This window comes from Pistacia vera, unplaced genomic scaffold (genome assembly GCF_008641045.1).
Source record: "Pistacia vera cultivar Batoury unplaced genomic scaffold, PisVer_v2 Contig691, whole genome shotgun sequence".
In the NCBI taxonomy this organism is placed as follows: Eukaryota; Viridiplantae; Streptophyta; class Magnoliopsida; order Sapindales; family Anacardiaceae; genus Pistacia; species Pistacia vera.
The window spans coordinates 511,049-583,137 of record NW_022196547.1 but is presented as its reverse complement, the minus strand read 5'-3'; the positions used below and the strand labels follow the sequence as shown (position 1 = coordinate 583,137).

At 34.5% G+C, this 72,089-nt stretch overlaps 5 protein-coding genes across 5 annotated transcripts in view; 2 read left to right on the top strand and 3 right to left on the bottom strand.

Annotated features, from left to right (window-relative positions):
- LOC116113826 (primary amine oxidase-like) overlaps window positions 1-260 on the top strand; it is a gene marked incomplete at its 5' end in the record, with an annotated part of 3,782 nt that extends 3,522 nt beyond the window's left edge. The window contains one exon of the mRNA XM_031399993.1: window positions 1-260. This exon is cut by the window's left edge and continues 171 nt beyond it. Coding sequence (XP_031255853.1) covers window positions 1-37 — 37 coding nt within the window.
- A 15,847-nt stretch (window positions 261-16,107) lies between these two features.
- Window positions 16,108-45,913, bottom strand: LOC116113798 (protein SWEETIE). Its single transcript, XM_031399959.1, is given in 48 exon segments — window positions 16,108-17,228; window positions 17,709-17,834; window positions 17,927-18,091; window positions 18,234-18,368; window positions 18,459-18,769; window positions 19,192-19,330; window positions 19,544-19,640; window positions 19,874-19,971; window positions 20,152-20,217; window positions 20,759-21,220; window positions 21,339-21,542; window positions 21,691-21,819; window positions 21,895-21,981; window positions 22,176-22,232; window positions 22,869-22,937; window positions 23,042-23,186; window positions 24,087-24,310; window positions 25,236-25,329; window positions 25,452-25,519; window positions 25,621-25,677; window positions 25,766-25,865; window positions 25,993-26,042; window positions 26,548-26,697; window positions 27,654-27,810; window positions 28,306-28,394; window positions 28,959-29,063; window positions 29,169-29,237; window positions 29,323-29,445; window positions 30,246-30,314; window positions 31,645-31,738; window positions 31,950-32,036; window positions 32,180-32,347; window positions 32,437-32,547; window positions 34,239-34,345; window positions 34,423-34,555; window positions 35,067-35,170; window positions 35,990-36,115; window positions 37,102-37,170; window positions 37,607-37,687; window positions 37,949-38,038; window positions 39,465-39,569; window positions 40,115-40,179; window positions 41,747-41,834; window positions 41,933-42,022; window positions 42,127-42,363; window positions 43,216-43,322; window positions 45,157-45,364; window positions 45,651-45,913. Coding segments are annotated over 48 exon segments (6,654 nt in total). The 5' UTR covers window positions 45,816-45,913; the 3' UTR covers window positions 16,108-16,454.
- Window positions 45,914-53,708: 7,795 nt separating this feature from the next.
- On the bottom strand, window positions 53,709-54,945 carry LOC116113877 (probable carboxylesterase 17). The gene has a single exon (XM_031400042.1). It carries the CDS (start codon window positions 54,931-54,933, stop codon window positions 53,881-53,883), a length of 1,053 nt encoding a protein of 350 aa, XP_031255902.1. The 5' UTR covers window positions 54,934-54,945; the 3' UTR covers window positions 53,709-53,880.
- A 9,961-nt stretch (window positions 54,946-64,906) lies between these two features.
- Window positions 64,907-66,410, bottom strand: LOC116113825 (protein PLANT CADMIUM RESISTANCE 6-like). Its single transcript, XM_031399992.1, has 5 exons — window positions 66,032-66,410; window positions 65,879-65,950; window positions 65,546-65,758; window positions 65,133-65,183; window positions 64,907-65,001 (listed from the first exon to the last, which is right to left on the bottom strand). Exons 1-5 carry the CDS (start codon window positions 66,408-66,410, stop codon window positions 64,907-64,909), a joined length of 810 nt encoding a protein of 269 aa, XP_031255852.1.
- Window positions 66,411-68,601: 2,191 nt separating this feature from the next.
- The window catches only part of LOC116113810 (T-complex protein 1 subunit zeta 2), a 5,494-nt gene continuing 2,006 nt past the window's right edge, over window positions 68,602-72,089 (top strand). Inside the window, exons 1-8 of the mRNA XM_031399974.1 lie at window positions 68,602-68,905; window positions 68,989-69,052; window positions 69,559-69,694; window positions 70,155-70,306; window positions 70,400-70,447; window positions 70,541-70,633; window positions 71,175-71,281; window positions 71,873-71,987. Of these exons, the coding sequence (XP_031255834.1) occupies window positions 68,772-68,905; window positions 68,989-69,052; window positions 69,559-69,694; window positions 70,155-70,306; window positions 70,400-70,447; window positions 70,541-70,633; window positions 71,175-71,281; window positions 71,873-71,987 (849 nt within the window). The 5' untranslated portion in view covers window positions 68,602-68,771. The remainder of the gene's footprint in view (window positions 68,906-68,988; window positions 69,053-69,558; window positions 69,695-70,154; window positions 70,307-70,399; window positions 70,448-70,540; window positions 70,634-71,174; window positions 71,282-71,872; window positions 71,988-72,089) is intronic.

The window sequence follows — 72,089 nt, the reverse complement described above, 5'->3', positions numbered from 1 at the left end:
AGATGACCTACCTGTATGCCAGCCCAGTGCTTCATAGTAATCAGATTTTTATCACTTACAATATGTTTGACGCATTATATCGTATTGTATAATATCATATTACACTATATTATATGAAATACAGTAATATTTAATTTGCACATGTTTGATATGTCATATTCTGTTGTACTATATTGCATTGTATATCGTTGTCTTGTATTGGACAGTATCATATAAGATAACATGTAGTTTATGAAGGCGTTTAGCGGATGACTATATTGTGTCGGATGGCCCGGATGAATTACTTTAAATCCCTATGTTTCTCATATATATATATATATATATATATATCCTTAGAAATTTTTGTTAGTTTTAATAGAATGAATGGCAAAGAGGTAAATGAACCTCACTTTTATAATTATTGATTCATAATGAAAATATAACCCAAACACCCTCAAATCTAAAACAGATCTTGTCGCCTGCTAGGATCCAACCTCCACTAAGTATAAGACTGGTGGGTGGTTTATTAACCCATAGGCTCACTCCCTCTACAAGTTGGTTTTTAATAATATATATATATATCACTAATTTTAATTTTTTTATGAAATTAAACATAGGCAACAACCTCAACAAATTTAATTAAATTGTGAGATTACCAAAATACTCTTTCATCTTAAAAGACGAAAATATCCCTTTCACTTATTTTTATTCTTGATCTATCTTTTATGTGTGCGACCCGAAGGCTCCTCATCATATCAGTAGTTAATAGTATCGCAATTGACAATCAATCAATCGTCCCACTAAACATAGACCAAGATTGGCCTCTAGCCAAGTATCATACACCCAATAGATTTAGATTCAGGGAAACCGCTACCTATCAACAATATGGTTACCGTGCAATCAAAATCTCTTCATCATATATTATCTTATCAGGGTTGAGATGTAGAAATAATGTTAACCTTAATTAATATCCTTGATCTCTTTATATTCGGTTTTCCAGACCAATGACCTTAATAAATTGGATTGAGCGACAACTCAATCCTATAGTGGTCACAACTTTAGTTTCGTTGTCCTTTGCCGAATTGCGTAGTGAGATAATTTCTCCTATACCCAGGAGTGGTGAGTCCTTTATTGATCCACTATAGCCTCGATACACTTTTCAATGTAGTCAACCACTATTGTTCTAATAGTTCTAAATAAGACTACGTTAGACTAGTGTCAAACTACACCAATTGGTGCACAAGACACTCTGGTGATCTTAAGTTTAAGGATCACAAGCACCAATCGTTGGAGGACTCGTTCCACAGACACTAGGGTTACCATCTATGTGAAATCCTCCAATGGGTCGGTCCGATGAACTTGCCTACAACACGTTCCCATGTGTTACACCAGGTCGTCACCAAACAACCTTCAAAAGTGAGATCTGTCACTGTCTCTCGACAGAGTCATTCAACACTATGATAGTCTTACTGTATTATCTGTGCCCTAGGTTAGGATAATACTGAGCTATGGACGTTTCTAGAATGGCCACCATATGTGCTCATAAGGTTCTCACTAAGGAGATTTCAAACACTCGATACCCTTGTCACGGTTCTACCACCCTAAGGACATATATCACTTTCTTGTATGAATATAATTAGGTAACATGATATAGATAAATGTCTTTTATTGATAACAAAACATGATTTACAAATAGTCAATTTACAATACATTATTGGCTCTAGGGCACCTACTCTAACAGCATGTAACACATGGTGTGTCTAGCCCACCTTAGGATATGTGAAGTCATCTAGCTATGAAAGTGGGCCGCAATAGACATAGTATCCGAAAGCATTGTGGAATGTTAGGATTCGACATCCACTAAGTATGAAATTACTGGGTGGTTTATTAACCATTTGACTCCTTACCCTTAAAAGTCAATTTGAAGGGTGTATTCTACCTAGTGGGTCCATAACGCAACCATCCTAGCTCAATGTTAGTCGCATGTAACACGTTGTGTCTCTAGCCCACCCTTATTGCCAATCATTCCACACTATCCCACATAGATTCTTAGTTGCATCATATCCAGAGTGGTCATTGTTGGTAGAGGTTATGTACCAACCTAGTCCATTGAAAAGATGTTGTGTATTTTATGAGTGCCCCTTTTGATTCAAACCTAGGATTTTGTCCTTTGAAATGAATCTTAAGTACTAATTAAGCTACATAGTGTCAGTAACAGATGGTATCCCATCCGAAATTGTGTGGATAATCCATCATTTAGGATTTGTAGCAAGGTTGGATAATGGCCCTAGGACGGCCAACGAGAATGCTAGGTTGAAAATGTTAATGATTTTTTTTTTTCCTTCCATTTTCTTTCTTTCTTTCTTTCTTTTTTTTTTTTTTTTTTAATCCTTTTCCTAAAAATTTTTTAAAAAGAAAAAGTTAGGGTGAGGTTGATTTGGAATTTATTAATTTGGTTTGTCACTAATGATCATTGTTGTGTGGGTATGGATTATGGAAGAACAATATGATGGGAGGAAGCGCTGATGGGGTGAATTTGTTGGTTTTTGTTGACCTCTTATGTGTTTTAATATGCCAAAATTATCCAAAAAGTTGATTCATTACTAACCAAAACATGCTAAGGTATGACACAAGTAATAACCAAACCAAAATAGATTTATTAGGTGGTATGATCGTGCGTAAGTAGATTTTTCAAGTGGTATGACCATGCATGATCAAGGCACGACCGTTCAGTAAAAGAAAACTACCAAGATGAATGTGTCGCATTGCACGACATTGTTCCTCATGGTCGTTCATTATCCTGCCAAAATGTGTGGCACATACACAACCATCTTGCACGACCATTCCATTCAAGTCAAAAGTCAAGATATTCAAATTTAGAATCCATAACACTCTTGACTATTTTCCAAAGTCAATCAAGTCAAAACTCATGTATCAAAAGAGGCATGACCATTCTGCATGGTGGAACGACCATTCCTTTCTGAAGAGTTTTGTACAACAATGTTCCAAAAAGGTGTGCATGCCTCTGGAAAATCTTGTGGATTTGAAAGAACAATTTCGGTGAGACCATTCTGTGTGGTGGAATGAACATGCGATGTCTTTGCACGATTATACGGCGTGGTGGACGTTCATTCTAGAAACCCTAGATCTGAGAAAATTTATTCGTTGTGTCAGGAACGACTGTTTGCAATTATGAATGACCGTTCTTTTGGGTTCTACAGGCTTTATCAGAGTTGCATTAAATGAAGCAATGGCTACCTCTTCAAGGGATATAAAAACTCAAGATTTTTATGCTAAAGGGTGGAGAAGAGTCTTATCAAATTACAGAACATTCTCACAAGCGATCATTCCACCATGTGAAACAATCAGTTCATTGGCCCTTTAAAATCCATAAAAATTTCAATGTGGTAAGCGACTTTCTGGAATGATGTCGTTCTCCCAAGAACGATCTTTGAGTGGGAACGATCATGTGACATGATCATTCCGCTTGAAAAACTTTTTCTTCAACTTGATCTTCAAAGCTCAATCTTTAAGACTTGTCAAAGGCGTGAAAACATTTGAATTTGAAATGTCTTGACTCTTGACTTGAGTGGAACTGTCATGCATCTTGGTCATGCCATTGCAAGTGACTTGGCACAATCTTGGCAGAAGAGTGCACGATCATCTAGAATGTAGTCGTGCTATGTAGAACGTTCAACTGGGCAACTCTATGAAACTAGGAACAGTCGTTCCTTTGTCCTGTACGATCATACCAACTTGAAAAACTGTATTTTTGTTTTGGTTATGACTCTTGTCATACTTTTGCATGTTTGTTAGACAACAATCAACTTTTTAATTAGTCTTGGCATATCAAAACACATGAGGGCTCAAAAATCTCCCCTTTTGTTATTGATGACAAAACTAAACAAAAATTGATTTTCGTATGAAAGTGCAAATTCATAATCAATATGCAAAAACAAAAATAAAAAATTTTCCCCTTCAAAAATGCATATCTCACATACATAGAGTAAGGAAACACACTCCCCCTTACTCCAAGCATACTTCTACAACAAACACAACCATTTTTCTTCTCTTATCAAAGTATAAGACTCACTTTGAAGAACAAAGAAGAATTACACCAATCAGTCAACAAACAACAAATACACTCAATTTCATCCATCTTTCTCCCCTTTTTTGTTATTAATAATAAAGATATCAATCATCAACACATCAACACAATGACAGGTAAGGGTGATGAAAAGAAATTCATTATAGATATAACATTAAACGACAATCACAAAATGAAACAAACAATAACAACAAAAGTAAAGAACAATAACATAAGTTCAGGTGTCCAAATGGACACGAATGTTTCCCATGTGCACAAAAATGGAGATCAAAATATAAAAACGCAAAAGAGACTCGAAGGAAGTTTGGACTATGGTTAAAGAGATTGAGGAAAGGATGGCATAGAGTCTTGGAGGATTTGGAGGTTGTTTGAGACTTCAGATGTTTGATTGCTTAGGAGGAGGAATTTTTCTGTTATTGCCTTGTCCCGTCTATCAAATTTTGCATCAAAATGCAATGCTACTCTCTCAAATATCTCATCAGCCAGTCGTGGAGGCATCGAACTAGACCCAAGCTCCATTCTTATCATCTTTCTAGTGTCCAAAGGGTCTTCACTTGATGATTCAGTTGTATCCTTGTCTCTTAATTGACCTTGAGGAGGGATTACCTCCCACTTCTTGGTTTTCTTTGCTCGAATCATTCCCATCCTCTATAGAGCATTCTCAATAAACAGGTTCAAAATATCAAACTTAACCTTCTATTCATCATTAATTGCAGGTTTAGTTTATCACAAAAGTAAGTGATCAGCATTCCCATTGGGATTTCACCTTAATCCTTCTGAATCTCTTCAAGTTTTCTTATCAAGAAAATTGTTGTATTTACTCATTTTCCTTTTGTTGCTGCTTCCATTAACAGCACATTTTCGGTCGTAATTTGACCATTTGATCTCTTTCGTGCATTGAAGGAATATGTGATGTATCTATGCAATAGCCTCATCTCCGGATCACTCAATTTAGTGGATTTTGACCTGTGAGGGTTATAAGGCTCTCTTCCATGCAATCTCAGAACTCCATCCTCTACGAGGATCAACTAACCTGTCAGAATCACATTCCAGCCATTGTACTAATGTTCTTGAAGTTATAGAAGGCTCCACATTTTTTAGCCTGAAGAGCATTGTGTACAGAGGATATCCTTTCATTTCTACTCCAATAATCTCTAAATTGATATAAAACTCATTTATCAAATGTCTATACCCCGACTATCTAAGACTTATTAGTTTTCTCCAGTTCAAGTTATCAACCCATTCTAACAGTCTATCTTGCAATCCTAATTCACAAATAATAGCCCAATCAAAGGTTCTACAAAGGTGCATACTTCTTTTCTCTATTCGTTTGTATTCATTTTTCTAGATAGGATTTCTGAAGTGGACTCTATATAGACCTTGCAAGTCTCCATGTCTTAAGATACAACTGCCTCTTACCATATTATTTGTTCTAGGCTTGATGTTTCGGTAAAAAAAAGGTGTTTGGGATGAGTTCACATTGATTTTGAGAAGTTTTGAGTGAAAACATTTCAGAGAGGAAATGATTTTGAGCATGACATTCTTGAGAAAATGAACGATTATATTGATAGAAATCACGAGGCACGGTCATGCGGTTATCAAGCATGATCGTTCTCAAAACTCTAAATGATTAGGGTTAGGTTAACTCAACTCTGAATAGTCATACGCGAAAGAGGCATGACTGTGCTTAGATTTTTAAACCTGAATAGATGGCGGTTATGAGGCATGAACCTTCTAAGGGTTTGAACACTCATACGATGTGGAATGACCATGGAGCACGATCGTTCCAACAAGAACAAATTTAAAGATTTTGACTCTTTTGTACACTAATAAAAAAATATCATCAAACAAATATGTCCTAGATATTTCAATCACTTGGGGAATTTAAATTTATAAGAAAATGTATCAAATTGATGGTCATCACAAGATTGTATCCACTTGACTTTTCTTCAGCCAATTTAAGCACAATATCATACATGCATGATTTCACCTAAGTATGTCCCACATATGCCAAGTTGCAAATAATTCTTACACATGATCTGTATAAGTTCTCCATCTTCGTGAGATCCATCTAATGTTCTTATTGGGCTCATTTGGGGGTGCCTGTATAGATTTCTCTATACGGGTTATTGTAAAAGCAAATTTTGAGTACCTAGCTCATAATCCCAACCTTTTTACCCTTGCGATCCCATGGATCCAATCACTAATGGGGTTATGTAAGAATTATTGCACTTTGATTTATGCAAAGACAATCAAACTATCAATGTTCAAAGCAAGTTATCACAATCAACTCAAACATATTCTCAATATGCACATAAAAACACATCATCTCAATCAATTTCACATATAAAACAATCACATAAGATGATGAGTAATACCTAGTTAGATTCAATAAATCCTTACTCTCTTCAAATAATGTAGAATACATCCTTATCAAGAGACTTGGTGATTAGTATCAACAAATTCAAGCACAAATCACCCTTGCTAACATGATCATGTAGGAAATGATGTCTAATGTCTATATTTTTTTTTCCTAGAATGATGTACAAGATTTTTGGACAAATTAATAGCACTTGTATTATCATAATGAATAGGAATGTTATGCATGTTGAGCAACTTGGTACAGTCATCTAGAATGAGGTCGTGCTGTGTGGAACATTCATTTGGGCAACTCTATGAAACTAGGAATGGTCGTTCCTTTGTCTTGCACGGTCATACCAATTGGAAAAACTACATTTTTTTATGACTCTTGCTTGTTATGCCTTTGCATGTTTGTCAGATAACATTCAACTTTTTGATTATTTTTGGCATATCAAAACACATGAGAGCTCAACATAAGTGTTTGGGCTGATCCTCTCTTAGATGAACTTCATGTCACACTTCCTGAACCCCTTGTTTTCTATTGTGATAATGTTGGCACTGCATATCTTTGTGCCTATCTAGTGTTCCATTCTCGCATGAAGCCTATGACAATTAGGGGTGTGGAAATCCGTTTAACCAAACCGGATTACCCATTTTTCAAACTGAACTCGTTTTTCAGTTCAAGGAATAATCCAAACCAAAACTAGACCAGATTATCTCTTGAATCAGTTACTAACCAAACCGAATTATCAGTTCGGTTACTGGTTAATCGGATTATTATTTAATTTTTTTTATTAAAAAAAAATTTGAACCACAGACCCAATCCTCAAGCTACCCCATCAACATTGCTCCCACCTTCCTCTTGTCTTCTTCCTCCCTCACTGTTACCCTCAACCTCACACCTGTGCCATTGTTACTTATTAAAAATCAAATATTCTATCATTGGCTTTGAACATTTCAACAAAATTATATATTTTATTTTGTTAAGTTGGGCTCTCAAAATCCCAAATCAAATCGAATTACCCAATCCAAATAAACCATAAAAATCAAAATCGAACCATAACCCAAAATCAAACAATCCCACAAACCAAAATAATCATCAATGGCATCGCTGTCGCTATCCAAGGCCACAAGTTGCGACCTGGTGGTGGTGGTCTGGCGAAGCTTAGCAAGATTGCAAGCAAAAGGCCATGGATGGCTGCCAATGCCGCAAGTTGCAGCATTGTGTAGCCAGCCTTGAATCACCAATGCCCCATGTCATGACTTTAAGATTTGGGTGAGATTTAAGAAGAGGCATGTTTGACTTTGAGAAGATGAGTAGATGAGAAGAGGCGTGTTTGAGAAGATGAGTAGATTAGGTTTAGCCATTGAGAAGATAAGAGGCCAAGATGAAGGGTTTAATTTTCAAAATAGATTTATTGAAGATATGGTTTTTAATTTTTTTTTTTTTTGGGGAAAACCAATAGTAGATTTATTGAAGATAGGGTTTTAAATATTTTAGGAAAACCGACTTTGATTAACTGGTTCAAAATTAGACTTGAACCATTAATCGAACTGGTTTTCTGGTTATCTTAATTTTGCAAACCAAGACCGAACTGGTTATTTAGAAAAACCAATTTTTTAGACCGATTTATGTCCAGTTTCCCGGTTCGGTTTGGTTTTCGTACTTTTTTTTTGTAGCCCTAATTAATTTCAATTTGTCCTTGACAAATTGTCCAATGGTGAGCCTTAAGCATCTCATGTTTCTAGCCAATATCAACTTGTTGATTCTTGCTCGTACTCTGCACTGTCTTCATCACCTTCAAGCCAACATTTGTTTCTTTGATGGGAGTAGCATCTTGCTGGGGCATGTTAGAGATATGTAATCTTGTTGAGAGTTATTCACACTTTCATCCTTAAGGTTATAAGTATATTGCACTTATTTCAAATACTATGGGATATGAATAGTTTAGTCCTGTCAGGTGAAATTATTTAATAAAAAGTCTAGATTATCCTTATTATATATACTAATGGGCTATTCATATCTTACTCTTATAAAAAATTTACTTTTTCTTTTAGGTGTACAGTATATTTTCTACTATTTTATATACATAGTATTCATTTTTAATAACAGTGTATAAGTTAATAGGGTATTATAGACTTTTTATTGAAAAACGCACTTGATTGGACTAAATTATTCCTATCTTACAGTATTGGAAGTTACTGCGATATACTCCAGATCTAAGGACGAAAGGGCAAATAACGCTCTTTTTGATACCCTTTTAAATTTCTTGTATAACTAAGATATATTAGTTTTTCCTACTTTAGAAAATTTTATTTTAATTGCTTTCTCTTGTAGGAGTACATATACTTGTATATAAACAGATCAACTAATGGAATACTGATAGGAAATATTATAAAAATTACCTAATTTTCTACTAACAATTATTAATAAATAATATTATGAAATTTAAATATTAACAATTAAAATAAAGAAAGTAAGAAATTAAGGCCTAAGCTTAGAGAGAGGCACGCGTATACTCATTGTCCTAAAGCCAAAGAGTCTTTCATTCTGTGCGGGTATGAACGGTACTATAAGGGCTCCGAGATACTGTTAGTGTATGTGCCCTAAAACCAATAGTAGATGTTAGGTTTAGGGCAACATTTATATATATAAACTTTGTAATGATTTTGTCATTAATAAAATAACGATTATTCTACGCTACTTTGTGTCATCTATATTTAATTAAGTTGAGTATATCCCTGAGCTTGTTCTAGAAAGAATTCTTTTTTCAAAGAGTTTGAGAATATGAGTATCATGATTCTTTTGGCATGACTTGCTCTTAAGTATGTTCCTAATAAGATGTGATAGTAATCGAGGGCAATTTTATCACAAGATCAAGATTACTATGTGCCGCCATTGATTAGCATGAGATGGTGATGGTTGGGTGATGAGATTCATATCATAAGGGCACGAGTGATGAGGTGATTCATTAGAGAATGAAGTATATTAAACTTGACTGCTAAACGATTGATCACATGGGTATAATATCTTTAGTCAATGATCATCGTTGTGTGCATTAGTGTCACTTTATCCTTAATCTTGAGATGTGATCATGTCTTGCTCATGGATGCTCATGGTTCTTTAGTACATTATCACTAGATTATTTATATCTAGTGTGTAGTGTTGACAAGACTATTCACAAGCATACAAAATCATGCAAGTAATGACGAGTAAATAACGAATGTCAAACCCTAGGGAATCACTATTATCAATTTCCAAAATTTGCTATCTTGTTACTATTTGATTAACCAAAAATATATGAAGAAAAACCTAAACTAAACTAATCAATCGAAAACAATTTAAAACTAAAAGAAACATAAACTATGAACAAAAGCCTTGATGTCTAATGCAAGATGACTAAACCCAGGGCACAGATTTCACACCAATTTTATTCCTATGCATTGATAATTTATGCTAATCTTATTATAGGAAACGATCAAGTCTGCACGTAAAACAAAATTATTTACAATATGGATCGTTCATTAGAACCAAGATTAGGGCACAAATTTACAGTTTATATATAAAACAAGAATCTGCAAAAAATCAGTTTGGAGTTTGAGAAATCATACGCACGTTTGGAGGCTCCTCCAACTTGTCTCTGAACGTATTTTGCTACCGACCCAAGTATAGGATCGAACCATAGTAGTCCACACAAAGATAACCTCAAGGAACTAAAAAGGGATTTGCTAGATCCTCTTTAGCGTTTAAGATCCAAGAAGAAAATCAAAAGAATTTGATTCCAAAGCAAATAAGCAATCTGGCATGGGACTGTTTTCAAGGGGCTGGAGTGTTTTCCTTTTTAATGAAAATGAATTGAATGAATATCTCACTTATTCACAAAGAAACTTACACTTATATAGTGCAAGTCTAATTGCCCTATTCCCTTATGGAATAGGCTTGGGCTCCAACCCAAACACCCCTTGTATCTAAACATTCCCATTTAGATATTTTAATTTCAATTTATTAGTATCTCAATTAAAATCAATTAATATATATTAACATTTAACAATAATGATAATTTATTTAAATATATGCGAACATATATTTAAACGTAATCTCACTTATTTAATTTTAATATCAAATTAAATAAAGGCTACGACCTCAACAAATTTAATTGCACTGCGAGATTACCAAAATACCTTTTTTGCCTAAAAAGACGAAAACACCCTTATTATAAACTAGTTCTTAAATTATCTTCTATGTGTGTGACCCGTAGGCTCCTTATCATACCGGTAGTGTGTAGTATCGTGATTAATACAAATTAATCGTCTCACTACACATAGACCAAGATTGACTCTTAGCAAGGCATCATAGCCACCCGATAGATTTGGATTCAGCGAAGCAACTACCTGTCAACGATATGGTTACCATACAATCCAATCATTTCATCATCTGTTATCTCAACGAGACCAAGGCATAGAAATAGTGTCAACCTCAGTTACTCTTGATATGTATATATTCAGTTACTGGACCAATGACCTGAATTATAAACTGGATCGAGCGACAACTCAGTCCCACTGTGGCCACGGTTTTAGTGTCATTGTCATTTACTGAATTACACCATGAGATAACTTCCCTATACCCGGGAGTGATGAATCCTCTGTCGATCCATCATAGTCTTGATACACTCCTTGATGCAGCCAATCACTACTATATTGACAGCTTTGAATAGAATTGCGTTGGGCTAGTGTCAAACTACACCAATCGGTGCACAAGGCACTCCAATGATCTCAAGTCTAAGGATCACATGCACCACCATTCGTCAGAGGATTTGTTCCATAGACACTAAGGTTACCATTCATATGGAATCCTCTAGTTGGCCAGTCTAGTGAACTTGCCTACAGCAAGCACCCATGTGTTGCACCAGGTTGTTACCAAACAACCTTGACAAGTGAGATCAATCATTGCCTTTCGAAAGGGTCGTTCAACACCATGATAGCCTTATCGTATTGTCTGTGCCCTTACTTCAGAATAATACTAGGGCTATGGATATTTCTAGAATGGCCACCATATACGCTCATAGGGTTCTCACTATCAAGATTTGAAACACTTGATACCCTCGTCACGGTTCTACCATTCTAAGGACATATATCAATACATACAATGATGATTTACACGATATAGAATAAAATGTCTTTTATTGATCAATAAACATTATTACAAAGAGTCAATTTTATAATAATTGATTGGCTCTAGGGCACCTACTCTAACACTTATTAAGGCTTTTCTACAGGTCAAACTCCCAGGAATTCCAGTAATTTTCTCTCGAACAATTACTAGATTAACTCCTAATTACTACCTAAGATATCTCTAAATCAGATTTAAGTATTAAAAGATCATTATGCTCTATGGAGTTTACCAAAACCTCACAAGTTACGGTAACGTATCCCTTGTGTTTGCTCAACCTATGGTTTTATTACCCTAGACCAATTAAGTGTCATCTCTCAATCTCAACCTGGTCCATTAATTCATTCAATTCTCAGGGCCTTAAGAATCAAAAGCATTAAGTGCAATAATGAAACTTAAAAACAATGCCTAATAAGAATTAACAATAATATATCAACACATAATCATAGAGATTAGGTTACATCTTAGCCCTAGAAAATAAATTCAGCTCATACTCATTATGAAATAAACAATCATCATGAGTTTAAGATATAAATAAGAAGAACTTCTCTGTATTGTGAATTGAAAGCTCAAGAAGTTATGTCACTTTGATCTCCTCTTGCGGTAGCCTTCTTTAATTATCTCCTATTCTCCCTAAATTATGGTTAAAGACTTATATTTATATCACTAGGGTGCAAGGGTTGTGATTACTCCTTTCCTATTAAGTTTAAAACTCTTAAAATAGGAAATACACGTCATAAATTTAATAACAAAAATTCTAGAATCGCAATTGTGCCGCGACACTATGCCTAGGCATAGTTGATTCTGCCCTAGAACTTACAATCTTGAAACAATGATGATTATTAAGCATGATAATGTTTGAATCTGGCCAAGTGGTAAATATATTAATTATAGCCCTTTGAATTAGCTTTCCAACATCCAAAAATCATATCGATTTGATATCTACAGCTCAAGGTATTGTCGAGTGAAGCATGTTCAAATGAGAATGTTTTCCAGGATTTTCACTTCTACTTTAAAACACTATAACTTCCTCATCTCAACTCCAATTCTTGAACCGTTTGATCCTCGTTGTCACTCATTCCATCACCAACATTATTCTTCACATGAATATCATCTTAAAGCATTTATAAATTTAGATATTTTTATTTTAATTATTATTATTTCAATTCAATTCAATTAATATATAAAAAATATATTAACATTTAACAATAACAATAATTCATTTAAATATATGCATACACATATTTAAATATAATCTCACTTATTTAATTTTAATATCAAATTAAATAACGGCAACAATCTCAGCAAATTTAATTGCACTATGAGATTGACAAAATACCCTTTCGCCTAAAAAGACGAAAACGCCCTTCTCACAAACTGATTCTTAATTTATCTTCTTTGTGCGTGACCCGTAGGCTCCTCATCATACTGGCAATGTTTAGTATCGTGATCAACACCTATTAATTGCCTCACTACACACAGACCAAGATTGGCCTCTAGCAAGGCATCATGACCACCTAATATATTCGGATTAAGTGAAATTGCTACCTTTCAACGATATGATTACTGTACAATCTAATCATTTCATCATCTGTTATCTCATTGAGACTGTGACACAGAAATAGTGTTAACCTCAGTTACTCTCGATATATTTGTATTCAGTTACTAGACCAATGACCTGAAAAATGAATTGGATTGAGCAACAACTCAATCCCACTATGATCACTGATTTACTGTCATTGTCATTAATTGAATTACGCCGTAAGATAACTTCTCCCGTACCCAAGACTGATGAATCCTCTATCGATCCACCATAGTCTTGATACACTCCTCGATGCACCCAATCACTACCATATTGACAGCTCTGAATAGAACTGTGTTAGGCTAATGTCAAACTACACCAATCGGTACACAAGGCACTCCGGTGATCTCAAGTCTAAGGATCACATACACCACCATTCGTTAGAGGATTTATTCTATAGACACTGGGGTTACCATCCATATGGAATCCTCTAGTGGGTCAGTCCAGTGAACTTGCCTATAACAAGCACCCATGTGTTGCACCAGGTCGTCACCAAACAACCTTGACAAGTGAGATCAGTCACTGCCTTTCAACAGGGTCGTTCAACACTATGATAGTTTTACCATATTATCTGTGTCCTTGGTTAGATCAATACTAAGGTTACGGACGTTTCTAGAATGGCCACCATATGTGCTTATACGGTTCTCATTATCAAAATTTGAAACACTTGATACCCTCGTTACTGTTCTACCATTCTAAGGACATATATCAATACATACAACTATGGTTTACATGTTATAGTAGATAATGTCTTTTATTGATTAATAAACATTATTACAAAGAGTCAATTCTACAATAATTGATTGGCTCTAGGACACCTACTCCAACAAATGTAAATGGTAATAAAAAAAGAACTAGAAAAAAAAAGGAATATCTTTTTATATCATCGAATAAAAAAAAAATTATCTTGAATTAGACAATGGAAGTCAAGAAGAAAAAGAACCCGCAAGCCAAGGAAATTTGAGATCAGATGCACAAAACCAAGTAAGTCTTGGATCAGTTCTCTCGAACCAAGAAAAAGATATATATATATATATATATGATCAGTTCTCTCGAACCAAGAAAAAGATATATATATATATATATATATATTGTGATTTTAACGTTTGAAATTTAACATCGGGTGGAACTTTATTAAATTTTCAATTCAGTGGGGGAAATGTGATTTTACCAAACCTTGGGGAAAATAAATTCAGCCTTAAATTTTGATACTATAAATAATTCTTGAAATAGTTGTCGAGTTACCTCTCAATCATTGTTTTAAAAACTGGACCGGAGGGCAAACCGCTTTGATGGCCGGGTCACGGTTTAACCGGTCCAACCGGTTGGACCGCCGGTTGAACCGATGGTTTGAGGTTTAAAATTTAACAAAAACACCCTTAATAATTACCATCAGACCCTAAAGGTTTGAAATCTAGCAAACACAACCCTGGCCAAATGCAAATCGACGATCGATTGGGAGAGCAGTGGCGACACACCAGGAGGGTAGATCGGATGATGGGGAGGGCAAATCCGCAGCTAGCAAGTAGAGGCATCGCCGGAAAATGGCAGATGGTGGAAAGTCACTGGTCGTGGTGTTTTTTTGGTGAGATGACTAGATCTTGTGAACGACAGCAGGAGCTTGGGAGAAGGTGTACGGGGGCTAAGGAAGCCTGTCGATGTCGGAGAAGGGCCGATCGACGCTGAGAAATGGAAGAAAAATCTAGCGGCGAAGGTGGACGACGAAACGTCACGCGACGGCTGGAGATGAAGCGTGACAGCGCCAGAGAAAGTCAGAACTCAGATGGTGGTTTCCGACAGTAAGGGAAGGTGGAAGGTCGCCTGAAAAAGGGAGGTCATTGCCGATTTGCATTTGGCCAAAGGGTGTGTTTGCTAGATTTGAAACCTTCAGGGACTGATGGGAATAATCAGGGGTATGTTTGTTATATTTAAAACTTCAAATAGTTAAAAAGAGTGAGCCGACCAGGAGAAGGCCCCGAGTCCCGATCCAACCGATTGGACCGGCCGATCTGGTCCGATTTTTAAAACAGAGCTCTCAATCATGGATTTGAAGGGATATCAAATGATTTAAAAAAAAAAAATAAAAAAGCGCTTTTACAGGAACGTTTCTTGGCATATAGTGTTTGTTATTTTCAATATCAATACCAACAAATGTCAAGAAGTTCTTGTATGAAGAAACAATAATGCTAGATGACTAAATCAACAACATTCTCTCACAATCCCTGACGTAACAGCTCGTCATTAGTTAGCTTGCAAATGAATAAACGAGACCCATACAAACAAGCGAGACCAATTTTACGAACTGTCACGTCGGAGGTTGTGAAAAAAAAATTGTGAGATTGAATTGTGAACCTTACATTACTCGTTAAAGAAAATTTGTTTCCGATAGTTTCCTTTCACATTATACTCTCCTAGAATTTGTTTAATCAGAACCTTAAATATAATACCATGTAAGTATATAACCACTGGAAAACAAATAAGATTTAATGAGACTACTTATTTAGTTATTTCCATTAAAACTGCGGAGGAATATAAATAACTCTCCTTTATTTGGCAGCCAAGAAAGATACAGTTAATTGTACTTACCCCTGGGGTTCAAGTCTACCAGGGTTTGAGTCCTACGGTTTAAAATAATGGAATATACCCCTCTTACCTCATTAACAGATCATGTAAACATTTGTTAAATTCAAGGGGAACATTTTAAAATACAAAACCTAGACTATAATTGATCCAAACTTCAGGTGTATAAAGACTTTCTCTAGATCATACTCATACTAGAGATATATGAATACTTCATCTTCACAAAACATATTAAGGGCGGAAGATTCGTTGCAAGAAACTGAGAATTATACAATACAAATGACTAAACAATGCTACAAGATTGAAATATGAAACAAAAGAACACACAAAGAAATTCGAACTTCACACACAAATTATCATTTACATAAACATTAGTATCCCTCAAAAGGAGTTGCAACAAAACTTTTATCTACACAAAATCTTAGGTTTTTGGTAATTCCAAATCATCAGGACCCTCTTTGTCTTGCTCATTGCTTATATCATCAGCCGCCTTTTTCTTTTCAGTATCTTCACAACCTTCATTACGATCATCCTCATCAGTTTTTTCAACTTCTTCCACCTGAGATCCGAATTCTGAAATTTCTTTGGAAGGCAGATACTCTGATGATGCTTCAAAACCAGTTTCATTATCGGGGTCACCCTTTATTATTTCATGCTCTTGATCTTTGTCTGCCTCAAGGGATATTTCTGTCTTCAACCTGTTGAAGATTTGTCGACAATACTTCTTCAATTGTGTCATCTTCCTGCTCGTTTCTCTGCTCATGATCTTCTACTGGATTAGTTTCCACTGATTCTTTTACCTCTTCAGCAAGTTGAAGATCAGTCACTATTTTTTCTTTGTCTTGACTTGTAATTGCTTCATCTTCACTCTCTACGATTGGCACTGTTTCCTTTTCTATTTCTTGATGTTGATCATCACTTGGCCTGGTCCTCGTTTGAATATCATCGACTACTTCCATGTCATTTCCGTCACCTGGCCTGTCAGTTACCAAATCCTGCTCAACAGCCTCTGGATTCTCTGCATCGTCACTCTTCTCCACATCGTTGAGAGGTAAAGAAGTGTTGGGTTCTAGGGCGTCATCTTTTCCAGTACTAAATTCCAAGGCAGAAGAGTCTTCAGCCTGATCAGGTTCTTCCAGAGTGTTTTCTACTTTTGAATCAGTTCCAGCTGCTGTTGTCGAAGCAGGAAACGACTGGAAAGCATCCCAATCATCATCTTCCTCTTCGCTCTCTCCTATGCTGTCTTCATTGGAGCTTATTGAGGTAGTTGTTGGTGGCAAATCTCTTTCTCTGCTCACTTTTGTTGGCTGTCTTATTGTGGCCGGTGGTGGGGCAGGTTTTTCTAATTTTCCACCAGCTGGCCCTGGTAATTTGATTTCTAATGATGGTGCCACAGGTTTTATTTGTGGTGTGTTCTGATCTTGTGCTACCGAAGCACGAAGGACACCCTGAAAGAAGAGAATGCAAAGCCAAATGGAATATTCCTCAATAAACAATTAAAAAAAGAAAAAGAAGAAACAAGCAAATAGTAAAGTGCAGTTGCACATAAAACTTTCCAAGAATAGCTCTAATCTACTTAACCTGATTTACAGTTTTAATCCAGAACCATACGCTACGCTGGCCACTCTTCCAAAGGAAAAAATTGACTAATGCAAGCTAAATTATGATTCAGGACCCAAAATATATATATATATCTATATGACAAGGTAGCTGGTGCTTTATCACAAATCTTTCAAATCATTCTCTATGAATAATAATGATGAAAAAGGGCAGTTTCAGCTTCAAATTAGTGAAACAGCAGTTACTCGATAAATGTTGATAAAGCACAAATACCATTTATTCTACATATCATGCGTATTTCGTATATGCAAGTTTAAATCTTTTAACTGAAGTTTACAATTATAGCACTAGTATGGTAAGAACAGCACCTGAAGTTGCTGCCTGTGCTCTGCAGGCATTGATAACAAGGCATCCTTAAGATGAACTGCCGAGGAAGGAATTTGAGCAAGATGAGAAACAAGCCTCACAGCAGTGCTTCTTATATCATTAGCTTCCTGTCATGCAAGTCATGTAAGAAGAATGTCAAAGATTAGAGAAATAACACATTCCAGTTTCACTTAAGTTTAGAGGCAGCTTAAAACAGTACCTGGGAAGAACCATCTTCTGATGCTGAGAATACCATGACAATGGCTTCCAGAAGCAGTTTCATAAAACCTCTTTGACACTCGTCAGATTTAGACACAGTTTGCAGAAGCATCAAGATTTTTAAGCATTCCCCAGCAGTAGCCACTGATTCTTTACTTATAGGTTTCTGTCATCAGTAGCATAGTAAATTAGTCCAAATCATAATTATTAAAGCTCAATCAAAAAAAGAAAAGAGAGCTGACAAAACAGAAATGGGGGTTTGTTCTGGTTTAACCAGTGAAAGAAAGAAAGAGAGAGAAAAGAAACACCTTCAGCATCTTCTGAATTATGGTGAAGATGTCTCTAACAAGCACTCCAATGAAGAACATCATTACACTGTTTTCATCTTTGTTGGTACATCTCTGCACCATGCTTTTTAGAACTTGCAACCCAATAGCTTGAACCTGTGTATGGGAAATATACATTAGCTGCCTTTTGGTGCTTAGTAAACAATTGAACCTGCTTACAAATTACACGCACACAATTCAAACTACCTTTGCATTTGAATCCGTAAGTACAGTTTCAACACATTCGGTACAAAATTTGAACACAGCAAAACCTATGGGGTTACTATCTTTTTCATCACCAGGAAATTCAGTTTCATAAGCTAGTTTGGCAATTGAAACTGTTTGCTCCAGAGAGAACGCAAGCTTTAACTGAAGTAGTTTCCAGAAGTCAGATCTGTTATTTTCCAGTAGATGAATTCCCTTGATGCAATCCTTCATCAGATCAGCAATAACATTCAGACAGGCGCCAAAAACAGTTCTTAATTGGTTAATACCATCATCTTCAAGTTTTTGAGCAGCTGCAAAAAAATAAAAATTTAATTAGGCATTAGCTTCCCAGTTGTAGCTTGGTGCATTATAACATGTCAGATACTATTTATATTAATTAATTTTTCAACCCCTCCAATAAATTAAATTCATTTAACTCAATATAGTATGGGTAATTCTCTGTATCAGCTCTTGGCCCATTTAACAGCATTCCAAAGATGTCGATTAGAAACAAACAATTTGGCACCTCACCACTTTTATTTGCTTAAAAGAAATTTACAGAAAAGTATATAAATATAATGCCCTTACAACAAAACAAAAAGTTATCAGTTTGCTCATTAATTGAATCTACTTTATCTATCATCTTTTTTAATGCCTTGATAAGAAACTGAGGAAGCAATAGTTATACGGAAACAACCAATGCCAAGATCAGTTATGGCATGAAATCACTTACCCTCAACAAGTTTCTTCAATGCGGGAATGACACACTTGACAAAATCGATAACCTTTGAAAGGCATAACTCAGTAGAAGCGTGTCTAATGCACTTGTAACCACTTAGAAGAAATGCCAATGTCACTGAATTAAACTGTTTCTGCATCTTAACACATGTAGATCAATGTCATCGATCATATTACTGAATGTAAATGTTTGAATAACATATTTAATCAAAATCCAAAAAAAAAAAAAAAAAAAAAAAAGAAATAGCAAGCCAAAAGACTGAAATCCAGAAGCCATAACAAATTAACTAAGAATTGTCAACTATAAATAGGCTTGTTATGTTTCAATTTACATACACCAAACTCACCTTTAGTTCAATATGCCGCATCAGCATCTTTGCAGTTACAAATAATGGAGATGGTAAATCCTCCTGGTTTGGGAGATCTGGTGATATCAGATCAGTACTGAAACACAAAAAAGCATCCAAGTTAGTAGTAGATATTTTACGAATGCATTTCATCATGTGCTTTGTACTAATACTTATAATCAGATTATAAAATATTAAAAAATGGACATTATTTAGATTCAATCATTTAGATCTATTCAAATTATAAACCAATTCAGTTCTATTTAGTTTTCTGATAAAAAACAAATGGCACCTAAGATTATTTATAAATATTCTGATCAATTGAGTTACCTTTGAAAAAATTTGAAGAGGTAAGCCAAACAAAGTTCCATTCCCATATATGCAAAATTTTCTGACTCCATGAAATCTGCAGGGCAGTTCTGTACAATCTGTTGAGGGAAAGGTATAACTCAATATATGCGATGTTAAATGAATTTCGCAGTTTATGTGTATGAAAAAAGAATTGAACAGTAAGTGACAAATCTTGCCCAGTTTTAACAATCAAATTAACAAGGTGCAATATAAAAGCTAATCATGCGCATTTAAGCATAAAAATTCCCGATTTTTACCTGTGATAAAACTGATATCGCAAGACTATTCCACGAGTTGTCCATGCATATACAATATGAGAAAACCTACATCCACCAATAAACTAAAGAGGGCTCAAAACATATTTGCCAATAAAATACTCAAACTATAGCATCATATGATCACAACCTTTCTTCTAGCAAGTCTAGAAACTTAAAAATTTTAAATACATAAATAAATAATTTGCCACATCTACAGGTCATGAAATGAAATAAGTCGAATCTATGACAAGAACCATCCAAGAGAAAATTATATAAAATTTTAATAGTCAAAATTTTGAATAAATTGAAACATAACAAGCCTATTTATAGTTGATAATTCCTAATACGAAAAAAATAAGGTAATAACAAATTCCTGATCTGAATCCTAAGTAAATAAGAAAACAACTTCCTAGCATGACTCATCAGAATATTAAAACAACTTAAAATAGGAAGATAACTTCAGGAAAACGAATAAACTTGAGAAAGCTGTCCTACATCACCATATAAACAAGCTAAGAGAACCGAAAAAAGGTTGAAAAATATTAGAGATATAGGGTAAAATCTAACACGGTAAAGGAGGACAAGAAACAATGAGAGAGATTACAACCTGCAGCAGTTCCTGGCAAAGATTCACAGTAAGAAATCCTGCAGTGAAGAAACTTTCAGTTGAGAGGAACTGGAATATAGGTAACGCAATTTCATATAACTTCAAGCCAAGTGAATTCATCTCTTTCATCGGTGAGTCTCCACAAAATTTCACTTTTGCAGAACCCAATGCTATTGTTTGTTTAACAGGAGCTAGATGCTGTCCCTGAAATAGCACAAGCAAAGCAAAGCCCCATAGGAATTGATATTCTTCACACTCCAGTTCCACCATGCTATATCCAGATATTAGGCTACTTCTTGACATATTTTCAACAGAGGTTTTGGAATATCCATTCCCATCATGATTTACTGGAACTGCATCCAGTGCAACTGCTTGCAAAATAACTGGCCAGGCTTCTTCCAAACAAGGCAGCAACTTTGATGAAACCAGAGGTGACTGGATTCCATCAAGAAATGGGTTCCACTGCCAGAAGCAAGCAACAAAGATGAGGTTGGCTAGAACCGCAGGGAAATCTCATGTCAAGATTACATCCTAAAAAGGAAAGAAAAAACCGAGCAGATTTGAAATAAATGAAACTTACATTTCTCTTGAGATTCACGCCCAAGAAAATATAACTGTAGTCCTTCAAAACTCGGATCCAGTACTTCCCCAGTGTACTCGAACTCTTTGAAAACAATGGCAATAATGCTAGAAGCTCATTTGGAACCCCGCCATGGTGTCTCCTCAGGAACGCATAGGTGTAACACTTTAGAGAGGCATGAGCAGCCAGAAGTCTGATCTTGATCTATTTCATGTTCACCATGTTAGTAAAAGCTTATATAAAAACAGAAGTAGCAGAAACAAATCATTTTGATCCCTCTAAGAAACTCAGAAAAGTGAAAATAAATAAAGAAAGAAAGAAAAAGAAAACTGGAAATCATGAACTTACATACCTTGCATGAGACCCATTCCGCAAATGAAGGATAATATAGGTCATTGAAGTCATTGAGAGGACGTGAAATCAAAGAAAATATGCGCTTAACTGCTGCTTGATCGCCACTAATTATTCCACTTGTCATTATCTGAAATTTAAAGGTGTCAATTAACATTGGAAACTATCGAAAGAAGAAAATCTATTTTATCTCTTCATTCCAAACCTTAGTTGCCAACTGCAATCCTGCCTCCAGAAGGATAGGGCCGGATGATGCATCTAACGCAGTGCGAACAGCAGATACAAGCTGTGCCTGAATTTATACAGCCATAATTAATCAAAATATATCCATAAAATTCATGAGATATAGCCATATGCATAAAACAACATTCTGTTTGAAGTAGGAAAAAGCCAAACCCTGCCCCTCAGCTTTGAGGCTTCGTTGAATTGATTTAGGTATTATAAAGGAACAAAAGAAGAAAAATTAAACAAACTCCAATAGCATACCTGATACTGTTCTAGTAGAAGGTGTCCAGGAAGTTCAGGGTCAGATATCATTTCAAACTGCATTTTCAAAAATGTAAGATAGAAATATATTAAGGAATGAAAAGGTTCACTCCAGACAGCAAAAATGAATTAATCCATGAAATTAGGCTGAGACCAAAATATAAAAAGGTCCAACACTAAGTGAAAAATACTTCCTCATAACATAACTTCCATCAAACAATTTAGTAAAAAAATTAGATCAGAGGTGTCAACGGATATCATTGATGCCACAAACAGGTTCTGCTTTTAAGGTAGCAAAGTAAGCAAGATTGAAATTAAATTGAATATCAAATATCTAAAGCAGTAAAAAGGCGAAAATTTGAGTTCATGATTTTAATTAGAGAAATAGAGATACAAAGGAGAAAGATATTGACCATTCTATAAACGTGCAAAAAGAATTTAAGTAGTATTTTCTCCAGGTAAAAAAAATGCGACACTAATCTGGACCTTCGGTATCCGCTGCAATCTAACTTAAGGGGCATTGGAGAGATCCCTCATAATAATATAATTTAAATATTAAGCTTGACATCCCAAGTTCAATTAGAACAGTCACTAGCTATAACCACAGCACTTTAATGTTAAAATGAAACTCAGGTGCAGAATAAAACAAAAACACATTCACAAGACATATTATGTAGAACTATCTCTACTTACCTTGTCCACAATCATACTCAGAAGTCCCACACCAATTGGGCGCATGCTTTCAAATTGGATTGTGCTTATCTATGAAAAATGGTATATAATCATGTCAGATTTAACACGTAGTTCATAATTCTATAGCAGTTCAATGCAATGATGTAGTATGCTAGCTAATTCATATTAAGAACCTGATAAGCTAGTGATATTAGCTCTTGTACATGGAGGACTAGCCAATCACAAGAGGCTTCCACATTAGCAGGTCTTTTTCTTGCCAAAGAGAGGTCGAAATGAGCAGGATTACTTCCCACAGCTGTTGGCAGATGACTCAAACACCTAAAACAAGATAATTTTATCATATAATCGAATCAGATGCATTTTCTATTCACTTATAGTCGACTTGACAATAGAAGTTCTTTTCATTGCCCATAAAAAAGTTGAACTTCTACAGGAAAAAGATTTAATTCAATACATGAATGCCTCTCCAAATAGTCCCAAGACTTTTGCATTCAAGAGTTTTCTCCAAGGAATTTTCCTCGACTTCAAGATCAGATCATGCATTGAGGTGTCAGGTGTAAATCAAGGAATACCCTGCATATCCCTAAACTCTCTTTCAAGGCAAGCATATAAATGGGTTTCCTGCGGATTGTTTTTTCCTTTAATTTAGGGCATTATTAACAGTGGGGCCCAAGTATGCACCCCACTTTAATGCAGTTGATTCTGAACATTGGCAGGTTCCATAAACAACACAAAAATTATTTATAATAAGCAGAAACAATTTTACTGAATTATATTAAAAGAAAATACAAATTAGGTGGAACATCATCTACAATAGTTTTGACAGGTGAATGTTGTATCAAATTTTTCTTCAATCCTTAAAGTTTAGAATCACTAGCCAACGTTATCCAAACACATGTTTCACTTTTACATACATATGAATTAATCACTTCTGAAAATGCTCGTCAATAATCATACCCAAAAAGAGACCTTTATGCACATATTCCTTTCACATTTCAGAGACTAAAATCATCCAGACACTCAGATCCAGTAAACCATAGATTTATAATGATACAACTGATACAGAATGACCAAGTGAAGGAAAAGCTTTATCATGCACAAACATCTGATCAGTTATTGGGTCCAAAAAACATTGACAAGTGATCATGGATTTATCATCACAAGTGAAGAAAAGAATATAAAACAAGGAAACATAAGAGAAAACGCAGGATTACATACTCTGCAGCAAAAACTCTAGTTCGAAAACGGAGGTGCTTATCTCTTTTAGGTTTCAAACTGGAAGCTTCAAATGCATAGCCCTGAACTGGCATGCCTTTTGAACTAGAGACCATGTTTTCACCATCATCTCCGAAATTCAACCTTGTGTCACCATCAGGAACATTCACAGAATCAATTTCTGAATTATTAAATTCAGCATTCCCTCTTGATGATGTAGCAAGGACCTAAACAAAAGTTAACAATACAATCAATTAACTAAAGCAGCTAAAAATAAAAGCTTTCGATCTGAAAATAGAGTATTTCGTCACGTCAATTAGAACTACTTGACAATGACTAACCATTTTGAAATCAGAAGTAATATGCATAAACATATTTGTGAAAATACAGAGTAATCATTCTAGGAACAAAAACCCTGAAACTCAAAAAAAAATATATACATACAACACCATACATCTTAATACAATGGTTATGAATTGCATTAAATGGATCCATGCTAGTTTATGACACAAGTCATGCCATCAGGCTTTAAGATACAATGACCCTATGACTTTATGCCAAGAGCCAAGAGTTCCTTACGTATATCATCACACAGAAAAGCAATAGTCATAGTGCCATTCTACGAGCCAGCATGATACCCGTGCTCACATCAATTCACTTCAAGCAAACCACATCACTCCAATCAGCACTCTAGAAACTCCAAATTCATATAAACATATTTCTTTATCAAAAATATCCTGACTCTTCTAAAAAAAATTAAAAAAAATTGAGAGACAAATATCAAAGATGGAAAAACCCTTCATCAAAGAAATAAAGAGGTCTAAGCAGATTTTAAAAATATGTATTCAAACTCTTAATTCTCAATATTAGTATGCTTCTTGTTTTTCCCTATTTTACAAAAAATAATAAAATAAAATAAAAAACACCTGGAAGGATGCAGAATGTCAACTTAGCTGTGGAAGTTCTCTACTCATTTTGCATATTGAAATGAACAAACAAAAGGATAAACATACAAATATATTAAGGGCATCAACTAAAGACTGTACCAACCATGTCTTGTTAAGAAACAAAACATGTAGTCCAACAACATGTGAACCCATTACTTATGTAGTCAATATATGATATTATAATTTATGCAAGAAAGGAACTCACCATGTTACGACAAATCAATATCCAATGAGAAGGACATAAAGGGCATGATGCATAGAGCAACCGCATGATTGTAGTACGTATCAGATTCCCAATCCTGTAAGAATAGAAGGAATTCAAACCTAAGCATTACCATGCAACCAACCACATGAATCTCTCACAATCCGTATGTAACCAATCATGAACAGAGAGAAACTCAGTTAACTAGAATGAACATACTCGGAATCAGTTTCCTCATCCAACATGTGAAATAAATTGTCTTCTATCTGCTCTTCAATCACAGAAACCTATAAAGATTACAGTCAGCACAAGAATATAGCAAGCTAAGAAGACATTAAAAGATGCCATGAAAAGAAATAAGCAGAAAAACACAGTTATAATGACTCACAGGATCTTTTTCAATTAGATGCCTTAGAGTAGAGACAGCAAGATGCCTCAAAGTGGGCTGTTTCAAAAGAAAATAGGCTGTATTAGGCGGGAGAGTCCAAAAATATATCATATCTGAACTCATTCATCGTTCAGAGGAACAAAACCTGTCTTGACGATAAAGTCAAAAGAAGAGTTTGCACGTGGGAGTGCACAGAAACAGCTTGGGGAGCAAAGAGAACAAGCTGCTGTGTAAAACGAACACTCCTACAAAATCATAGGCTATTAATTAAAAAAATTACAAAAAAAGAAAAAGAAAAAACAAGAAGAACAATTCAGCTGCAGTAATCTGATATCCAGAAAATGGAAAAAGAGAAAAAGAAGGCTGACATACTCAAGCATTATTGCTGTTTCCTGCCCAGAACTAATTTCTGCAACAACAGACTGCACATGAAATTCAATGCATTTAATCCGGGTCAAGAAGTACCAAGTACCACATATGAAAAATATATATTGTTTAGGGTCTGTTTGATATAGAATTTAAATACAATTCTTTGTTTTTGAAAGCGATGGATACAAGAAGTTTCATGAAAATGTGTTTAGTAGAAATGTTTAAAAACACTTCTTGGATACAATCTTAAAAATTAGCATAAAATAAGAAAACAAGAAAAAGTTGTTTTCCTTTTTTAATTTGAGAATTTTTTTTATATATTATCTCAGACACGAGGTCATGTATTAAAAATATTGAAATACAAGTAAGATTTTTTAAATATACTTTAACTTTTTGAAAATTATTCTAAAATCACAAACCACATAGCTTTTATTTAGAATCCAATTATTCAGAACTTTAATCATATTGTTTCTAGTTGTTCTCTAGTTGTATATACAAATAAAAGGGAGTCCTCCATTAAGAAGTTCAAAATTAGAGGAGAAAAGCATAGATTAATACCTTGCAGCGTGAAAAGAAAATACTGCCTGGGGCAAGCTCAGGGCCAAGAACAGCAACAATGGCATTTATAAGCCGTCCTACTCCTTGCTGAAGATCAATCCATCCATTCTCCTCAGACAATAGAATGTCCATAGCAAGACCAAGTGTTGCCTGCAAAAAAGGTAGATGAGTGGGCAAAAACAGGACATTGATAAATCAGTGAACAATTAACCATCTATGCAATAGTAGTGCAAGATCTGACTAAATTAAGGAACCTTCATCAAGCAATATATTTCACAGACCTTATTACAGTTGAAAATTTTACACATTATATATAAAGAACTTACCAAAAAAAGGACAGCATACACCACTATCCGATAATGTGGAACTTTATGGCATGTTCATAGCGTTCATAGATTGTTTAATAAGAAATTTCCAATGCAACAATCTAAAGAATGTTGAAACCTTGATGATTATAATCTCTTTTTACCTTCAACTTTTGTAATTGATAAATTTTCATTTTAGTTTTTGTATATTAGCTTTTTCGGATATTCTAATACAATAAAGAAGAATGAAATTTCTGGCCCATTTCAAAATAGGAAGAACAAACTATTGTTAAGTATTTGATAAGAAGCCTCATTCAAATAGAAAATTTGCAGTTGACAAGTGCAATTACTGAAATTCTCTACACAAGCAACTAACAATGCATTTAATTCTTAACATAGTGTCCTTTACTATTATTATTATTATTATTATTATTTTTGAAGAGAAACCTAAAAGACATCGTTGATAGAAAATTAAATAATAGAAAGTAGTACCAAAAAGGTTGGATAAGTTGTCAACCGAAAACCAGGAACAAACCAGAAGGATCACAAAAGGTATTAATAATATATAAACAGAACAGCACATAAAACGGCTCAACATTGTACTAAAACATCAAAACTAACTGTTTCTTAAAGCATATTTGCTCCCAGTTCATATGGTAACATAACAAAATGAACTTCTATTAACCAGACACAAGTTGCTCCATCACCCAAATTGAATAAATTTCAATACAGGTATGGATATTTATGAGACAGTTAAGGAGGCACAAAGAAAAACACTGCTATGGTGAGGGATTTTATTACCTGGACATGAGATACAAAGGACAAGCCTGCAGCCTCAATGGTCAAAAGAAGTCCATGCAAAGACCACATCTGTAAACCTGGAATTGAAGTTTTAGCCAGCAAAGATACCGAGCTTACAGTTGAAGGCACTAAACTTGATAAGGCCATTCCTCCTGCACTGCATTTAAGACAGATACTTATATAGAAAGATTATAATCTTTAGTTTATGAACAATGCTAGCAACACACATCATTACAGGAAAAAAAAAAAGAGAGAAAAACACCATGAAAAAGCATATAGTCAGCATAGGATCCAACACCAAAATCTGACGTGAGACAAACTGTTACATATAGGGAGCAACTACCATTGATTTGACCATTTCACTTGAAAACAAAATATGATTTAACATTTAAAAAATATCTTCATTAATGATAACATCAAATATTCTGTAATTTAACAACATTTCATAGAAATAACTCCTAATCTCACATCCTTCACTCAATAAGACAATAAATTAGATTCTAAACTCAGATATGCAAGCAACAGCAACACCTCTAAAAACTCAGCGCTCACTTCCCACTTTTCGGCAATATAACTCAGGCATATTAACAGAAAATAGGTATAGTATAAAAATAATAGAAATGAAGAGAGAGGGAGAGAAACTTAATATTACCTACGATGAATGCAGCCAAGGGCAAGAGCAATTGATCCAGCATAATTTGAATCAGTCACCCCAGCCAGGTCACCAAGAAGCAATCGAGTCTGATTTTCACCAATATAGCATGCAGGGAAGAGAGCAAACAAAGATATTAAAACTGAATGCATAGTGATAATTGAAAAGAGACATCAGAAGCTTTCAATAGTCGGCAAATGTAATAGTTCAACCTCTTCAACAACAATTATAGCTTCTATGATAAAGAATTACAAAGCTGCATTTGGTGAAAAAGAATTTGGTTGAGAAATTGGAAATGGAGTTGTCTCCTTCGGAAAAAGTTGGCTCTGACCCTCCAGTTCCACTTAATCCCATTCCCAAAATTTAATTCCATCAACAAAACACAATGTTACAAAAAAATAAGAGAACAAACTAGCCGTACAAATCAACATGACAGCAAGCATCACATTATTCACAGACATGCGATATCAAACATCACAGATTTGAATAATCCAAAGGACAAAGACACTTGTGTATATCTTTCAATGTAAGCATATGTTCGTGTGGATATATAAAAGACACATAAATGTAAGAATGTAAAGAATCAAATATGGAAATTATAAATGAGCAAGCTTATCGAGATAAAATGCATAGAATCACATGACATAACTAACCATTCTTGCTGTAGAGATATCATTTCCAAGGCGAGCTAATAGACCAAGACCCTCTGATGATGCCCTACGTTGCGATGGACAAATGTCTCCTTCCGCTAGAATATTCTGTCAAATTAAATAAATAAAATATATGTATAGAAAGTAAAGTAATATAGAAACTTTAGATCAATTATATAATTATGTTTGTTATTCACAAACAAGATTTAGTACCTGGAAAATAGCCTGTGCCAAATTCAATACCTCTGGTCACAAAGGTTGAAAACGAAATGTAAGCAAAGCCTAAGGCAAGGAATCAAGTCATAGTTACAAAATTAAAGCCCACACAAAAGTTCGTTTATGCATATGAAAGAGGGGATGTAAGCACCTTTAACCCAGAAAGTAACCCTACACATATATTGGTTACACTGGCTGCATGCCATGACTGCTTTTTTCCCGCTTTCAGACACTGGTCAATCATTCCAAGAAGCGACAGCATCCCACTTCTATCCTGGGATATCATATTCAAGGTTACACTGTGATGTTTTATTAATATCTTTATTTCTAATAAAAACATAGAACTCAATATCTTAACAATAAGAAAATATACAAAAATGAGGAACCATTAGTTCGTCATTAAAATAAGAAACAGAACAGCACACAAAACATATAAGATATAACCCAAAACACGGCAACTCCACAAACCTTGGCTTTTTCTCCCCCACCAAGAGCATCGCAAACTTCAACCAACAAAGATCTACAAGAGACCAGAACAACCAAAGAAATTCATACTTCTCTAAAGAGATTCCACCATTGTTTCAGTGCATTAAATTAATGAAGAAAGAGATGGTCAATGCTTACAAAAATCCTTTTCACAAAATAGTGGACCAGTTAGGAGATAAACAAGTGTTAGTCCATCTCCTTTGCATGATATCATGAGTGTTAATTATTACATGACCAATGACCAAACAAAAAATTGAACCATACAAGGGACTTTAGCTTTCCAAATGATCAAGGCTTGAAGGATTTGAGGGTGAGAAAGATCATTAATAACCCAATTGGAGAAAGATTTAAAAGACAATCCACCTAAAGACACAAACTTCCACACTCTAGCACCCTCGTTCACTCTATTTAAAGAAGCAATATCAAAAATTGAAAGAATTAAAGATAATTCACCTATCTCCCAATCATTCAAATTCCCGTAAATACTAAAATTCCAAACCAAATCCAATGAAGAAGATAAAGAATCATCCATTCTACTTGTAATAGACACAAAATAAATTAAAGTACAATCAGATAATAATCAACTACCTGAGAAGCAAACATAATTCCAAAGCAGAGAAGCATCTGGTTCACCAAAGTTTTCTTTATTGTCTCCGGCTTCAAGATGAAAACCATTCTTCAGTAATTAAAGAAAAATAAATAAAACAGCAGATGCCTTGAATAAAAAAAATAATAGAGGACATTATTAAAAAAACATAAAAAACAATGCAAAGAGATAAATATATTGGAATACTTGAGCACATACTTTGGATATAAAACAAAAGCTTTCACTGTGTTTAAAATGAAGTCCATGGCTCTAGGCATAATACGATCTAGTAGAAAATATAGAATTATGCATTCACATGTACAATCAACATTGAGGGATTTTGCCCTTTCTGGGCCCTTGTTCCATTAGTATCATGTTACAACAGGTGGATGACATCCTCAAAGAATGAGCGGTGGATCTAAATAAAACTCAAAATTCAGCAAGACACCATGACAGATAGTTAAAGAAAGATTACCTGCTATAATCTTGCAACCTCAAATTCCTTGCATATACTATGACTATATGCCATGAATTTTACAGAATACTTGTCTAGTCTAATCAGGTAACAAAAAAAAAAAAAAAAAATCAAGGAAGAAAACTAATATCTTCAGGACTTCCTACCCTGAGTACACTTCCCCTTGCAACCACTTCTCACAATGACCAACATGTAACCGCTCAACCAAAATGGGCCCAAATGGCAAGACTGGATTGAGGTTGTAGGCAGATGATAGGGGACAATCATCCATAATAGCTTTCTCTTGGGTAGAGGAACAATACCAATTAACTTTTGACAATCCCGATCCCTCTCCAAACAAAAACACACCATAAATGAGACAATAGTGATGAATCTAGGTAAGAGACTTGGAAACATATTATGGCACACAACTTTCCAATTACTTATTCAATAATTCAGTCTGAACCTTGAAATCGTAGACAATTACTCAGACATATTATTGCTTCTAATGGAATGTCAGCTACAAGTGCATTGGTTTCTCCTCAAATTGGTTTAGTCACTCAATATTTCAACTTAATCTTAGGTTGGCTGGCATAGATTCAAATCATTTACATTGTTCAAACACTTGCCATCCCAGCCCACTGACACAAACATATGAAAAAGCTGCTGACATCCAAAAATTGAATTTCAACTTTTGATCAAGTGCATATCTTCATAATAGCTATCCAGCAAAAACAACTTAAAAGTTATACTTTCATTAGCCTACATATGTTGTTCATTATTTAGTATTACCTTAACCATGTTCATAATAGACCAAATTTTAACATTGAAGAAAATGCTCTTCTATTAAGAGTCAAAAAGACAGAAAGTGTTGGAAGTGCAACAGAATTCTATGTCAAAAATATTTAATGACACTGAACCCATAGATAAGAGAAAAAAATAATTACCTGAGGGAAACTAGAAACTTCATTCTCCCATACACAAGGCATGAGACCATCTTTTCCACCTTCAAAAGCACGAAGTTCATCCTCAAACCAATCTCTGAATAAAACCAATAAACAAAAGATATATATTTCTCAGATTTTGCCTATGAAATTAGAAATTTGCAAAAATACATAAAACAATAAAATGAAATGATACGACATGTGACATCATCAAGGTTGTAAATAATAAATAGAAAAGATTAACCAAAAGAAATTACAAGTTCTAAGAATCTTTAGAGATAAATGTCAGGAAGTGAAAAGCTAAACACCTGCCAGGAATCCAAGGACCCAACCATGCGTCTCTTTTGTCCAACAGCAACCTCAAGCAAGAGCTTTCTTCACATACAGAAGCATCCCTTTTATATTTACCCAGCATGACATGACATTTATTAGATCTTATTCATTAAAACCCAAATCTTCGAATAATGAAGAAAACTTTATATAGCATTTCACCCTCAAATAAAATTGATAAAAAAGAGATTAAAATAGCCAACATTACTTGTATGGCATTGTGCATAATTGAAGAAGCTGGGGATGGTCACTTTTATATGCCACAGGATCAGGGAGTGACTGATAGGCTATCAACGTTCTTATGATTAATATGTCCATTGCAGGCTTGATATTTGGTAGTTCTTTAACTGCTGTAATTGATATGTAGGATAAAGCCCTGTTTTCCATATAGAAAGATCATATCCAAAAAAGTACTAAACAAAAACATAGCACCAAAAATAAAAATTTGCAAAATAACTGCCATACCTACTCAGATATACCATAACTGGTTGAAGTAGGATCCCGCTGTTCATAGCACCAGGAGAAACAAAGCATCTCACAAATGCTGTAAGTGCATCAATTGCAGTAGACAACAGACTAAAAAAGAAAAAACAGAAAATCAGATATCTTTTACTTCACAAAGACAATCAGGTCAGGCAACATAAAACAATCAGCCTATAACATAAAACAGATTTTTTACACACTGAAAATGCAGGGCAAAAAAGTAGCAATACATTAAAATGAATAAAAATATACTATCTTATAACAAGTTAAAAAGACAATTACCAAAAGCAAATAACTAGAGCTAAAATAACTTTTTCTTCCATACTTAGCCAATGAACCCAAAACACCCCATATATTCATTTATAATTGTACACTACTAAACCAAAGTACTATTATTAACATTAAGAGTAAACGACTTTCCCACCCAAGGTTTGCCTTAATGACACTTTTGCACTAAAAAAGTTTCAAATTACCACTTTCCCACCCAAAGTTTATATTCCGATAATATCTAAAATACACTTTACTTTCTCAGCCAGCATTCGGTAAGTTACTGGAAGCCAAGGTAAGAGGGATTTTGTAGAGTGAAGGCCAATGGATTAAATGGTGCTAACCGATTGAATATTCGCCCCAAAAATCAGCAAAAAATCAGTTAAAAAGAAGATACCCTAGTTTTGCGATGAGAGAGATTTTGTAGAGAAGAGACCAGAGGTTCAAATGATGATGAGAAGGAGAATTATTGCCGCAGGAATCGGCTTTGGATATTACCAAATATAAACTTTGGGTGAAAAGTGGGATTTTAAAAATTTTTTAGTGGAAAAGTGTCAGTAAGACAAACCTTGATGGGGAAAAAGTGTTTACTCTCACATTAAAAAGAAAGATATAGCATAGCCCAATGGCTATAGATATTAATTTCTTAAAAAAAAAAAAAAAAAAAAAAATCTAGGCAGTGAAATTATTATAATATACTCTTAATTATTTCTACAACAAAAAAAAAAAAAAAAAAAAAAGAATCAACAGAAACAATTAATTGGAACAATCTCATTGAATGCCATCAAGACAACATAACTTACGTTGTGAGGGCTTCCCATAACCCAGTAAAAGCTCTTTTTTGGGGGGTTATTATTGGTCAGTTTTACTAATTTCAGGCGAAGTGGTCAAAGGACCAGCAAGTCAAACACTAAGGACAAGTTAAGATTTGAGGGGAAAAAATGTAAAATTACTCTCGGAAACCCTAATTGGAAACAAATACATACTAAGAAAAGATTTTCGGGCTGCTGGTGGTAAAAGGGCTCCAAGAACAAGCAAAGAATATGTATCCACATAAATTAGAATAATTAAATTAGTGCCACAGCTCAATACAGACATTTTTTCAAATTTGTAATTTTCAAATTCATAAAGATTTCTGTGCAAAATTTAGGTTATTCCAAGGAAACTGAAATAAGTATCCCATATACAGCCAGATACTGCAACAAAATTGCACCAATGTTGTCCATGTAATAATTTTTTCCTTTCCCCTTCTCTCCAGAACTTTTCTTATGCTTAAACTCACAATTAAAATGCCTCAATTATTAATCATTATAGTTTTATGGGAAAGAAAATTTATAAACAGTCTACATAACATGAACTTGAGACAAGGTTCAAGGTCCTCCAAAGTAAACTACAGGTTAAGTAACAAATCTAGCATGTTTTACCAGAGAAGCTAGAACCTGCAGATCTACTGAGATTTTTCAGAATCCCACCTGAGAAGAAAATAATTTGAAAAAAGCACTCATAAAATGGCTTACCATATCATAGATGCTAACTCTCCATTTCGCTTTAGTAGATTTTCCAGGTTTCCATTAAAAAGGGTAGCCCATAAGGAAAGAATATCAAAAACCTGGTCTTCCAGCTCCTGCATGCATCAAAAATATTGCCATATTATACACATTATTATTACATTAAATCAAGAGTGTAGAGATGACTGGATACCTCCTTTGGCATAGAAGCTAATAAAGATGATAAAAGTAACCATCCAGCTTCTTTTTCAACAGTAGCAGCCACAGCATTTCGACTAGATTCTGTTAGCATTTTCTTTGAAAGTTCAAGCACCAATCTAGGTAATCTGAGCACAATAACATGATTATATTCACAGCTTAGCACAAAAAACTATACATAACATAAGTATTATAAATAATTAGATCTATCGAACTAGGAAGAGAGAAGAATTTATAGTATAACAAGAAACAAAGAAGCAACAAAATCTAACACTATCCAAAAACACCATCATCTTTTATTTTTGAAATCTAGAACCAAATGTTTACTTCATTAGAACTAAAAATTGAAAAATGATTTGGAAGGATAAATCCCTCGCAAGACCCAAGTTTTTTTGTGAGATTTGGCTCAAAGAAAAATCAATAAAAGTGAAGTGATCCTAAGAAAGTAACTCAAGATAAGAGTTTCTCCTGGAACTCTGAAGTACTAGATGCCCAATGAGTAGCATGTAAAGAAAATAGAGTAGATGATGCGTGAGAAGAGAGAAACAGGCAAAGGTAACTCCTGGCAAATATGAAACCAGCAGCCAGAGTATACAGATGGCATCACAAGAAGTACTAAATACAAAAAACGATCATTACCTGCCTGGATAACCAAGAGGTAACTTTGGAGATACGAAAACTAAAGCTGCTAAAACTGTAGCCTGTCCATGCAATGAGTCCAGCTCAACTTTCAAATTGCCTCCCTATCATTAGCGCATAAGAATCCATCAATAAATTAATCTACCAATTAAAGCATTCATGGAAAATAGTGCTTAATCTGCAAGCAGCAGAAATCAATAAAAAAATAAATAACTTTTCACATGGTCATCATTTATCCAAAATAATTCATGCCTGTGCATGCATTCTGTTTATTTCCAAAGTAGAATTTCTTACAGGAGGAGAATGCTCTACAAAGTTCAAGGACAAAGCAAAAGATTGACACAAGTTAGTATCAGCAAACTCGGGATCTTTAAAACAACATTGCTGCAGCCATGAAGCAATTAAAATATCTAAGATGTGATTTGAACCAAATTTTACCCCACCAAAATGCCTAAACAGCATCTTCTTAGCAAACCACTAAGAAAACAATTTTTTTAGGTCATCACACAAGATTGCTTGTAACCCTTTTTATCCATTTCGGCTCGTTGTCCCTCACTGTGACATTCCTAGTGCCAAATGAAGTTATAGCAAATATGTTCAGTAGCCAAAGCATAAAGCACATCAGTGTAACAGATGCAATAAATAATTAAGTGCATCGCTTTAAGAAGGAAATTTCAGTAACCACAAAATCAATGCAGAGCACTTAAGAGACAGTTTTGATGGAAAAGAATTGGACAAAAAAGGATTACTTGTATAGGCACTATCAATAATATTAAACAGTATTACAAACTTTAAGAAGAAGCAAAAAAGCTACAAAGAAACCAACCTAGACGGTAACATACAGAACACTAAAATGATTCCAAAAGGACAACAATGTAAATAATATTAATTGAATAACAAATCATTGAGAAAATTAACTTTACCTTTTCAAATGAAACAGTTTCTCTTAAAGCATTCAGTGTGGTCACCCCATAAGAAACCAAACCACCAACACAGGTGGGATCAACTTCAGCCAATGCACGGAATGTCAAAGCAGCTTCAATCCGAACCTAAGAATAAGTTCCTAATTAACGTTCCAGTTTTACGGAAAACTATATAAATGAAACGCACAAGGCTAGAGCATAACCTTACTAGACTATAATAAGGCAAGGGAAGCTATGAAATCATATATGCCATTTCAAGCATTACAAGATATAACCTTGTTGTCATACATAATGTTTTGTCACCATAAAAGTCATGAGTAAACCAATATTCAAAACCAGGGCAAAGTCAATCCAGTTCTTCACCAGCAACCATGTTCAGAATACAACTTTCCAACTTTTCTTAATACTTTTGAGAAGGCAAGTAAGGACAAAAAGCCAAACGATTTACACAGAAAAGGAATTCATGAAACAACCAATCAGAAAGTGAAGGGACTAAAAACTATATAGGCTTTGGTATACTGAAAAATGGATGACCAGTACCTATAGGCTTTGGTCCAATTATACAGCCTTATAAAAAGCAAATATGGCATCACAAAATCAAATTAAATGAAAAAACAACAGCATCCTCATCATAAAAAACATAAAATTCTAGTACCATGGTTTCCTCCAACAAAAGTCTTGTTCTCTATGCTTCCTAAAAGAAACACCACCCTGACACTACATAGCTCTTTCTGGCAACATACCATAACTCACACAGTGGAATGATGGGACCCATGTTTTGCTGCATCAATTTTATTGAATATTGCAACTCAGAATAAAATGGCCCTCTTTTCTTGTCTTAACAGAAGTCATGGAATTTTCTCTTTTTGAAAAAAAAAATAAATAAATAATGAAACAATCATGATAAAGTAAACAAGTCCGGATTCAATAAGACAGTTTTTATGTCCCTGTGGACTCCTAGTTCACTTCTGTATCTACTCTTCTACACTAATAATTTTTTCTTGTTTACTATCAAATTGTACATTAGTTTCAACAGTAAAAAAGTGTTGTCTCTCAGTACAACTAAAGAGGAAAATGAAAGAGAAAGAAAACAAACAAAATCAAGATCTTACAAGTTGTGATGAATGAGACACGGCTGCAACGACTGTGCTATCAAACACTTCCTTGAATTCCGATGGAACCTGCAATTGGACAAATCACGAACCACCTAATTGATTATACAGTCCACACCTAATATTATAATACAATGTTTATATTTCTTTTGGCATCCATATGGGTGCCTATCACAGAAAATTCCAAGATTATTCTATATTGATCATTTGGGTAAAACTGTGAGGCTGTCTATATTGCTTCCAGAAAAAATACCATGCTTATACCAGTTCATATCATAAAACAAGATAATTATAATACTGTTTCATATCAGAAAACATTATGATACAAATGAGTACTATAATTAATTCATTCAAAGAAAATTTTTTATAAAAAAGCAAGCCTTTCCTACTTTTTAACAAGCTTGATGCACTCCAAGTCTAGACAAATGGAGCACACCTTTACCATCTTTCAATTGCATGAAAACAACAAATAATGTTTCCAAATGTCACACAAAATCAGACTCACCTCTCCCAGCGATTTCAGAGTATATGACAAAGTACGTAAACCAGCAATTTTCATTGACGAACTGACATCAAGAGACTGAAGCTGCAAGTTTTCAGAAAAGATTAGCTTCATTATAGATTCGAAGAAGAAGTTGACAGACTGCAGAAGATCACTGCCAGCACAGTAACAATTTCATGAAAAATTAAGACAAATGTGGATTGACATCTGTTATTTTGTTTTGAGTTTCTTTTGGAAATTTGAAACTCACTTCTCATACTAACAAACTTTTGCATGTTTTGTGATAAAAAATTGAAAAGAAAAAAATAAATAAAAGGATGCCCATTTTTAAACGCTTTAACAAACCTGCTTTCCCAGAAAAACCAAAAAGCTTCTTTGAGTAGGTTCCGTCATCTGATCAGTTACACCAACCCGTAGGATATAAAGAACACATGCCTTCAGAAAACCAAGAGATACACTGGTCAGTGTGTTGATCTTTTAGAAAATCACAAGCATGCCCAGAAGATAAGTCAGATTCTTATTATTCTCATTCAGACCAATTCAATTCAACCCATTGTCAATATTATTGAAAAATATAAATCAACCCAAATTATTGTTCAAAATACAGTTCACACTACCAGAACAGCCTATCTATAGTTCTTTAAACTTAAACCACAAACTCTTGACTGTAGAATAAACCCAATTATCAATTTTAAGGATTGCTCTCCGTCAACTTTAAATCAGAGCAAAATTTCTTTACTTGGATTGCATGAACAAATGAGCATAATATCTATGCAACCATGAGTTCTACCTGCAATTAAGGTGCTAACTAGAATGAGATGAAAGAACTTTCTAGCTGTAACGGAGAAAAAAAATTAGAAGGGCTAGGAAATAATTTTCTTTTTTTTTATTAGGATCTTAGAAACAAATCAAGGGATCGAGAACCCAACAAGGCCAGTAATAAGGATTATGAAGCTGAAGGACAAGGTAGCTCAATGATGGGAGACATCAAACAAAGAACAAAATGCACAATGTGCATTACAACATGCATATGGATAGATTAAATCTTATTTTGATAAAATCATGAAGCGAATTCATCCCCAAGGAATAGTCTACTTTGTTAAATCTCTTGCAATCAAGAAGCCTAAGAATTAAATCTCTCTCATTTGAATCTTGTGGATCAATTTAATTGGTGTTTGTGCAAGGAAAAGAATTTGGTGTGGTGTGGTGTGTGATAATGTCAAAAATAAATAAATAAATAAATAATTAGACAAGAAGCCAATGAAGTGAATCAAATGGGTATCGATAGAAAATATCAGTCATTCCTTCAGACAACTAAATTTTGCAGGTTCTAAACCTGAAAATAAGTTTGCGTTGTAAAGTTCAAACCAGGAATGATAGTATGCTCATGATGATAAGGAATTGGGTAAAGCTTCTGACAAATGGCCAGCCAACCACTCATGGAGAGTGAGATGAAGTTAGGAATGAAGAGAACAATTCATTCCTTCCTAGCCAAGGAAAAAAAGAACAATTCATTCCTTCCTAGCAAAGAAAAAAAAGAACAATTCATTCCTACCTGTAATCAGTTTAAGCACAAAAATGCTGAAACACTAGAGTTCAGGATTTTAGTTATTCCATATCTCACATTGATAGATATTTTTCTATCTACAAAAAACAAAAATTCTTTTTTTTTTTTTTTTGGTAACAGAATAATTTGTTCCGTAGTAAGGCATCAAAATCACCAAGTAATCGGTTGAAAGAGATACTAATGAGAAAAAAGTTTGCGCTGATACTGCTATCTCATCATAAAAAAGGAATGTTCTCAACTAGTTTAAGCAAAAGCAAATAAAGGAAAAAGCTAAAAACGTGTTGAAGCATATACCAATGCATGGGCATCAACAGAAACATCGAAACGAAGCATGTCCATAACCTGTAAAGCATAGCCTTGAAGTTCACTATCTGGTCGCAAATACTTGAGACGAATAGCCTGCAAGAAATGTTAGTAAAATCCATTACAACCAAATAGCAAGGTAAACTGAATTAGCAGGAAAATATATTTCAAAAATAAAATTAATTACAACAAAATTTGACTACATAGACAAGATATCAGATTCTACAAATTTTAAGTGCAAAGGTTAAGACAAATAGTAACAGTTTTCCAGGAATATCAACCTCAATATAATAAGTATTCCATTACTCGAAGTCATTATCAGAGGAAGACGTTACAAAATGGAGCGAAAACTTAAACATCTAAATCTAACAAGTAATCGCATGTAACCACAGCAGTTGGGCAATTATCAATTTCGTCTCAAGCAATTCAAAATGCACAAAGCAATCTATATTAATCCCAATAAACTGAAAAATAGCCACAAATTTTCAGGTAAATGCCACTACTTGCTGCAAAGCTAATATATGATACATTCAAATATCAATGCTTCTGAAAAATAATTGCAAATACAGGAATAGTGGGATGGGGAACAAAAAGAGGGAGACGCGGATTGGTAAAGAGAGAGAATGATTGTGAACATATACCTGTAAAAAGTATACCCAAGATAAAGTCAGGCCAATGCGCAAGTTCTTTGACCGAGCACCATTGGCTGCAAATTGAACTGCTTGTGAGAAATAATAATAGCTTTCTAGATTAAATACAAGAGATTACATTATAACTATTACATATAAGACACATTAAAAGGTAAACTAAAATAAAATAATATATGAATTTTGAGCACAAGTCCCGGAAAAAAAAAAAAAAAAAAACAAGAAATACATTTATAATCTTCATGTGCAAAGCTGCCATCATATGGAAGCTTCATGAAAATATTGGTGGCCTTCTACTATTTTTTTTTTTTTTTTTTTTTTTCGCGGGGGGTGTGTGTGTGTGTGTGTGTTTGTTTCCAAAAGTGAATTTGAAAACAAATCAAAATGTTTGAATTTTGTTAGGACTAATGAAACTTAAAAATAGAGAAAACAACTTTACTATGTTTTCTCCATTTTCTCTTTTAAGCCTTAATTTTAGTCCATATTTTCCTATTTCCAAAGAACAAAAACACACCAGAGCTGGTGAACAGCGTCTTCACAATTTCCCATGCTGGAATATGGAAAACAAGAAAATGAGAACGCGGCCATAATAGATTATTCATGTGTAAAACTTGGAATCATATAGAAACTTACATGAAAATATGATAGATATGAAAATTTATTATGCCATCACAGAGGCTGCTCAAAGCACAGCATTAACAAAAGGTTCATTGTGAAACATAACCAACAATTCAGGATGCCATTTAGAACAAGATTTGCTCTAAATTGGATAACACTTTCAGTACATCTGTGTGTCCGTGTTCTTGTGTGTCCGTGCCAATGATAATATATATCTATGCATTTAAAGGTCTGTCTATATATGTGTGCGTATGATGGAAAACTTTTGAAGAGATTTCACACTCAAGTTGGATTGAACACGTCTTTTCACTATCACCAAATAAATTTGACCATTCTACTTAAGAAACAACTCCAGTTTGCAATTGAAATAATAATTTCCTCAAAAGAAGGTAGTATAACCTAACTTCCCTCATTTTTTAATTAACTGAAGTCACCAGCCAACAGAAACATCTATCACGTGATAATATCTCTTATATTGAGCACAAAAGAGAATTTTTTTTATAGGAGAAGTAAAGAAAGATTATTTCCAAGGAAGTTATTTTGTTGATAATCACACACACACACAGAGATTTGTTTTTTTTTTTTTTTTTTTTTTAATTTATATTAAGCAACACACCACAAGAAGCACTTTGGGAGCAGAACCGTAATCCTTCATGGGAGGGTTTTGCATATAAACAAGTTCGACACCACCCTAAATCCAAAAGCCTAAGCCAATGGTTTGCTGGTTAACTGTTGCATATAAAACCTTCACTACTCACAAATTTACCAAAACACTTTGTACACCACAAAACACAGAATGATAATCTACTTTCTATTAAAGTAAAATTGAAAGCATCTTCCTATCTAACACTCAGGAGTCGCTTCCCTATAAAATTCATTCCAAGCACACCTGCCACTCGAAGTGCAATCTATATTATACTAGTAAATCAAAGTACAATCTAAAGTATGATTTTCAGTTCAAACATATAAAAAAAATATAAGTTCTTGGTAATGCAAACAAGAGTACACCTTTTGTGAACGGCAAAATTAAATGCCTTTGCAAACAACCCTCCAGTTTCTTTGCTGGAGGAAAAGGACCTTTTCCCCTTGGTTGAACCTAGTAAGAATGAAAACCATGACATGTAAGAAAGACAATTTGAATATCTTAAAAAAAAAAAAACAAAAAAAAACAAAAAAAAACTAACATGTATTCACCTGTGCCTCAGGATTCATTCCAAGAGCAAGCAATGATCCCAAAGCTTCTGCAAATGCATCCCTCACAGACAATAAAGGATCCTCAAGAGCCTACTAAAAGCAGCAGCAATAATGATATACATATAACCAGCTCCTCAGAAATTGACGATAATAAAAAAATAAAGAGGGGGAAAAGGAGAACAAATAACAGCCACCTTGACACAATGAGAGGCTGAACTGTCAAGTCCTCCAACACCAAGACCTGGTCCTCCAATGTTGGCAAAAGCCTTCAGACAGCGTGCAGCAGCTATTCTAACAACAAACGATTTGTCCCCAACAGCAAACCGCATGATGAGTCGGAATGCCTCAGTATATGCTGAAGCAGCAGCACTACCACCAGAGCCTTCCAAAGCATTTTGAAGCAAAAGTAGAGCCTCTTGTCTCACAAACTCCTGCAATTTGAGATTTGCAAAATTCAAGTTAATAACAAATTTGAAAGTGAACCTATCCCACATCAGTCTCTGTCAGTTCTTCAGCCAACAAATTCTCATCTCTGGACGGTAATCAAAGTTCAATTTTCCAACTCTCCTAGTAAAAAAGTAGATATCATTAAGACTTTTTCTTTTCTTTTCTTTTATTATAAGAAACAATAAAAATATTTAAAATTTAAATATAAATGGACTTACAAAGAGGTGGACTCAAAAACAAGACAAAACAAACAAAAATTCAGTAACTCCACATCTAACACTCCCTCAAACAGGATTTAAAAATTCAGAAAATCAATATAAAACAGTAGCTTAATCCTTTTGAACTCTTCAAATTGCTTTATAACTGAAGCCCACATAGAGTATGAACTGTCTCCTATGGTAAATCCACTTCATCATCCTCAGCTTCTTAAAAATTCCTTTATTTCTTTTAGTCTGAATGACCCCCGTCGCAACCAGTTTATAACACCTCCAAACGACAAGAGCTTTCTCACCTCCACAAATTCTTAACGGAATCCAATAAACAATGACACAAAAATTCAGTATAACCCAATCTATATCAGCCTCTCCAAAAATCTTGAACCATTGTTTCTACACATAAGACACCAATTTGGAGAGAAAAAAACCCTCAGCACCAAGATTGAATAACATCAAATATATTAATCTTTCCATGGCTTACCAACCAATACAAAACCTGAAGTCTTTCATTAAAGGCTGAGAAAATAAATCTTCCTCTATCAGTTCTCCCTTCCATGTTTTCATTCCTTGTTTTCATTAATGTAAATAAAATTTTTAAAGTTGCTTATTAAATGAAACTACCTCATTAAACTTCATTAGTTTGGTTGCAATAATAGTTGTTTCAAGCAAACCCGAAGTAATTCTTCTCCCAAAATGTCGATATAATTCTCCCAAGCATTGTGTGGCACCTACCAAAAAAAAGGAATTCAGATTATCAGATGTACAATCAACAGCAAAGCAAGCAGAAGGGTTAGGCGAACTTGCAAGGAAATAAGAAATATGCTTTTTCTAACAAAACCAGATAGCATGTATTTACCAAAAGCATGTGATATTAACACAGATGGTGCACAATTATACAATAATGCAAGCAATATTAGAAGAATTTTATATATAAAAAAGGAAAAGGCATCAAGAAAATCCAGAAAAAAGGTGGTGAAATACTGGTATGAAGTTATTATTAAAAAAAACAAGCAGTAGAAAAAAATAGATAAAAACCTTAACGTCTAAAATCCAATAAACCAACAAAAGGCTGTTTGCTGATAAAGGCTAGATAGGTGAGAGTAACAAACAATATAAATCAAATATAAACAAAAAGAGCTAGAAGATTTTAGAATTTCGAGATGCCACTTGGGTGATCATTTTCCTTATCTTTATAGGTTTTGTGTCAATAGAAATGTTTACATGCACTCTTTTATAGTTTTCTTAGCAAGTTCTCTAATATGGAATTAGAACTTCAATTTGAAAAGGAATTTGAAGGAGAGAGACACGTGAAAATCCATTGAGCTTTTGGAGTTGACAGGAAACGTAAATATTGATGAGACTAAAAAGGATTGAAGATTAAAAAACTTGGAGGCTTTGGGCAATTACTCTTGTAAATCCTTTTATGAGTGGTTGTTAAATGATTCCCCATTGATGACTTTAAACCTTGCAAGATAATATGGAAGACTAAAATCCCTTCTAAAGTCCAAGCCTTGTGGGGCTAAAGGCAAAATCAATATGAGATATGTGATTAAAAGATAGTATCTCTTGATATATCTCTCTCCATCTTGGTGTGTCCTTGGTCAGAAAAGTTTGCAGATTATGAATCATCTCTTCTTTTATTGTCCTATGGCTTCAAAATTAGGGTATAGAATTTATAAATAATTCAAAATATCATGGCTATTCCAAGTTCTTTAGATTCTTTACTTATAGAGAACTTTTTGCTTTTCAAGAAGGAAAAATGCTAAATCTCTCTAGAAATGTGTTGTATCAGCTCTTCTTTGGATTATATGGCCAGAAAGAAATAATTGTACTTTTGGTGAAACAAGCAGCAACAATAAGGGACCGTCGGACAGAGTTAGACTTTTTGCTTCTATTTGCGTATCACTTTCAAAGTAATTTCAAGACTCTTCTTTTTTCTCTTTATACATTAGTGAGAGGTCTTTTGGTCTGACTTTGTATGGATTGATTCCTTTGGCTCAAGGAAGGAAGATTATCTTTAACAGAATTTTGTCATTATCTGGTATAGAATTGCTTCTCTTCTCTAATTCGTTGATCTCTTTGTGAAATCTAGTGCACTGATGTCCTATCTTTTTGAAACACAAAAGATAAAAAGAAGACTCAAAAACATACATTATAGCTCCATAATAGAATGCTTCAATCATTCAAAAGGCCAATCACTCTCTTGTCCCAGATACTCCATAAAGAGGGGAACTGGATAATTCTCCAAAAAATGCAATTACTTATAAGCTAAACTTCTACAAATTGCCAACAATCCTACCATTGTTTCACGCATAACACAACAAACTCCCAAAAAATAAATAATAATAATAATAAAATTCATGGATCAAATCTACCATAAGACATAACAATTAAGCAAAAGATAATCACTACTTCACCTTTGTCTTATACACGTGCAAAACAGTATGCGCAAGTATCAATTTTCATGCATTAGATTGAAGAACAACTTTCATCTCTTCTGCTATAAGAGGATATACAGTATGCGCAAGTGTCAAGCTACAATATGTGAAGTTTTTGACTAACCAGCAACTTTCTGAGGCTCGCTCTTCTTTCCATCAGAAAGAAACCCTTGAAGACTGCTCACTCTTGAATATATCGAAATATTGTCTCCCTTTAATATTATTCTTCCCATCGCTATCGAAGCCAAATGTCTCACAGGTCGGCGAGCACCAAGAATAAGCATGGAGTACAATGCTTCCTCGCACTTTCTTTGCCATAACAAAATTGATTCCTAAATCAATCAAATCCAAAAGCAGACAATCCAATAAAATTAAAAAAAAAAAGGTGGAAATGTACATAAAATAGATTACTACATTTAGCTAAGACTGAACTTAATTTGTTACTTCCTACACAGGAAATGCTCAAAGCAACGCAGATCAAATGCATTCATTTAAAGAAAACGCAGAAGAAGTATAATGTGAAAGGAATAACAAGCATTGAATCAATTCGCATGGTTAAAATCACATTTGGAGTAAAAATGAGTACAGAAAGAAAACGCAGCGTTTAGATCGAGTGACCTTAGGCTCTTCGTCAATGGCGGAGATGAGATCGGAGAGAAGATCGAAGCAGAGGAGAGGGTCAGGCGATTGTTGCGATGCGGAGGTGACTATAGACTCTAGCTGCGCCACCAATACGCCGAATCGCGAGAGAGGAACGTTTTCTCTCACGTAGTTCCTCGCCATCTGCGAAGGAACGAACTCCTTCAGTTTCACAGTGTTTGAAGAAGGATCAAGTGAAGAAGTTTTTAAGTGGAAGAGATGCTAGCTCACAACGGTTTGGCCAAAAACCTTTCCGAAAGAAAATAAATAAAAAAATTTGCCAACGCTACAGTGAGGTTTTTTTAATTTTTATTTTAAGAAAAAAAAGGTCTAAATTTTGAGGGTTTAACATTTAATTAGTGGTCGAATGTGGTTCAATAGGAAAAAAAAATAATTAAAAAAACATTTTTAACATTTTCGTGAAATCTCTGTTAGTAAAGGTGAGCACCCTAAATATAATATGTAATTCCTTAAAATTGGGATATATTTTTTTATTTATTTAATACATTTTTCATAGAAATATCAATTTTTTTTTAGGTGATAACCTCATTAATTAACATCTATTAACTGTTTATATGCTAATTAATTAATGGTTTATTATCATCTTAAAAAACTCTGAATTCAAAGTAATATCTTTCAACTTTTATTATTTTGGTAAGCAACCATATGAATTTAGCAAAATCTTATAATTTTAATCCCAAAGGGTTAGTCTGACGATTAAGAATATTTATTTCTTATATTGATTTCTTAGATTCAAATTACCTTAGATCACTTATCACATTTGTGATTTACGTTACTTCCGTGTTAGAAGAGTTCAATCCTGCATCGATGCATCTTCGGCCTTGGGTTCACATAACTATTAAGGGTAGTTAATAGTTGTAAAAATCACCTTAAGTTTTAGACCAGAAAAACAAACATTGGCATACTCGAGCTTGAAACTAAAATCAAATCAAATGAACTTGGCCGCACCCCGAAAGCCAAGTATTTATGGCATTGCATAAAGAGGAACCAATCCACTCTACATCGTGCACAATCATATCTAGGCGCTTTGCTGTTATTTTACAGTAATTTTCAACAACTTATTACTTAAAATAATTGAATTTGGGGGATCAAGTTGAAATTAACCAAGTTTTGAAGGGTTCCTTTAAGTAATACCTTTCATCTTATTTTGACAATTATTTTCTCTGTCTTCTTTATTAATGGCACAACAATAAATTTTATATATATAATTTGAGATCTCAACTTTGTATGTGAACTCATATACATATTTAAGTGTCAACACTGTAATGATTATAAAACAATTGGATAAGTTAATAACTTTCCTAAAATCAATATGGTGTAGCAACCATTTAGGATACAACTCTTTTATGTGTAACAATAGTCTAGTAAATAAAGAGTTTCTGATTACAGTATGTCAAAACTTGAGTTGGCAAGAGAAGCAGAAAGAGGAAAGGAGACTGCCAGAGCATGCCAAGAAAGAAGAGAATGATAGAAAGACTTTTGTACTTTTGTATATTTTATACTCTTTGTATATTGCTTCAATTTATACATAAAACGTAAGCATAAGAATGGAAATGTAATAAAGTCTAATTACACAAATTATGGATGATTGATTTGAGATGATTATGCCAAGAATCAAGGCTAGAGTCAAGGCATAATCATAGGATGTAATGAAGGTTGGGATCAAGCCATAACCATAACATTATATTCCATCACTCTCTCTCAAGCTTGTGGTTTGCATATGTCATAAACTCTAAGCTTGTGAAGAAGATATGAATGTTGTCTACTACATAAAGGTTTTGTAAAGACATATGTTGGTTGCTCCGTAGTGCGAATATGAAGAGTCCTGATTATCCCTTTCTCTAAATTTTTTCTCTAATGAAGTGACAATCAATTTCTATGTGCTTTTGTTCTTTCATGGAACACCAAGTTTGCTGCAATGTCATTTGCGGACTTGTTATCACAATATAATTGAACAAGCTTACTTGTTTGTATTTCCAAATCTCCTAGTAACCCAAGTATCTAGGTGATCTCACATATAGCTTCCGTCATGGCTCTGTATTAAGCTTCTACTGATGGAAGAGATATTGTCAATTGCTTCTTTGTTTTCCAAGAAATCAGAGCTCCTCCAAGCTTTATACAAAACCCGGTGAGGGATTTATTTGTCATTGGATATGTGGCCCAATCAGAGTCACAGTATGCAGTGATGCCTAAATTTCCATCCCGAGGTAAAAGAAGTCTTAGGCCAAGACAACCTTTCAAGTACTTAAGTACTTTCATTGATGTATCCATATGGGATTGCTTTGGCTCATGCATAAACTGGCTGAGAATATATGTGCACAACATAGTTGATGTCTAGTCGTGTCATGGTGAGATGAATAAGCCGCCCTACAAGCCTTTGATAATGTAAGGGATCCTCTAGTGGTGGATTAATTTATGAGGATGAGATCCTTTTATCATAATCCTGAGTGGTGAGCTTGGAGTCATGTTCGACCGAAACAACACTTGGTCTGCATGCTGACAATCTAGAATTTGATATAAGCTCTAGAACATACTTGCGTTGACTAAGGGAAATGTTGATCGGAGATCTTGCAATTTAAATCCCTAATAAATATTTTGGTTCCCCTAGGTCTTTTATCCGAAAATGTCTGTTGAAATGCTCTTTTAAGAATCTGATGGCTGCTTTATCATTACGTATGATCGGAATATCATCAACATAGATGATGAGGGCAATGAAGGTTTTACCTTTATGCCAAGAGAAGAGTGCATAATCATGCTTAGATTGGACAAATCTTTAAATTGTGAGAGCTTCTGTGAATTGTTCATTCCACTATCAAGACGTCTGTTTTAAACCATAGAGAGACTTTCATAGATGACATATTGTGTTCTTCCCCTGTCTGCGAAGTCCTTGTGGAAGATCCATATCAATTTCTTCATGTAGATCACCATGAAGGAATGCATTATGAACATCCATTTGATGGAGAGACCAATCTCAAACAGAAGCAATTGAAAGGAAAGCTCGGATAGTAACATGTTAGCACCAAAGGAGAATGTCTCTTGGTAATCAAAGCCTTATCGTTGAGTAAAGCCATTCACAACTAACCGAGCTTTATAACATTCAACCGATCCATCAGCATGATGTTTGATTTTATAAACCCATTTACAATCAATAGGTTTCCGGTGAGGTGGACAAGGCACCAAGTCCCAAGTATTATTCTGAGCAAGAGTTGTAAGTTCATCTGCAATGGCTTGCTGCTAGTGAGGATGGTGAACAACTTTAGAATAAGTGGATGGTTCATGATTGGCAGAAATCTGATGAACACATACCCTGTGGGCAAGAGATAGACGATCATAATTGACATATTTAAAGGTCGGGTAAGGAGTACCTTATAGAGCCAATGTGGTGAAACAAATGTAATCTGTCATCCAGATATGAGATTGGGTGATACAGGTGGACCATCGTTGAGAAGGCCCAAAAGCTGGTGAGGGAGATACTGGAGGCCTTGATGGTGGTATGGGAGATACCGGAGGCCCTGTTAATGATACTGGAAGATATGTAGGTGAAGTGTCAATACTTTGTGTTGTTTCTACCGATGGAGAATCAGGGATAAAACTAGCAGGTGTGTATACATTTGATGAGAGGTTGATGTCATTGGCAGGTAGCATTGTAAAAAGAGAACTTGTCGGCCCATCTCCAAAAAATTGGTTGACTATTGAGGAGGGAAGCTTGCACTTGCTTCATTATTGAGAAAAAGGAAACTATCTTCTTAAAATACAACATCTCGAGAAACCATAAATTTGTTTGTAGTTGGATCATAAAGATGATAATTATTCTAGAGCATTGGACATCTCATGAAAATGCATCGAGTGGCCCGATGTCCGAATCATTGACCCAATAATGGTAGAGTAACAAAGAGAGCCAAATACTCGTAGATGATTGTTGTTAGGTGTTTTGATGAATAACATTTCATATGAAGTCTTACCACCAAGTATCCGGGTTGGCATGTGATTGATCAGGTAAGTGGCTCTAATAACACAGTCACCCCAAAATTGAACAAGAATGTTGGCTTGGTGTTTAAAGGCACGGGCTACTTCTAATAGGTGTCGGTGTTTTCTCTCAACTACCCTGTTTTGTTAAGGTGTATAGGTGCAAGAACTCTCATAAAGAATTCCAAAAAAGGGAAAAAGAGTTGAGCATTGATGGTTAAAGAAGTCACGAGCATTATATGTCCAGACACATTGGACAAATGAATGGAACTGATTGGTGACCAAAGTTAAGAAATTTTTAATAGTGAAAGTTTGGGCTTTTGACTGCATAAGAAAGACCCATGTGTCACCGAAGAAATCATCTACAATTGTAAGAAAAAATCTGGATCTATCATGGTTAGGAGTGTGGTAAAGACCTCAAATGTCTAGGTGGGTTAGGGAAAAAGTTGTGTAGTAGAGAATGTGCTATGTGTGAATGTTATACGGGATTGTTTTGCTAAAGGGCATATTGGACATTTGGGTTGAGGGATTGACGCACTATGACCCAGTCTTTAATGGAGAATGAAAGTATTTTTGTTGATATTTGTATTTCAATGAACAGTTTTATCTGTAATACAAGATGACAAACTTTGAAATTTATTAGAAAAATTATCAGAAGTCTAATAGTATAAACCATTATTAACTCTACACAAGCCCATCAATGTCCTAATTGAAAGGTCTTAAAATTCACATGTGTTAGAAAGGAATTTTAAGAGGCAATTATTATCAATGCAAATTTTGGAGACAAAGATAAGATTAAAATGGAAGGCATGAACAAAAAAAAACATTCTTGAAAATTAATTTTTCGGTGAGAGGAACTGTTCCTATGTTGGTGGCTGGGGTGATATTCTTGTTTGGCATACGAACGAATATAGATGATGCAGTGGTTTTATGAGAGAAAAATGTTGGGTTGCAAATAATATGATAACCAACCCTTGAATCAATAATTCAAACATAATCTTTAATAAAATTCAAGCAAAAATATGTACCTGCATAAGATACGATAGATGTGGATAAGATTTGGTTCATCATCTGAAGGAACCATCTGAAGGAGTTGATTGTATTGTGTTATACTAATAAGTGGTGATTAGACTTGATTTCCAGCAAGAATGGTGGTAACTTGATGAACGGTTGAATTTCCACTTTTGTCCGAAATGCCCATGTAATTTTTAGCAATGATCCTGAGTATGGTTCCGTCTTTACAATATTCACAAAACAATTTTGGTTTACTTGTTTTGGAAGATCTATACCCATTGGACCAATTTGAACCATTAGCCCAAGTTGACTTGTTTGACCCTATGTGTGATGTAGTGGCATGAGGACCTTGCAATTGATAAGTCAATTTCTGGCCATTGGATGAAAGAATTGAATCTTGGCCCTTCATGCCTTCATATATAAACCTATCTTTCTCATTTTGCAAAAAACTTAGCTGTTCCACACTTTTTTCCTCTCCAATCAATGGCACAAACTTCTTCTTCTCACCCAAAAAAGTGAAGGCCTCTCTTGATTTTGCACCATCTATGTCAAGCCACCGTTGGCTCTCCTCTTGGACAGCCAACTGAAAAGTGCAGTGAAAGGTTGGCAACAACAATGTGGCTAGGATTTGGGTGTGAAATGAGAGGAATGATTCGTTGAGCCCAAGGAGAAATCGACTAAGCCTCTTCTGATCTCGAATTCTTTGGTATTGCACAAGGTTTGTTGGCGGCCCATCAAGAGTTTCTTTAACCGCATCTAACTCATTCCATATGGCATAAAGGGTGTTGAAATAGGTTGTTACGGTGGAGTTGCCTTGGTGGATGTTGGCAAGTTGTTGGCAAAGGGTGAAAACTTTTGCTAGATCAAGCTTCCCATGCATCTCTTTAATGTGTGTCCACATCTTAGCCGTTATTTCCAACAGAGGCAAACAGGCCGCCACTTTGGACATTAAACAATTTCCAATGCAGGATCTTACTAACATATTACATCTCTTCCAGTAATGGTAGAGATGTGATTCAATCCATGGTGGTGGAATCGAGCCATCAATGAATCCCTCTTTATCTTTTGTTATGATAGCTCATCGGAAATCGCGAGCTCAAATAGCATAATTATCAAATCTGGTCAAGGGCTATTTGAGGAGAGCGATTTCCGGTCCATCAGAAACCAGTGCATACAAGGTGTAGCCTGGTTCAAGGTGGCAGTTGTTGGTTCGTAGAATCTGGAAATTGAATGGTTGGTTTGGGTAGGGATTTTGACCTAGATCATAACCCGAAAACCCAAATGGGTTGGATTGATTTGTTGGGTTTAGGTCGGTTTGTATTGTTGGAATTGGGCTAGTCTGAGTTGTTGAGGTTGGGCCGATTTGTATTGTTGGTATTGGGCCAGTCTGAGTTATTGAGGTTGGGTTGGTTTGTATTGTTGGCATTAGGCCAGTCTGAGTTATTGAGGTTGGGCTAGTTTGTATTGCTAGTGTTGGGCCAGTTTGAGTTGTTGGGTTTGGGACGGCTTGATTTGTTGGGTTTGGGCTAGTTGGATTTGCTAGATCTGGACTGGTATGATCTATTTGGTTTGGGTTAATGTTAGTGTCATCAAGGGTGGCTATGGGTTTTGTGATTGGGATGTTTGCCATCTGTTTGACGAAATAGGATAGAAGAAAATAAAATTATGAGGAGAACTAACAAGTATCTATTTGCAATGCAAGGATAGAAAAAAGATGTTAGCTGAGTGAAAGCTGTGTTTATGAAGATCACTTTGATACCATATCAGAACTTGAGTTGGCAAGAGAAGCAGAAAAAGGAAATGAGAATGCCAAGAAAGAAGAGAATGGCAGAAAGACTTCTATACTTTTGTATATTGTATATTCTTTGCATATTGCTTCAATCTATACATAAAATGTAAGCATAAGGATGGAAATGTAATAAAGTCTAATTACACAAATTATGAAGGATTGATTTGAGATGATTATGCCAAGAATCAAGGCTGGAGTCAAGGCATAATCATAAGATGTAATGAAGGCTGTGATCAAGCCATAACCACATCATTCTATTTCATCACAGTCAACTGTCAATCAATTCAAATCTCCTTATTTTTCAATTATTAGATATAATAGAAATGGTCAATTAGATTCTTATATATGTAATTTTAGAGTTAAAATTCATCCCTAAGGTATAATATAATAACAAAATCATCTTGACGTTTCTGAAATAACAGAAATCCCCCTACTGTAAAGTTTTAAATGTTAAAATAAAAGATAGAAAGGCAATTTGGTAATATTTAATAACTCATAAGGCTTACTAACAATTCATTAACGATATGAGGATTTAACCACCACTGGGTGACCGGTGGTTAAGTAGTCATTTAAGACTCCTAAGTGTATTACTCAAGAGATTCTGAGTTTGATTCATCTCAGTTCCTAATAAAAGTGGTCACTAAAGCTCTTATTTGATCGGTAATTCTAAGATCTTGAAGGATTAGTTGAAGTGCGTATAAGGCACAAGTTGGCCCGGACACTCTCGGCTGTCTACAAATTAAAAAATGATAAGAGGATTGTTATTTTGGAAAATTTTTGTTATTATATCGTATTTTAAGAGATTAATGTCGTTAAACTGTAATTTTATTATAATATTATTGGACTGAACATAAAGTATTATTTAAATACAGACATGAATATATACTTATATAGTATCCCAAGAATGGTCCACTACAATGAGTCTGACCACTTTCGGGTGTCATAAAAAGGCACCAAACCCAATTTGTTTATATTTCTTCAGGACCTGAAGAACTATGGGTTAAAGATCCTTTCATCCACATGGTCCACTCCTCCTAATTCAACTCCAAAAAAAAAAAAAAAAAAAAATATATATATATATATATATGCTTTTTGGTCAAAAAACCAAGCTTCTGTTATGACCTTTTAACTCATCACTCATATCAAGTATCAACCCAGTTTGGAGGACCTCCTCTAAGAAGATAAAAGAGTATATCTTAACCGTCAATCACATATATGCAACAAAACAAAGTAACTATAAGCTTTTAATTATTTTTTATTAGTATCAAATACTCCAATACAAAGAAGTAAAATACATACGTCAACCAGATCAAGTAGAAACTATACGATAATTATATATCCAGCTGCTTTCCCTTTCAACACTACCATTTACTCTAAGATAATTACATGTATAAATTAATGACACCTTTTTTATATTGTTTATCGGTTGATGAACGCCTTGACATGAGACATCATTTCTTGTATTCGGATTTGAGAGAACGGAGAATTGTGCAGAATTTGAAATGCATGTCCAACTCCTTTGTACATCACTGTTTCTACCTTCTTGCCGGCGCCCGCCAACGCGTTGCAGAACTCCAAGTTCCTGTCCTTAAGTATATCCATTTCTGATATACACACCATCACTGATGGAAGTCTCAGTTCCTGCAACCTCGCCGCACCATTTGCTAGAGGATTGCACCATGGATTGTCTCTATTAGCCCCTAACGGTAGTGACAACCGCCAATATGTATCCGAAGCTGATAGCGTCAGAGCAGAATTAACCGGTTGAGTCATGTGTTTTTCGGACGCCGTTCTCGACTCTCCTCCAAAGAAAGGTTGCATCAATATGCTACCCCTGAGACACAATGGCTTAATCATGTTGCTATTGAATGCGCCACTGGATCCCAACCTCGTGGCCACATTGTAAGCAATATTGGCACCAGCACTATCACCAGAAAGGAACAAGCTGGAGAAATTGCACTGGTTTATCCACCACTTGTGCTCACTGGACCCATTTAAAGCCTGCTGTTTCACCCACATAAGGGTGTTGACGCCATCGTCATATGCGGCGGGGAGACGATTTTCCGGGGCTAGACGGTAGTTCACGGACAAAATCACACACCCTGCTTTGGAAGCAAGATTGACTAGGAACTCATGGTAACAACTCCAAGCAGCTGAGCCAATGCAAAATCCACCACCATGGAAGTAAACAAGCAAAGGCAGCTTGCCTGCAGGGCAGCTCGGAACATAAATCCGCGCCCATAAGTTCGAGTACTTATCGATGAAAACATCTTTCGCCGCAACTCGAGCATCTAATGCCGCGGTGCAGGGGACAATAGGGATGGCTAGAGGCCTCTCGACATGACCATCTTTGTAGACTCTAAGGAATCCTTCAATTTCTTCAATAACAACTCCACGGTTGTTCTTGCCTACTTGAAGCTGGTTGAGCCTTGGATCAGTAAAAACTGCAGCCATTTTCTTTTTACTTCTCATTCAACAATGGAAAGGAATGGTTTAGAAGTATGGTTATGATGATGTTCTAAGGTCTCCTTATATAGAAGAATTACAAGATTCAAAGAGAAGAAAGAAAAATTCTCAAGGTGGAGGAGGAAGCTTCCTCTTCTTTTTCATCTGACAAGTGGACAACTGAAGTCACCAAATAGCATCATACGGATTCTCTTAAGTCTGATAATTTTTTTCTACAACTCACTGTGTAGAATAGTTGAGAAGAAATAGCTATATTAACTTTGGTAAGATTAAATTTTTGACGATTGGATATGATTCGACAACGACTTATGAAGAGTTGACTTGTAATAAGCCACTTGTATCATGAATAAGTTTTTAAGAGTCAGAAAAATCGTCGTTGAAAATGATATTTAGGAATAAATACAAAATCAACTATTAGAAACTTATTGACTTTTTCATTTTCCAACTTCCTCTTTTTCGTTGAAATTTTCTTTCTAAAGAGCAAAAGCATAACACTTTGAGAGAATAATGAGATTATATTTCCACATTATTCATATTAATGTTCTATTTCTCTTTTTGTTAAAGAATACTCTAGATGCTTGATTTTATAAAAAAGGGAGAAGGAAGAAACAAATAAGTCATGTACATTCATCTTTGTGAATGTGAGAAAGGAGATATATCAATATTATTCTAGTACATAGGTGTTGGAGTTGTCAACCATCTCAACAATAACAGGCCACGCAAACGCATTCAACGGTTTAGGCCTATTCCGTGAAAAGCTGTTATAGGATTTCTCTAAATTATTAATTCCTCATTGAATTTGGGCTTAGGAAAAGAGATCCTTATAATACAAGATTTTAGTCTTTAAACCTAGTATATAAACGTATTATTCTCTTATATGAGTATGATAACAAATCATAGGGTAAACTACATTCATTGTAACGAAAGAGCTGAGACAGTATACTCTACTGGACGTAGCTTGTTAATTGGGTGAACCAAAATAAATTGCGTGTATTATTCTTTCTCTTTACTTATGTGTGTTTACTGATTTTAGTTTTGTATTACTCTAGATTGTTCCCATAGGTATTTGCGTTGTAGGCAAAACATTAATTTCTGAGTGTAAACGTTATGAAATTTTTAACTTCCAGACTAAAGTTAAGCATCCAGTTGCTAACTTCTCAAAGCCTAAATCAAAAGCTAGCTACCGACGCTCATCTATAATCTGCATGTTAAGAAATTTCAGAATATCCACACCTGTTGAGAATTTGTGCGTGTATATATATGTATCTATCAAATTGTTGCTGTCGATTTGAGTGGATAATTAACGTTTATGCAAATGGACAGTCAACTTTAATTTATTCCTCATATATATCATCCTATCTTCTATCTTTTGCTTTTTGATTCCCTTGTGCAGTCTCTTGCTGTTATCTTTTAATCCATTAATGCTTCTCACAGCTACTATTTCAACAAGATAACATTTCAGATAGGTTTCGCATTTTGTTGAATGCTGTAGCTTGAACTTTATTCACAACTTTACGTCGTTCCGACCCAATTTGGTTTCGCTTTCTTGATTTGAGTTTTATCTGAATATAATCAAATTGTGATAATTGATCATAGTGTCCATAATTAGCCAAAATCCGATCACTTTTCTTTTATTCTTCATGGGATATGGATCAAAACTATTTTAGATATAACCATTGAGATGAACCAGAATCCAGAAATTGAAATACATTAAAATGAAGGTGATAAAAAAGGGAGAGAAAACAGGCACGTGAAGAATGGGTTAAAATAACTACTGTTGGAGTCCCATACTGACTAGACGCGCTCAAACCTACTGGTTTATAAAAGATGGCAATATTCTTATTCAACAAGATTTTATTGAGTGGGGAGTCAAGTCTACCTCAAATTCTATCATGGTATTAGAGCTCAGGTTCAATTGCGTTTAGTGTTTGACTAGTGGTGGAGGAGTTAAAGTCAGTAATTACCTCCAATAACAGGCATGACCCAGTAATCCTCTCATTCAACAAGCAACAAGCTTGACCGCCCACTCAAGCCTACTGGTTTATAAGAGAGGTTAATCCTCTTATTCAACAAATGGGTGCGTAAACTGACATGAACACTCCTAGTCAACAGATCAAAAAAAACAAAAAACAAAAGAAAACAAAAAACAAAAGAGAATGGGTTAAGATTTTGTTCTTTGTACTTGGTTGCCCTTAGAATCTTTTACCTTCCGTCCATCTTGTGGCCCAATGATATTTCATTCTAGATTCTTCAAAGAAGCATTTTCTCATGATAAAGTTTTCTTTATATTTTGTTCTTTTTCTGTAATTTTGTCGACTGAATTTGGAAAAAAAAAAAAAAAAGAGAAATTAAGTTGATTATATGCACCATTGATGAACATTAAGTTAACAGAAAAGGCAATTAAGGTATATTTGCTTTCTGGTAAGGGTGATTGTCGGTTTAAAACAATGAATTTATTTTGTTAATGAATCGTTTCATAGAATTTTCAATTGGATTCAATGCGATCTTACTTTGAAATTGAGTTAAATTGGACTAGATGAATTAATTAAATAAGTTGCTGCTTTATTCTAGGTGAATTTTCATCCAATTCAATGCTCCGGAATATATTTTTGCAACATGGGTAATACTAGTTCTAAATTTATATAAGAATCACCCTTGTGGTCGGGTGAAGCAATAAGAACTCTTGGATATATTATTTAAAGACTTGAGTTTGATTCCCTTCAATTATTAATAGAGGTAATCATTGAATTTGATTCTCCTTCGATTGCTAATAGAGGTGACTAGTAAAGGGTTTACGCATTCGTTAACTTCAAGGTTTCGAGAGATTAGTCGAAGGATGCATAAACTGGTCTGAACACCCTCTGTTAAAAAAAAAAAAAAAAAATTAAATTATATGTTAAACATTCGGGCAATATTCCTAATCGTAGAACTAAAAATTTTAAGTACAATGAATTTACACTAAGGTATTTGGTAATCTAGAAAGACAGTATGAAAAGCACCATAAAAAAAGGGAAAGAGAACATTTAAAACGAGTCAAACGTTTATCTTTGCCATCATAACACCTTACGTAAATACATATGATAAGATACAAAATTATATCTCGCCGTGGTACAGCAATAAATTAGATTCGACAAGTATATTGTCACGAGATTCGAATATATTCAGACCTAAATTTGAACGAAATATTAAAGTATTTTGACGAAAATTAATTATAATCCAAATTTAGAATATGGGAAAGTTGTGGCATGCATGAAGGGAGGAAAATAAATCCCTATAAAAAATGAAGCTTTTTTCTACCTTTCCACAGACATTTTGTCAAAGTTCTTATTGATTCATGTTCTATTTTTCTGGCCATTTTTATGAGTTGAACCATTACCTCATTTCTCAACTCTTTTATGTCTTATCACTTTGTTAATAAAATTATTTATGGCTGGAAGTGGAATATGAATACAATTATTATCATTTTTAAAATGTTTTTTTTTTTCTTTGACAGAAAAGGCTTCTCTATAAAATGTTTATTTTTCAATCACTTGATTAATTATTAATTTTTATTTTTTTATGATTATGGTGTTTGGGTCGGTGTACTTTTTGAGTAATACACCCAAAAATCTTTATCGAACCTCTCGGCCACCCAAAGATAGTTTAAATGTTTTTTAAAAAAAAATCATTTTAAATGTTCCTTTGTCTTAAAAAAACGAATTTATAAACTTTAATTAACACACAAAAATAAAGTGCTTTTAACTATTTGGAGGTGCTCTTGACAATGTGAAAAGTACTTTCAAACATCGGTGTGGACTCATTAACTAATAAGTAATAACTAGTTTTTGGCTAAAAAAAATTAAGGGTTTGTTTGTTACGACTTCTTCGCATATAACTTATGAAAGAAGAATTTATTAAAATAGTGTTTCTATGAAAATTATGATATTTTTAGCTAAAAAAAATGTAAAAGAGATTTATGGTCCTAAATTACCAAAACAGACTTTAAATATACTAGAAATGATAATATATATATGAAAAATATGATATTGTTTAGGCTAATTGATTCGTTTGGTCCTAACCCAGGGTTTGTCCTAAGATAGGATGACCGTTTTGTTCTAGTCTCCTTGTACATTTTTTTTTTATTCATGCATACTTACTTACCAAAAAAAAAAAGGATAAAAACAAAATCTTTTTGGATATTTTTTTGTTGGGATTGTGCCTTGAATCCCATATTGATTGGGAATGAGAGTTGCAAAAAAGTATCTCAACAAATGTAAAATAGACACCAAAAGAATAGTTATTGTGGGCTATTATTAAGGGTGTAATTGGATTTTTTGGGATATTGTAAGGAGTTTGCAATTTTTCTCTTCTAAAAATTGCATAGTTATAAGCTTTTGTATAGTGGATTGTTTGAGTGGATAGTGGACATAGGCTAAATTGTGTGGGCCGAACCACTTTAAAATCTTGTGTTTGTTCACTTTATTTTTAGTTGCTTGCTTTAATTTTGCATTTGAGTTGTGGGAATTATTTTCAACAAATGGTATCAGAGCCCACGGTTCATGATCTGGGAGAAGGCAAGCAAAGAGAAGGCAAGCTCGAGAGGAGGTTGAATTTAAGAGTAGATCAGCGACTGTCAAGCATCTCAAATCTTCTAGAGGTATGTCTAAGTTTGAGGTTCTAGTGGGTGTCAAATCCAACAAATAATAAAATTCTCACTCTTAAAAAAAAATATAAATTGTAACAGTGATGAGCAAGGTCGTATCCACAGAGATTTGGTAGATTTATTTTAATGAAAATTAAAGCAAAGAAAAAGGGGGGTTTTGAGATTTTGAAGTGAAAGAAAAGAAAGCAATTATAATCAACTAAAAATTAAGGAGAAATCAATATCAGGCAAATATCCAACCAAAGGTATAATTTCAGAATTGGTTCAGAGAATTGATCACATATACAAGGATAAAATCTTCTATTCTTCACTAAATTGGTTATGGTTATTAACAAGCTCTAACAACCTATCTCTCCTTACTTTCTCGATAACCAAAACAAGCTTTGATTACTTCCCTGTTAATAAACAACCCTAGACAGGCTCTTAGGATTTAATCTATCGACAACATTAATAATTAGAGAGACTACCAATTCTAGCCAACAAATACACAAGCTCGATTCATTTAAACTAGATTATATATCTTCATAACATAAATCGAAAATCTCTTTATAATCAACTATGTTATTTTACCACTAATATTAAAACATTTAAACAATTACGGATTTAAAGTTCTAAATGACAATCTATTGACCTGATAATTGACCAACGAGCCATTTGCATCAATCAATCAAGACAATAATTGTTAATAAACATAGAAGATATATAAATAGTAAAGAAATAAAAGAACACTGAAAATTATTTAAATCTCACAAGTCTTGAAGAACCAAAACTTCAATTATCCTTCAATTGGAAGAAAAGTATTTAGCTACTCATAATTAAAAGAATGCCTAAAGAAAATAGAAGAGAGAGAGATAGAGATAGATGTCCCTTTTTCTTGTGAATAATCTCCCTATTTATAACTCCATCTAATAATAGTTACCTTATCTAGATCAGGAAACTAATTAAAAGTAAATCCCACCAAAATAGGGAGTCTTGGCAAATCCTAGAGATTAAGAATGGGTAAATAAATCTTTCCAGCTGTCATGCATATCTTTTTCTCCTACAAATTCGTAACTCTAGGTCAAAAACCTCAGATCCAGTAAGGCGCACCTACGCTTCATCTGCTAACTGCTTTTATGAACATTCTGGGAAAACAGGACGTGCCCACGCTTTAAGCAAAATCCGCTTCTGGAATGTATCTCTTTTTGAGCTCCGATTTTTTCTCTCCAAAACTCTTGATTTTGAATTCAATCTGATTTAACTCCTCAATCTACTCCACAAAATACGAAACATAATCAAAATCCAAGATTTAAGCATTTATAACCATTAAAACATGAGGAAATATAACAAATATATAGATATTATTAATGCTTATCAGGTTCCTGTATTTGATTGTAAAATTAATCTTATGTTATGGCAAAGTACGATACAAGACCTTTTGGTACAACAAGGTCTTAATTAGGCATTAGAAGAGAGTAAGCCAGAGAAGATGTCTAATAGATAATGAAATAGAATTCAGAGGAGAGCTGTTAGTACAATCAGATTGGCCTTAGCTCTAGAGATAAAGTACAGCATGTTGACTGAGTCTACACCAAAGGGTTTGTGGGAAAAATTGGATGATATTTATGCATCGAAATCGTTGACTAACAGACTGTGTTTGAAGATGGATCTGTACTCTATGAAGATGGATGAAGGTACGAGTCTCCATGATCATTTAAATGAATTTAATAGGTTAGTCTCTCAATTGTTAGCTATTTTTGATGAGTTAAAGGATGAAGAAAATGCATTGATATTATTATCATCTTTGCCTAAATATTATAGACCTTTAGTTCAAACTTTGTTGGTAGGTAGATCTACTTTAAAATTAGATGATGCATCTGCCTTGTTGCGTGAGAATGAAAGGTTTATGGGATCAGAGAACTCATCACTTAGAGGAGATCTAGTAGTTGTAGAAGGTTCTAATCGAGGGAGAACTCAAAAGAGAGGTGATAAATCAAAAGTCATAGATTACAGTAATGAGGAGTGTTATAGTGTTATTATTGTGGAGAGAAGAGACATATCTAACCACGTTGCAAGAAATTAAAGAAGGATATGCTTGCTTTCAAGAAGGCTCAATAGATGAAGGATTCGAAGGATGATACCTGGGTTGCTAATAATGAAGGTGAACTTTTAGTAACATGTCCAGATGAAACTCAAATTTCAAAGGGTGAAAAAGGTTGCGTTTTAGATTCTACTGCATCCATGCATGTTTGTAATGATAAAGACTGTTTTGTTGAATTGAAAGAAGACGGAAATTATGGAAATATTGTTGTCGGTAATAAAGAGAAAGTGAAGATTGAAGAAGTTGGTAGCATTCATCTCAAGCTTCATAATGGTGTTGTCAAGAAGCTTCGTCATGGGAGGTATGTACCGAGTTGTAGTCACAATTTGATTTCTTTGGGTGAGTTGACTTCTCGTGGATAATACTTACATTAGTCAAAGAGATGGATGCGAAGTTTATAAAGATGATGTTCTGTTTTTGCAAGGCAAAAGGAATGAAAAACAACTATATTTGCTTGATGAAGGTGTATGTCTAAAGAAATCAAGAAATAAAATTGTTCAAGTTCCTGTTGTGAAAGAAAATAAGACTATCAAGCGAGTAAAATTTCCAGATGCTAATATGATGTTTGGGGATTCAAGTCAAGGGAGGAATTGTTGGGATTGTGCCTTGAATCCCATATTGTTTGGGAATGAGAGTTGCAAAGGGACTCTCCCCTTTAAATATACTAGTAGATTGGGTTTTTAAAATATTTCAAAAAGTGTAAAATAAACACTAAAAGAATAGTCATTGTGGGCCGGTGTAATTGGATTTTTTGGGATAGTGTAAGGAGTTTGCAATTTTTCTTTTCTAAAAATTGCATAGTTGTAAGTTTTTGTTTAGTGGATAGTGGACGTAAGCTAAATTGATTGGGTCAAACCACTTTAAAATTCATGTGTTTAGTTCGCTTTATTTTTAGTTGTTTGTTTTAATTTTGCGTTTGAGTCGTGGGAATCTTTTTCAACATTTTTTACCAAAAAAAAAATAAAAAAAAGGAAAAACAGATTCTTAATGGCACCCTTAATAGATTTACATGAGTTTCAATTAAGAAATGGTTAAAGTCAGAAGGAAAATTGAGTTGTTAAGAAAAATGGGTTTATTTTCTTATCATTTTCAGTTTCATTTTTGTTTTACTCTTGCAAAAAGACATTCAAACTGGTCCTGTAGAAATTGAGTTGAACAGTACAGTACACACCTTTATAGTTTATAAAGATATGAAATGTGCCCATTTCAATTAGTGGCAGAAATATCCCCTTACACTCAAATTTCTTTTATGCAGAAAGGAGATTCATTTTGCAAAAAATAACAAAAAAAGGAAACAAATCTATAGGAACCATCTCCTAAAACGTGATGGATATTGATGGATGCGACACACAAATGGCCTAAATCTTTATCCCAACAGCCTGTTGAAAGGAACTCGTAATAATAATGCAGTTTCAGTTAGTCTTTATAATGTTTTTTGTGTTAACCTGGTGGCATTACTCATCATTTACGTTCGTTTTGGCTGTGTTGTCGTCGGTATCTGATTCGTTGTGCTCATCTTCAACATCGGATGCATGCTCAGTTTTGCCTACGAGTAAGGAGATAAAACTCTTGTGATCTGCAGTTAGGGAGATCTACTTACTGATTGTATATTTTTACTGACTTATAGTTAATGGATTCTTATGTCACTGTTATGTGCCACCATGAGAGTTATGCTTTGGATGTAAATCAAAATGCTTGGTACCAGTCAGAATATGCTTTCCAATTTTTTGTTTTCTTTAATTTTACGTGTGAAACAAACATGGGGTGGCTTTTTAATAATAACAGCAGCACTTATTCTATTACCTTTGAATCTTGAAAATTACAGTCTTAAAGCTTATAATGTCACCATACTGAATTTTGACCAATTCTCACTGTGGGTTGGCCTAAAAGTTTGAAAAAAATGCCACCCCTACCGTTTTAATCTACAGTATTTCACATTTTACATAAGCAGAATGCTGTTTGGCAGGCCTGAAAGATGAGACTTTTGATAGTGCGCGAGGATCGATCTTCCTTGCTTCTAAAGTAACCAATATTCTGTAGGTCCCTGGAGGAAGATCTTGAAAGATTTCATATGAAATATCTGGCCAGACAGAATCACTTAAAACGTTTGGTGAAAGTTCCAATCCATGGAAGTTGAGCCACCAGAATATATATAACTCAAACAATGTGATCTTAAAACTTTGAGTGGGAGCTGCCGAACAATGGGTCATATTCACTTCACTTAAACCCTCTTGAGGGTAAAAGTTTAGATTCCTTTCATTCATCCTGATCGATTTCCGCCACAAATAAGTCTTTCAAGCCCGTGCTGTTGTTATCTTTATGCTTCAAAAAGTATTCCCTTCTTTCTTCTCTTCCTTTTTGACCAATGACCACCTCCTCCATGTGTACCAATGTGTGTTGGATAAGAGTGTGGCCTGGAATAAAGTTTTGTACATTTCTTTCAGAACTGGTTACATTGATCACAAAGGCTGCTAAACTTTAAGTTGTTTACTGTTGATGGGGCCTCCAGTGACTAATCATATGGCTGATATTTTGCTGACAAACGTATCTCACAAACTCTATCTCACAAACCAACATTGCACTTGAGATGAGTTAACATGTCAACTAACTACTTTGACTAAACATGAACAGTTGTTCCTTGTAATATAATGGTCATTTTTCATAAGGAACGACTATTCCTTATGAAAGAACAACCATTCCTTCATAAGAAATGACCATTCTTCCTTCATACATAGTCGTTCTTTCAAAGAACGACCCATTTTATAAAGAATGAATGATTGTTCCTTAGAGAGAAACAGTCATTCCTTTTGTGAACGGTCGTTTCTTGGGTCTAGTCAAAAACATTTTGTGTTTTGGGTGTGGTGGAGTTACCAACTCAACTGTCACGTCAAGGTTTGTGCGAGAAGTTTGTGAAATTCGTTTGTTAGCCTATCTTTTTTCCTAATTGAATTTACCCCACCGCAAACTCCTTTGGCAGTTAGGTCTAAAAAGCCAGCTTAGGCAAAGATTCATGACATTTGAATAACATCTAAGGCATGTGTAATCATGTAGAAACTAACATTTATCAATTAAAATTGATATTTTTTTTGCATCCTGCAGGTCATTTCAGCCATAACATCTTACATGCGTACTCATCTACAAGCTAACATTTTTCAATTAAAATTGATACACTTTGGCTTCCTATAGAAACCAAATTCAAGACACTGCTCTATATTCTTCACTTGTCATTATTCATCCCTTTTCAAGTTTCTCGTAGTCTATGACAGTCGATCAAGCTTACCTATATCAGTAACACTAACATTTTTCATAAACTTGACAAGGGATGAAAGTTCAAGAACTTCATATGTAAACTCTTTAAGCAATGAAAAATGCTAACAAATACGATAAAAAGACATGGGCAAAGAAGTATGGAAAAGACTATTTGGTGGGTTGATCTCATCGTCCATCATCCCATCATGTTTTGGATTGTTGGGGGCACCATACCAGTCTGATACATCTGCATATTATGACTCCTTACTACATTTCCATGCCATCCTACACAAACATATCAATATCACATGATTATTTTTCGAGGATTCTGAAAATTTTCTGGGAAAAGTTATGTGTTTGTTGTCTCTCTCTCTTTTTTTTTTTTTAAAACAGTTGAGAAAAATGACAATATCAACAACATCAATAAGCCTTAGGCCTTTACATGTACCTTATATTGGAATCTATTTGGTTAAAATTCCAGGATATAGATTTAACAAAATACTATGTTAATGCATTTGGATGCTAATTAAGTATCTTTCATTTCTTCTATTTTTTTTCTTTCTGTCATGCAATTGGATTGGTGATTATTGCATATACAAGGCACTACCATGAACAATATTTCACAAGTCATGATTCAGAATATTTACCTATTGAAGGGTCAAGTCCTCTGTTCTGAAGTTCCCTATACTCCTGACACAAAGCACAGTATTCGCAAAGGCAATGAGTGATCCAGTCTGGGGCAGGAGACTCAACCAGGTAATATCTGCTTCGAAGTTTTGTGCGATAAGTGCAAGACAGGAAACATGGACATCCAAATATACAAGCAATAGCGCCGTAAATCAACCCACTTACTGCACAGGCTGCATCAAACACAAGTGGGAAGAAAATAATTAAGCATCATATGGCAACACAATCTTCAACTGGTTACCCAAAAAAAAAGGCTAGATATTAGGACTAATAGCTCTGGGATTAGGAGTAACATGTGCTGCCACTGTCGACAATCTCTGCAACTTGTCCGAATGTCAAGCAAGGAATGCACAATGTCACAAGAGCTGAAAGCAAGTGAAATTTAACTAATTCAGCAATGTTCTCTTCACAAATAACTAATAAAAAATCAGATAAAAATGTCACACCATTCAAAGGATCGTCGAAGCAATCAAATAATCCAGTTGTCCAAGCAACCGTGTTTACGTTTGGAACATATACAATGCTTGGTTGCTGGAAAGGCACTTGATGCACAGGCACATATCGTGGTGCAGGCTGCGGATTTGATTGAATATTAACAGAGTGAAAATGGATGTTGCTCGGAATTGGCTGGTTTGGGTATTGACTTGGTTGATGAACCATGGAAGGAAATTGCACTGGTTGCATTGGCACATCAGGATTGTTCTGCGAACTTTGATGTTGAAATATCTGAGCATTAGGTATCTGAGAGTGAGATTCTGGTTGATCAATATTCTGAGGATCGGTCGAATTGAAAGGAGGTGCTGAAGCTGCTTCAGGACGTGCCATTTTCTTGAGGATACTGAAACCACAAAGGTCAACCCTTTCAGGATTTTTGATGATCTATGATAAACTCGGCCATTTGACGCTCAAAACAAAGTGCTTCTCTTGTTTTTGTCAGCCTAGCCGGCATTGCCATCCACGTCAATGCCTGTCAAGATCTTTCCCGGCAATTGAAAATGGAGTCGTGCCAATTAGAATTGAGTAAGTTTACATTTGTCAATTTCAGCATCCTATCATAACATGCATGCCCCCATCACTATCACATTCCACATTGTTGCCGTACGTAGTTGTCAATTAACATGAATCCAATATTTTTGTAACCTGGTATACGAGTTCAGATCAGGCCTATGGATTAACACTTGTTAAACAAGATCAAAATTTATAATAACAGCGGTGATTTTGTTTTGGATTAGATGAATCTATTAACATTGTACAGGAATGAGAGAATGAGTCTGAGCCTTACCATAAAATTCATGCAACAGCGAAAAGTTTCAGCCTTAGAAGCGAGATTGTGAGAAATTCCCATTAGATCCCACATCTTAAGAATTAAATTTGAAACCTTTGAAGGCATTAGCATTGTTGAAACCCAAGTAAAGGAATTTAGGCTCAAGAAGCAATAAACCAACTATTGTCCCCAGAACAATGACAAGTGCTATCAAACATATTGTGAAGATGTTTCTTTTGGCAAAATTTTGTACTTTATCAATCTCTCTAGGGCTGACACCGCCTGCCGCGGTGGTGGCAGCTCTACTGCCATTTGTTCTAGAAGTGCTCATTCCTTGTAAGTTAATAACTTCTCTGGGGCTCCCACTGCAGGTGGCAGTGGGCAACGCAGTGGAAGAGGAAGAGGAAAAGGAAGATCTACTGACATTTGATCTGGGAGTGCTCATCACTGCTCTGGGATTAATTGATCTTCAAAGATGGAATATGCAAATTAATTGTCTATATTAATGTTTAATCTTGATGTTTCATTATATTTAAATGGAGTAACCATTTGAAATATTCATAACAAATTTAGCCTTCCTATAGGTAGTTCCTCGTATAAAGCTTGACCAAGTGGAGTGATAAGCTCATCAGGACATCAGGATTAATTTTGTCCACTAATAGTTCTTTTACTGATTCAGTACCAGCATAAATAGCTTCAGCAAGCTTAAATTAAGCTCCGGACAGCTGTGATTAACAATTGGTCAGGAGCATAAGTAGTTCCAGGATAACACAATGTGTGTAATTATAACAAGCCTTCAATCCCAAGCGATTAGTCTGGTGATTAAAAAGGTTTGCTCTCTTCATTGACTTTCGGGGTTCAAACCATCTTGGAGCCACTTACCATATTTTTGATTTACTTGGAACATTGAACTTATAGGGTGTTCAATGGACTTCGGAGATTAATTGAGATACACGTAAGTTGGCCTGAACATCCCGACTATCTAAATAAATAAATAAATAACAGGCCTTCAAAGAAATGATTGGAACTTGAATTCAGCAAAGCCTTTGCCTTAGAGTAATGCATATTGTAATAATATGAAGTTGTCCACTTTCTTCAAATATCTATTCCATTTATAGCTAGGTGGATTATTACACTTAGGGGTGAAAGTGTTTATTTCCCAAACTTCAAGGAGTCGAGGATATTTGACTTAATGTTCATCTTGTAAATAAATTAGGAAATAATTAAAATTTGTGAAAATGATACATCCCAAGCTACAACTTTATTTCCAAAACTAAATCCATGCATTTCATTCTTTATAGAACTTTTAAGTTCTAAAATACCTTAAAATTGTCTCTTTCTTTTCGCTTGAGTTAAAACATATTTTATATAGTCATAATTTTATAATCTCCTTATTCATCATAGCTATTCATCGAACTTGCACATGTTTGTATAAATTTAATCCATCTATAACATAATATGTTGGTATTTTGAGGATCAACCTATTTATCATCTATTCCACTACATTAGGGCCCTAGGGGTTACACATGAAGGGTATTTAAGAGAAATGACAAAAGCTAATGCTCACATAGGGGTGAAAGTGTAGATTTCTCAACTTCCGAGGGAGTTCAGAGTATTTGACCCGATTTTTATGAGCTAAGTAGTAAAAATGAAACGTGGTAACATTCGCCCATCCTAAACATGAAACGACAGCGTTCTTTCTGAAGCAAAACGAAGCGTTTCATTCATTTTGAAGGAAAAATTTCCCTTTGAGTTCCAGAAAGCCCTAAAAAATCCTCTATTTCTTCTTGTTTGAGTTTCAGTTCAGTTCATGCACAAAACACAAACGCTCTTTAGCAACCAGTGAGCAGTAAACTTTCTACTTCTTTCGTAAAACAAAACAAAAGAAAAAAGTAAAGGAAGAGAAGAGGAGAGGAGAGAAGATGTCGCTTCGAGTACTGAACCCAAACGCTGAAGTGCTGAACAAATCAGCAGCACTTCACATGAACATTAACGCCGCCAAGGGCCTTCAAGATGTTCTCAAGACCAATCTAGGTCCCAAAGGCACCATCAAAATGTATGCTTTTGTTTCTTTTGGTTTTTTTTTTTTTTTCGATTTGGTTGTGAGTGTGTTTTCTCACGTTTTCTCACGTTTTCTAGGCTTGTTGGTGGAGCCGGAGACATCAAGCTCACTAAGGATGGAAATACGCTCTTGAAAGAAATGGTTAGTATTCTCTTTGAAAACCCTAGATCTTTACTCTGCATTTTTAGATTTTGGGATCTGGAAGTTGAATTATTATTTGGAGTATGTAATTGGCTAGGGATGAGGGATCTACTTTAATCGATTATTTATTTAGTTGGCTTTTGAAGTAGCAAAGAAGTATTTGACATTCTAAGTGCAGGGTTTTTATTTTATTTAGAAAATAATATTTACATGTATGTGGTTTGGTATTGAATTGGGCTGAGGAGTGAATGTGTTTACTGGTGTATTTTGTTTTAACTAGTCTTTGAACCTTGGAATCAAGATCTCTCTTCCTAATTTTTCGTTTTGTTGGCAATGCTTTTAAATAAAATTGCTGTTGAAATGGAAGTCTATGGAAAGCTGGATTGATGTGAATTTTATTATTATGTTATGGCAGAGTCTATTTGTAAATTAGTTAAATTTTTAAGGGAACTCCTTGCTCCATGTTTTTATTATTTTCTTGGTGATTATGGTGGCAATGCTTGCAGCAAATTCAAAACCCAACAGCTATCATGATTGCGAGGACAGCTGTTGCTCAAGATGATATTAGCGGAGATGGCACAACTTCGACGGTTATTTTTATTGGTGAGCTTATGAAACAATCAGAGCGCTATATTGATGAAGGTCAGTAGTTCTAGACTCTATTGGATTAGACAGGTTCTCTATTTTTTTTTTGGTGGCAGACACATTGTCTATTGTTGTTTTATCCTTTTTCAGAATAATTGATGTCTCTGCTCCATTTTTTTTTTTTGAAGTTGGTGATAGGTTTATTAAATGGTTTACTCACTCCAGCTTCTTAAATTACCGTTTCTTAGAATTGGTTTAGTGCTGGATTTTTCTGACACGGGATCGTTTTGTTTAAATTCAAGTTTTACTAGTTGAAATGGAAAATGTGGGAGGTTTTTGGTTGTAATTGCTGGGCACTTGGTTGTTATAAACAAGTAACACTTGTTTCTATGTTATATGTTGTTTGTGTTAGAATGGAGCATTTTGGCTGTCATTATTTCCATTTTTTGTTCAAAAGAAAATTTACAAATGTGCAGTGCTATGATAATCTTATGTATGGGACTTGTGTCTGTTTTAGGTATGCATCCACGTGTTTTGGTTGATGGTTTTGAGATTGCCAAAAGAGCGACTCTCCAATTTCTTGAAAAGTTCAAGACTCCTGTTGTGATGGGTGATGAGCCCGATAAAGAGATTCTGAAAATGGTTGCAAGAACAACAGTGAGAACAAAGGTATGTGTTAGTTTCTTTTTCATGTTTTGTTTATGTCTAATATAGTTTTCTCTTATTTATGGTTTAGTTCTTACTTTATTTTCTTCTCTACAGCTATATGAATCATTGGCAGACCAGTTGACTGACATAGTTGCTAATGCGGTTAGTGCACCTATTAGTCTGTTGGCTTTATTTGTAGAGTTGGGGGTAAACCTTTTGTATCTTTTTGTTTAATAGACTGGTTGAATATGGCAGGTGCTCTGCATTCGGAAGCCCGAGGAAGCAATTGATCTTTTTATGGTGGAAATAATGCACATGCGTCATAAGTTTGACGTGGACACACGTCTTGTATGTTGAAGTTCTTTAATTTTTTTGATGCATTGAAAATTTTCATGTTTTGCTACTCGGTCCTTTATGTTTGTTTTTATATTGAAAAATGTATTTTAGGACTGTCTTATGATTAAACTGCCTTCTCAAATCTTTATGAATAAATTTTGGATTTAATGCAGTAAATATCTAAGTTATTGTAATACAGAGGAAAAAAATCAGTTACTGTTTAGTTATGCCCATGCTGTCTCTTTGCCATTTTGATGTTACTGCTTAAACACTTAAGAGACAATTTGTTACTGTTAGGTTGTTTTTGGATGCTGGTTGTTTGTGGGTATCTTAGGGGTCTCAAAATATAAGCAACTATTTGAATGTTAGACTTAAATTGGACACTCTTTTTTTTTAATATCCTAATCAAACCTGCCTGTTCTTTTCTTTTTTTTTTTTTTTTTTAAATGCATTAAATCTTTTCATACTTAAATTTCTCTCTTTCTTTCCTTCTCTTCTCTCTCGCTCTCTGTTTATATTATTCTATTTCTCAATTCAGTTATGCTGTTTTCAGGTAGAGGGTCTTGTTCTTGATCATGGCTCTAGACATCCTGATATGAAGCGGCGGGCAGAGAACTGTTACATATTAACATGCAATGTGTCATTGGAATATGATAAAAGGTAGATATCTAGAAAGTATATATCCTTTTATTTTGTCAGTGTACTCTTTTGACATGATTTCATTTCCTTTTTGGCTTTACAATAAGGTTTATACATCTATATCCACATCTGCATACATAAAAATATATAAATGTTTTGCACAGTGTAAAAGTTCTGATGATAAAATTTGTTTGTTAAATCTTTACAGGAAAGAAAAGCAATTGTCTTAATAATCTTTTCAAAACGAAAGAAAAGCAATTGTCTTAATGATCTTTTCAGTTTTAAACCAATGAAATGAATGTCTAGGTTCTACTCATTACTTTTTCTTATAATTGACCACATTCTCCCACTTAGATCATTTTTAAGTTTTCTAGCTTGTGATTGTGGTTCCCCCACCCACTCGTTTGAACTTTTTTTTTCAATGTTCAGTTTTGCCTGATAAGCTATATATTTTACTGTAACTTTTGCATATTGAAATGCCAGTTGTATTAATTTGATCAAGGTTAGGATAGTGATAAACAAAACTTTCTGAAATCCGGCCATAGCCTGCAATTGTCTTTATGTAGATATTGTATATGGACATCCTAGAACTAATAATGTTGTATCCACCAGTGAAATAAATGCAGGCTTTTTCTACTCCAACGCAGAACAGAGAGAGGCAATGGTTGCAGCTGAAAGACGTCAGGTTGATGAAAGAGTCAAAAAGATTATTGAACTGAAAAATAAGGTACTGACTTCGAAATGATTTTTTTTTTTTTTTTTTTCTTTTTTGTGGAAAGTGTATGTGATATCGTTACGACAGATATTTGGCTCTATTGAAAAATTGTCT

Excerpts from the sequence above, each read along its gene's own strand:
- LOC116113877 (XM_031400042.1), bottom strand. The coding sequence starts at position 54,933 with ATGAGAAGTAAAAAGAAAATGGCTGCAGTTTTTACTGATCCAAGGCTC.
- LOC116113825 (XM_031399992.1), bottom strand. The coding sequence starts at position 66,410 with ATGGCACGTCCTGAAGCAGCTTCAGCACCTCCTTTCAATTCGACCGAT. Across the intron at positions 65,951-66,031 it reads CTTCGACGATCCTTTGAATG|CTCTTGTGACATTGTGCATT; the intron begins GTGTGACATTTT and ends ACTTGCTTTCAG. Across the intron at positions 65,759-65,878 it reads TGTCGACAGTGGCAGCACAT|CCTGTGCAGTAAGTGGGTTG; the intron begins GTTACTCCTAAT and ends TGTTTGATGCAG.